The sequence below is a fragment of the Humulus lupulus genome, chromosome 5 (genome assembly GCF_963169125.1).
Source record: "Humulus lupulus chromosome 5, drHumLupu1.1, whole genome shotgun sequence".
NCBI classification, from domain to species: domain Eukaryota; kingdom Viridiplantae; phylum Streptophyta; class Magnoliopsida; order Rosales; family Cannabaceae; genus Humulus; species Humulus lupulus.
This window is the reverse complement of record NC_084797.1, coordinates 184,583,289-184,655,377: the sequence shown is the minus strand read 5'-3', so window position 1 is coordinate 184,655,377 and position 72,089 is coordinate 184,583,289. Positions and strand designations below refer to the sequence as shown.

Sequence of the window (72,089 nt, the reverse complement as noted above, 5' to 3'; positions counted from 1 at the left end):
AGTTAAGTGTGCTTGACTTGGAGTAGTCTCATCATGGGTGACCTCTTCGAAAGTTTTCCCAGGAAGCGTGTGAGTGAGGACAAAGAACGCTGGAAAGACTTGTGTTGGTTTGTAAGGCCAGTCGTCATTCCAAGAAGCAACCATAGTGACATGGGGCGTTACACAAACCTCCTCGTGCTCCAACCCAAGTCCACAAATTTTCAATCTCGACTTTCAAGAAAGAGTTTATAGTGGCCAACTCAGCTGGTGCCTTTAGAACTGATCTCAGGTTCGATGTTCTGACTCGAGTAGGTTGGGTCTACACCAATCTTGGAGACTCTAACTGAGAGTTTCTGAGGAGTGACAACTCCACCTCCATCTTTGAAAGGGGTGAGGAGTTGATAGCTTCTATAAGTATCATTGAGCTTGAAATTGTTTCTTATTATCTGTATTGTCTTCATTCCTTATAACACTTGACATTTTTCATGGTCTTCTTAGCCTTCACCAGCAAAACCATATGTTGACTACTCAGGTGGCGACCAGTCACAAGTTTACTGCTGATGCAAAGGATACCCAAACTAGAGCAGAAGATCAACCCAAGGCAGCAGAAGGCAAGTTTGAGACCGAACTTGCAGAGGTGAAGCATGCTCGAGATGAGGTGGTGGACAAAAATACTTCTGTAGAGGCCAAAGTTGAGCACCTCAAGGCCAAGCTCGATGGTGTGAAAGTCTGAGCTCGATCATCTGCAGAGCCAGAACATCAAACTTGAGGAAGATAAGAAGGCCACCTTCGAGGTGATAGAGGAAGAAAAGGCACGACTCCTCGAGGAGTTCATAACCAAGAAGGACGCCTTAACTAACATTGACATGTATAGAATATGGTTCATGAATCGTAACATTGACATGTCCTTCTTAGGGGCCGAACAAGAGTCTTTCTTAGAGAAGTGGCGAGCTTGTCTTGCAGTCGAGGATGTTGCTGAAGTCACGACTAAGGAGGCTAGTGTCAATGAGGAGCAAGGTGACAAGGTGGACTCTGGATTTCCAACTGAGTCTCTCTCTTTTTTTTTCTTCATTTTATCAGGGCTTCGGCCCAAATTTTGCGATGTTAATATTTAAGGCCTTTGCGGTCGAGACAATTTACAGTTTGAATTTTTTAGCTATTTTATTTTCTTATTCCGAAGTAGTTTTATTTTAAGAACAATTTATTGCTAATTTTCAAATATCTACTTCCCTTCTGCTTTTATAATTGTACGTCCAAATTTACCAAGTGCTGAAATTTTTCAAGCTTACAATATTTGTAGCAGTTATAATACTTGTTTATACATACAAGTAATGTCGAGCTTCTTATGCATTTCTATACTTGTCATGCATATTTTATGTGCATGATTATGCTGGAATTCGAACTTGTTAAGAAAAGCTCGACTAATTTAAATTTTCTTCACAAAAATTTGTGGTAATAGTATTAAATTTAGCTCAGTTATTTAACTTGCTTACAAATTAAATTTTTTTATAATTTTCTGCAAGTTTTTCCGACTTGTTGTGTTTTTACTCATTTCGAGCTTATGAAAAAATGTGCGAGGATATTCCCTTGCATCTGTTTCCATTACTTTTATATTATTTTTTCAAGCTCATGGTATGGTTATTTCTTATACCATATATGCCCCCCCCCCCCCCCCTTTAACTCCTAAGATTGTGATCTTAGGTTGTTTTTTTATTGAGTTACGATAAAAAAATTAACAAATAAAATGAAAATATAAATAAAGATGATTTTCTTAATATCATTCAAATAAATACATCACTTGGTTACAAAATAATAAACATCTTCCAAAACCTATTGATAATATGGTTGTAGATGTTCATCATTCTAAGATTGCGAGACTAATTCTCCATTCAATCGAGCTTGCTTATAAACTCCTAGTCGAATGATTGATGTGATTAGATATGGCCCTTCCCAATTCGACCTGAGCATACCAGCTGATGGTTCTCTTGTTGCCAAAAATACTCGTCTAAGTAGTAAATCTCCCACTCTGAATTTCCCGTCTCGAACCCTCATATTAAAATACCTTGTTGTATGCTATTGATATGAGGAATTTTTGAGTTGAGAGTCGTCTTGCTATTCTTCGAGTAGGTCTAACGATTATTCGGGTTGTAAATAGTTTGAGTTTTGTTCATACGCGTCGCGTCTTAATGTCATCGTTTCAACCTTAATGGGCATCATTGCTTCACAACCATAGGTTAGTGAGAATGGTGTGTGCCATGTCGAGGTTCGGCCTGTTTTTCTATAGGCCCATAGGACTTATGGTAATTCATTGAGTCATTTTCCTTTCGCTTCTTTGAGCAACTTTTTCAAAGTCTTATTCACAACTTCGACTTGTCCATTTTCCTGAGCATGTGCCATAGAAGAAAAACTTTTTATGATCCCATTTTTTTCACAAAACTATGTAAATAGTTCACTATTAAACTGATTTCCATTGTCAAAAACAATCTTTCTTGGGATCTCGTATCGGTACACAACATTTTTTACCACGAATTCTAAGAATATTTTCGAGGTGATTGTGGCCAATGGCTCGACTTCGGTCCATTTTGTGAAAAAATCTACCGCGACCACAACATATTTAACTCCCCCTCATCCCATTGGTAACGAACCTATGAGGTCTATGCCCCATACTACAAACGACCAGGGAAGTCAACATTGCCAGCTCGGTTGGGGGAGCTCGAGGTATCGACATGAACCATTGGCATTTGTCACAGTGTTTAACATATGTGAATGCATCAGCTTTTAGAGTTGGCCAAAAATATCATTGTCTTATTATTTTCTTTGAGAGGCTATGGCCCCCTGCATGATCTCCACAAAATCCTTCATGGATTTCTTCAAGGATTTTCTAGATTCAGGTGGGGTTACACATTGCAACAATGACATGAAATAACCCATTCAATTTAATTTCCCATCCAAGATTGTATATCTTGGAATTTTGTACAGTATTTTTTGAGCTTGATTCTAGTCTTTAGGTAGACTTCTGGTTTTGAGGTAGTCGATTATAGGCGTCATCCATGTTGGTTATGAATTGATCATGTCGATAACAGTGGTTTCTAGCTCGATAATACTAGGTTGTGGCAGGAACTCCATTGGAACCACATTTAGTGTGTCAGCCTCCCAAGTTGTTGCAAGTCGAGCCAACACATCATCGTTTGAATTTTGTTCTCTTGGAACTTTTTCGATCGTATAGTACTTGAAATGCTCAAACGCAGTCTTGAATTTCGCTAAGTATGCTGCCATCTTTGTCCCTCGAGCTTGATACTCACCTCATACTTGATTGACCACAAGCTGAGAATCACTATATCAATGTACAACCTTGGCTTTTAATTCACGAGCCACACGAGGCCCTGCTAGTAGTGCTTCATATTCTGCCTCGTTATTGAATGCATCAAATCAAAATCTCAACGCATAATGAAACCTATGTCCTTCAGGGGTTATGAGTATGATTCCTATAGTCGAACCTGTAATTCCCTAGATAGCCAAGACCGTTACACTATGTATTTCAAATAGTGCTAGCCTTGCTATACGAGTCATTTGGCCATAAACGTGCAACTAAATGAGATTAACGGTTTATGGTTAAAAAAATTTATCAAAACGAATATTTATTTTGTTAAAATGTTAAGTTGTACATGGGATCCCATAATAACATTTACAAAGTTGTTTATAGTTCCAAAAAGGGTAATTACAACTCAAAAGTTACAACCAGCCAACCTAAGCAGCAAAATTAGAGTTTAACCCTAGTTCCTCTAAGAAACCTTGGCCGTGGTTGTAATGCCCCGAAATCCCTAATGCAGATTAATGACTGGATTAGTAGGCCGGGAGGGCCATAATTGTTTAATTATGCCATTAAATGATTATATGCATGTTTATGTGAATTATATTATAATATGATGTTATATGTATGCATGTGGGTCCACATTTGATTATTAGGGTGTTTTGGTAATTTGGCCCGTTGAGGGCATATTTGTGTATTTTGGTGCATATTGTGAGTTATGGAAGAGATCCCATTATTATGGAGATATATTCGAGCTATTCGGCATGAGACGGTCTTATATTGTGAATTAGCGGTTTTGTCATAACGGGGTCACTTATTAGGATATTGAGTAATGAGAATGCTTATTTGACGATAAATTGGGAGTTATTGAGATAAGGAGGAAATTCTGGGAGTTTTGAATGTAATGTTCCTGGGGGTGTTTTCGGGACCCCGAGCACTAGGTTTTATTTGAGGTTACTTAAGCTTGAAGTAGCTCGTCAGATAGAACCGTACGTTAAAAAACACTTTCTCTCTTCCTGTTAGTTCATTTTACCGTTCGAGGCAATTTTCGAAGAAATCTCGAGTTCTAGGAGTCGGAATCAAGCGAGGATCGAGGCATAGTGATCCTAGGAAAGATTGGAAGCTTCTTGACCAAAGGATTTGACAAGAAACAACCCAATCAACGGTAATCTAAGTTTTGAGTTTTTAGAGTTTCTATGCGTTGAATTGGATTTTGTGAATCGTTGAGTTTTTGGTTTGTTTGAGCCTCGGGATTTGATGGTTTTGGATCATTGGGGAGTTTAGGAACTTTGATTTTTGGATTTGGAAGTGTTTAGGTATGTTCTTAGAGGGTTTGGGATGAAGAAGATCGAGTTCTTGCCCGGTTCTGGGTGGGGGGTCACGGCCCTGTTCTTGGGCACCATGGCCCATGCTCGAAGAAGCAGCTGGAGGCTTTTGGCCTGTGCTGGGCGCCGCGGCCCTTGCTCCTGATGTGGCTGGGGGCCGCGGCTCAAGGTGCTAGGGTCGCGACTCTTGGGTGGTTTTGAGGCCGTTTGAGTGTTTTGACCTCGGGAACTTGGTTTTAGGCCTCGGGATTGTTCCTACTACCCGGATTAGTGGGGATTGATGTACCGTAGGCTAGATCTTGGTTTTAGATCCTTTGTTATTCATTTTATTGACGGTGTCCCATATTTGGATATGACTAGGTGACCGCTAAAGGGCTAAAAGTTAGATCGTTCTCAAGGGTCGTTCTTTTATTCATTCTCGCTCGAATCAGAGGTAAGAAAATTGCACCCTATGTATATGACATGCATGATTGTTGTTGAGGCATGTTGGTTGATAAATGAGAACATTGATTGCATATTAAATGCTTACTAGTGCTTGCTTACTTGTGTATGGCACTGATTAGTCAGGGACGGCATTAGTCGCGTATTACTGACCTGAGAGTCAGAAACGGTATAAGCGTCCTGAACGCAGGGCCGATTAAAGATTGGATCTAATCGATATCAGTGTTGAATGACTCTAGGAGAATTAATGTGGGACCGACCCTAAGGTCGATGAAACCTATAAGTGATTGTCTAGTCTATGACTAGTTACTCAGAGCCAGGGCCTAAGGCCTAGGTGACTGCTTGTCACATGGCTAGGGACCGGAATCCCATGGTTATGACTCTATGGTCATGATGTAGGTTATGTTGATGACTAGTCATCAAGCACCTATCTTGTTTAAGCTAGTGAAAGGATCACTTATTTGTAAAGCCCCAGTGACCCTATCGTCACATGGCTAGAGGGAACGGAACCCACCTTAGTGACTTTTGCGACTGTCACTCATCTATTTTGGACTGAAAGTCCTGAATGATGATTATGATCATTGTTGATACTATATTCATGATATATTGTGTTTTCTTGCTGGGCTTTGGCTCATGGGTGCTATGCGGTGTAGGTAAAGGGAAAGAAAAGCTCACCGAGCCTTGAGTGGAGATCTTAGGTGGTGATGTGTACATATGCGGTCGCTTGACCACCACAGCCAAAGAGTTCTCAGAGGAACTAGGGGGTTTATCCTATTTTTGCCACTTAGGTCGGCGGGTTGTAACTTTAAACAGTAATGACCATTTTGAGTTGTAAGGAACTTGTAAATTTTTTTGATGGGCCCATGAACAGTCTTATGTTCTAAATAAAATATATCCTTTCCTTTTGTTTAGTTTTCCACCTTAGCTTGTTAATAATACCTAGAAGTATGTTTTTAACCAAAGAACTCGGGTAGTGAGTTAAATTTCTGGTTCACCGTTCACCGTAACTGTTCTGGGGTAACCAGGGCGTTACAACTTGGTATCAGAGCGGGCCAAGGTTAGGTTTCCTGTAGACTGGCTGGGCATGTACACACATCACTGAAGTCAAGCTCGACTTATGGTTTGGTAATTATTTATGTAGTTATATGTAGAACTGCTTAAATATAATATATATGATTTACCTGTATGCATGAGACACCATGTTAAACCTGTGCCCTGAATAATACATTCTCAGCAACCGTGTGCTAATTAGTACTGAAATTGCTGGAACATACTTATTAGTATTATTGTTTGTGAATTATTATGTGATACAGACTAAGTGTTAAATGCTATAAACATGCATATGCTTGTATAATTTTATGACTGTGGAATATGATAATTGCCTGGTTGTTCTTGGACCGTAAGGCGGCAAGAGGTTTAGTTATTACTACCTGACTAGTCGTATTGATCATTGTCTCAGCAAGGTATCAGTGATAAGAATGAATCCAGGGCAGACAGATATGTCAGTTGGCCAGAGTGATCAAGGCCAAAATAATAACAATCAGGGTCAAGAAAATGACCAAGGATAGATTCCACAGCCAGCAGATAATTAGCGATCTGCAGGCTACAGTGTTGAGACAAGGAGAAGAGCTTCGTCTCCTAAGACAACAGCAAGCACCTTCAGTGGCCAGTGTATCAGAGGCACCTCCTGTGTTGGTGCCAGCAGCTGGGCAGCTGCCTGAGGTTGGAAATAAATAGGAGCCTCTTTATGAAAGGTTCAGGAAGCAACAACCTCCAGTTTTTTAGGGCAGTGTAGATCCTGCCAAGGCAGAGCAGTGGATGAGTATGATTACCACCATCCTAGATTTCATGAGGGTGACTGGTAATGAGAGGGTGGCATGTGCCACTTATATGTTTCGGGAGGATGCCCGAATCTGGTGGGAGGTTATTACCCAGACCAGAAATGTTAATGCCCTGAGTTGGGAAGAGTTTCAGACTCTGTTCAACAAAAAATATTATAATGATGCCATCAGGGTGCCAAAAGCTAAGGAATTCATTAGGCTACTTCAGAGAGGTTTGTCAGTCACTGAGTATGCCTTGAAATTTGATCGTTTGGCGAAATTTTCCATGGAGTTGGTGCCCACTGATGGGACCAAAAGAGAGAGATTTCTGCAGGGGCTACAACCCAGATTAGCCCGTGATGTACGTATTACCACTGTGGTTGGGGTTACTACCTATGCACAGGTGGTTGAGAAGGCACTCACAGCTGAGAGTGCAGAGAATAAGATCTGGCAAGATAGTACAGCCAGAAAAGAGTTCAGGAGGATAGGTCCTCCATTTGTGGGTCCAAGTAGGGATGGAGGCCCCAGTGAGCAGAAGAGGAAGGTTCCTGACACCTTCCCAATTCCAGGTCCTGATAGGCGGCCCCGTGGTATCTCAATGGGTCGTCCAGGTGGTAATGACGCCTGGAAGTCTTCTCCTGAATGCCCTAGATGCAAGAGGCATCATTTGGGAGAGTGTAGGGCAAGGGCCTGCTTCTCATGTGGAATACTAGGTCATCTTAGAAAGGATTTCCCTAAGGCCAGAAAGGAATAACCCAGAAAATGGGACAACTCGGCCCCAGCTCGAGTGTTCGCATTGACACAAGCAGAAGCTGAGGCTTCTCCCTTAGTTGTTACAGGTCAGCTTCTTAGTGCTGGAACCCCTTATAATATTTTGATTGATTTTGGTGCTACACATTCTTTTGTTGCTAGTAGTATTATTGATAGACTGTGTAGACCCTGTGATTTTTATGATGTTGGGTTTGGAACTTTGTTACCCACTGGAGAGTTAGTGGTATCCAGCGGATGGGTCAGATCTTTGCAAGTGACAGTGGAGGGCAGAGAATTGTCAATGGATTTGATAAAATTGGTTATGACTGACTTCGATATGATATTGGGTATGGATTGGTTGGCAAAGTATGGGGCAACCATTGATTGTAGGAGGAAGATGGTCACCTTTGAGCCTGAACGTGAGGATCATTTTGTGTTGTTGGTACTGTGCATGGACCTCGCATACCTATGATTTCTGTATTGAGCGCTAGGGATCTATTGCAAGGAGGTTGTATTGGATTCTTAGCCAGTGTGGTTGATACCACCCAAGTCATGCTAGTGAGACCAGAAGAGACCAGACTTGTTTGTGAATTCCTGGATGTGTTTCCAAAAGATTTGCCAGGGTTGCCACCACACAGAGAGGTAAAGTTTGTGATAAAACTGGCACCAGGGACAGAAAGCCAGTGTCTAGAGCACCTTACAGAATGGCCCCAGCTGAGTTGAAAGAATTAAAGGTACAGTTGCAAGAACTGTTAGATTTGGGTTTTATCAGACCTAGTTTCTCACCTTGGGGTGCGCCAATTCTGTTTGTAAAGAAGAATGGTGGTTCTCTGAAGATGTGCATTGATTACAGAGAACTGAATAAGTTAACAATCAAGAATAAGTATCCTTTGCCAATGATAGATGATTTGTTTGATCAGTTGCAAGGTAAGACGGTATTCTCAAAGTTCGACCTTCGTTCTGGTTATCATCAGTTGAGGGTCAAGGAGGGAGATATACCGAAGACTGCTTTTCGTACCAGGTATGGGCATTATGAGTTCTTAGTTATGTCATTTGGATTGACTAATGCCACTGCTGCTTTTATGGATCTGATGAACAGAGTGTTCAAGGATTATCTGGACCAGTTTGTGATTGTTTTCATCCATGATATTCTGGTATATTCTCAATCTAAGTTAGAGCATGAGCAGCATCTGAGGTTTGTTCTACAGAGACTGAGGGAACACAGATTGTTTGCAAAATTCAAGAAATGTGAGTTCTGGTTATCTCATGTATCCTTTCTTGGGCACATTGTTAGTAAGGAGGGGATTAAGGTAGATCCAGCGAAAATTGAAGCGGCCAAAGACCGGCCAAGGCCAAAGAATTCTTCTGAGGTTAGAAGTTTCCTTGGATTGGTAGGTTATTATAGGCATTTAATGGAAGGGTTCTCAAAGATTGTTATTGCATTGACTCAGCTGACACGCAAGAGCCAGAAATTTGTGTGGTCAAATAAGTGTGAGAACAACTTCCAGGAACTAAAGCAGAGATTGATTACAGCTCCGATTCTGAGTCTTCCAACAGATCAGGAGAAGTTTGTGATTTATTGTGATGCTTCTCATCAGGGTTTAGGATGTGTTCTGATGTAGTCAGAGAAGGTAATTGCTTATGCTTCACGTCAGTTGAAGGAGTATGAAAAGAGATATCCCACTCATGATTTAGAGTTGGCGATTGTGGTCTTTTCTTTAAAGATATGGAGGCATTATTTTTATGGAGAGAAGTGTGAGATCTATACAGACCACAAGAGCCTAAAATACTTCTTCTCCCAGAAAGACTTGAATATGAGACAAAGGCATTGGCTGGAGTTAGTAAAAGATTATGATTGTGAGATTTTGTATCATCCAGGAAAAGCCAACGTGGTAGCTGATGCTTTAAGCCGGAAGGGTCCGGGACAGATTTATGGTGCAAGGCTGATAGCCAGAGAATTAATAGATGATATGACTAGAGCTGGTATAGAGTTCCTAGTGGGCCAATTGGCTAATATTTCGCTACAGTCTACACTGTTGGAGAGAATCAAGGAGGGTCAGTTGAGTGATCCACAACTGATCAAGATCAGAGAGGATGTTTTGGCTAGAGCATCTAGAGATTATACAGTGTCTGAGCTAGGCTTGTTGAGATACAAGGGGCGGATATGTGTTTTGTTAGACACTGCTTTGAGGTGAGAGATTCTGGATGAATCTCATACTACACCTTACTCTTTGCATCCAGGCACCACGAAAATGTATCAGGATGTGAGATCGTTATATTGGTGGCTGAGGATGAAGAAAGATGTAGTGGAGTATGTGGCTAAGTTCTTGACATGTCAGCAGGTCAAGGCTGAACATCAGAGGCCGGCAGGGTTATTGCAGCCTCTGGATATCCCAGAGTGGAAGTGGGAAGACATCACGATGGATTTCATGGTGGGCTTGCTCAGGACTGTTGGTCAACATGATTCTATTTGGGTGATAGTGGATCGCTACACCAAGTTAGCTCACTTCTTTCCAATGAGGACTACATATATAGTTGATCAGTATGCAGATCTCTATGTGAGAGAGATCGTGCGCCTCCATGGAGCACCGAGGTCGATCGTGTCAGATCAGGACCCCACTTTTACTTCCAAGTTCTAGGGGAGTTTACAGAAGGCCATGGGAACACAGTTGAAGTTCAGTACTGCTTATCATCCTCAGACAGATGGCAATCTGAGAGGACGATCCAGATATTGGAAGACATGCTGCGAGCATGTGTGCTGGACTTTGGTGGATCCTGGAGTAAGTATCTACCTTTGATAGAATTTTCCTACAACAACAGTTATCAGTCTACCATTGGAGTTGCACCTTATGAGATGTCGTATGGTAGGAAGTGCAGATCTCGCATTCATTGGGATGAGATAGGTGAAAGAGATACTTAGGTCCTGAGGTAGTTCCGAGGACCAGTGAGGCCATTGAAAAGATTAGAGCTCGGATGCTCGCTTCTCAGAGTAGGCAAAAGAGCTATGCAGATCCCTAGCGCAGGAACGTGGAGTTCCAAGTGGGAGACTATGTCTTCCTTAGAGTCTCGCCATGGAAATGGGTGAGAAGGTTTGGGAAGAAGGGCAAGCTGAGCCCTAGGTTTGTAGGTCCATTTGAGATCCTGCAAAGGATTGGTCAGATGGCTTACAGGTTGGCCTTACCTCCGGCGTTGTCAGCCGTGCATAATGTATTTCATGTTTCAGCTCTTCGAAGGTATGTATCTGATGTGACTCATATTTTGAGTTATGAAGATCTGGAGCTTGAGGCAGATCTCTCCTTCGAGGAGAAGCCAGTCCAGTATACTTGACAGAAAAGATAAGGTCCTCAGGAATAAGACGATACATTTGGTTAAGGTATTGTGGAGGAACAGAAAGGTTGAGGAAATTACCTGGGAGCTGGAGTCAGATATGCAGAGTTAGTATCCCGAGTTGTTCAGGTAAATTTTAAGGATGAAATTTCTATAAGGAGGGGATAGTTGTAATGCCCCGAAATCCCTAATGCGGTTTAATGGCTGGATTAGTAGGCCGGGAGGGCCATAATTGTTTAATTATGCCATTAAATGATTATATGCATGTTTATGTGAATTATATTATAATATGATGTTATATGCATGCATGTGGGTCCACATTTGATTATTAGGGTGTTTTGGTAATTTGGCCCATTGAGGGCATATTTGTGTATTTTGGTGCATATTGTGATTTATGGATGAGATCCCATTATTATGGGGATATATTCGAGGTATTCGGCATGAGACAGTCTTATATTATGAATTAGTGGTTTTGTCATAACGAGGTCATTTAATGGGATATTGAGTAATGAGAATGCTTATTTGACAATAAATTGGGAGTTATTGAGATCAGGAGGAAATTCTGAGAGTTTTGATTGTAATGTTCCAGGGGGTGTTTTCGGGACCCCGAGCACTAGGTTTTATTTGAGGTTACTTAAGCTTGAAGTATCTTGTCTAATAGAACCGTATGTTAGAAAAACACTTTCTCTCTTCCCGTTAGTTCATTTTACCGTTCAAGGCAATTTTCGAAGAAATCTCGAGTTCTAGGAGTCGGAATCAAGCGAGGATCAAGGCATAGCGATCCTAGGAAAGATTAGAAGCTTCTTGACCAAAGGATTTGACAAAGAAACAACCCAATCAAAGGTAATCTATGTTTTAAGTTTTGATTATTTAGAGTTTCTAAGCGTTGAATTGGATTTTGTGAATCGTTGAGTTTTTAGTTTGTTTGAGCCTCGGGATTTGATGGTTTTGGATCATTGGGGAGTTTGGGAACTTTGATTTTTGGATTTGGAAGTGTTTAGGTATGTTTTTGGAGGGTTTGGGATGAAGAAGATCGAGTACTTGGTTGGTTCTGGGTGGGGGGGCGCAACCCTGTTCTTGGGTGCCACGGCCCAAGCTCAAAGAAGCAGCTAGAGGCTTTTGGCTTGTGTTGGGCGTCGCGGCCCTAAGTAAGGGGCGCTGCGACCCTTGCTCCTGATGTGGCTGGGGGTTGCGGCTCAAGGTGCTAGGGTCGCGGTTCTTGGGTGGTTTTGAGGTCGTTTGAGTGTTTTAACCTCGGGAACTTGGTTTTAGGCCTCGGGATTGTTCCTACTACCCGGATTAGTGTGGATTGATGTCTCGTGGGATAGATCTTGGTTTGGGAACCTTTTTTATTCATTTTATTGATGGTGTCCCATATTTGGTTATGACTAGGTGACCGCTAAAGGGCTAAAAGTCAGATCATTCTCAAGGGTCGTTCTTTTATTCATTCTCGCTCGAATCAGAGGTAAGAAAACTGCACCATGTGTATATGACATGCATGATTGTTGTTGAGGCATGTTGGTTGATAAATGTGGACATTGATTGCATATTAAATGCTTACTAGTGCTTGCTTACTTGTGTATGGCACTGATTAGTCAGGGATGGCACTAGTCGTGTATTACTGACCTGAGAGTCAGAAACGGTATAAGCGTCCTGAACGCAGGGCCGATTACAGATTAGATCTAATCGATATCAGTGTTGAATGACTCTAGGAGCATCAATGCTAGACCGACCCTAAGGTCGATGAAACCTATAAGTGCTTGTCTAGTCTATGACTAGTTACTCAGATCCAGGGCCTAAGGCCTAGGTGACTGCTTGTCACATGGCTAGGAAGCGGAATCCCATGGTTATGACTCTATGGTCATGAGGTAGGTTATGTTGGTGACTAGTCATCTAGCACCTATCATGTTTAAGCTAGTGAAAGGATCACTTATTTGTAAAGCCCCGGTGACCCTATCGTCACATGGCTAGATGGAACGGAACCCACCTTAGTGACTTTTGCGACTGTCACTCATCTGTTTTGGACTGAAAGTCTTGAATGATTATTATGATCTTTGTTGATACTATATTCATGATATATTGTGTTTTCTTGCCGGGCTTTGGCTCATGGGTGCTATGTGGTGCAGGTAAAGGGAAAGAAAAGCTCACCCAGCCTTGAGTGGAGAGGTTAGGTGGTGTTGTATACATATGCAGCTGCTTGACCACCACGGCCAATGAGTTCTCAGAGGAACTAGGGGGTTTATCCTATTTTTGTCGCTTAGGTCGGCGGGTTGTAAATTTAAATAGTAAAGACCATTTTGAGTTGTAAGCAACTTGTAAATGTTTTTGATGGGCCCATGAACAGTCTTATGTTCAAAATAAAATATATCATTTCCTATTAATAATACCTAGAAGCACGTTTTTAACCAAAGAACTCGGGTAGCAAGTTAAATTTCCGGTTCACTGTTCACCGTAACTGTTCTGGGGTAACCAGGGCGTTACAGTGGTGGTCGAGCAGCCGCATATGTACACGTCGCCACCAAAGCTCTCCAACTCATGGCTGGTCCAGCTTCCCTTTCCCCTTACCTACACCACACAGCACCCGTGAGCTAAGGCTCAGTAAGAGAACTTAAACATGCTCATAAGTAATGAATATCACGTTACCAAATCATAATAAGCATGCCTAGTAGTAATAAACCTACTCATGCATGCATACCATTCATATAAATGACTACAGCGTCATATGGGGCCAGTTTCCCAATTTAACTGACTAATAAGTTAGACTGGGGCCCAATGCCCTAGGATAAGGGATTAATAAGTCACCTCGGGGCCCATTTCCATATCCTTTGTATAACAAACCTTGAAGTTGGCCCAGTGTACCTAGCGCTTTAGTTTTCCACGACCATTGGGTCGGAGAAGCGTATGATGCTCTCCTGATTAGGCCTAACCAAAACAACCTATGCTCAGTACGCTATTGCCACCCTTAACTTATAAGTCAATTCTTTTCGACTAGCGCTCACCGTTATTGTCGTCCTTGACTCATAAGTGAAGTCTTTCTCAATCAGATAATGCAAACAGACATTCATTATATAACAAATATCCATATACAGAGCTTTCAACATGTTTAATCAAACATTCACGGGCTTAATCATAATCATGCACATTTACAGGGGCCAAAGCCCTAATCAAATTTCTATTTAACAACCGGGCCAAGCCCTAATCACGCACATCACGTAACAGGTGCAATTTTCTTACGTTCCGTCCAAGTGTAACATAATGATAAGAACGACCCTCGAGCACGATCCTTTCTTGAGCCCTAGCGGTACCCTAGTCATAACCAAATAAATGATATTCATAAATATCGAGTAAATAAAGGCTTCCAGACTGAGTCCTAGCCTCTGGGACCTCGAATTCTACTAAACTGGGTAGTAGAATCAGTTCTAAGCCCTTAGGTTTGAGTTCCCATCACGCAAACCCTATCTTGGCCAAAATTGCCCAGGCAATCCACGACTTGACCCTAAGGGTCGTTGCACGCCTCCGAAAATAGAAAGCCCCCTTTCTGGAATTTAAGACATGGGCCGCGACTCAACCCTGAGAGTCACAGTGTGCCTCCGAAAATAAAACCCCTCCTGAGCCCTGGGTTCACATGGGTCGCGACGCCCCAAGAATAGGGTCGGCACGCGACCCTTCGAACCCAAATTTTTCCTTGTTTTCCTCAACCAAACCTCACCAAAAACAATCCTAAATCATACCCAAAGCTAGAATTAAATCCCAGTACAACATCAACATCAAACCAGCAACAAAACCCCAGTTCAAACTCACTCAAAACTCCACCAAAAACTCAAATTCATAACCTTGAGCCTCAAAGCTCAAGAACAACCCAAACCAAAACATAACTAAATCAAAATAATGATTGATGCTTAATTCAAATGTGGATTAAATGCTCCTAGTTGCAGCTAACCCAATCCCAGTCTCAAGAACATCAACCACACCAAGTTCAAGCTCCTAAGCCTTGAATTTCACTAACTTTGCCCCAAAACCAAGCCAACACTAGAGAGTGAGAGAACCGGGTGAAAGTGAAAGAGTGACTAAGTCACTAACTTTGGCTCAAAATGACCTACATGCCCCTAGGGCCAAATGTCTCTCTCAAAGCCCCTCAAGGGCAATTTTGTCAATTGCCACATATCCCGTTAATCATAATTAACGCCTTATAATTCCTGCTACTTCCAATATCCTCGAATAGTTACCAAATAATTTCCCATTACTCGATCAATCCCGGTAATGTAATGTTGACTATGAGAACTCGTCAACGAATTAAGGTCAGAAAATTCAAATACTTAACCAGGAACTTATGAACTTAGAAAAACTTATGGAGATTTTGAGAAAAATTGCAGAAGAGTAATGGAAGAGAACATGTATATTGTTCTTTGAATAGTATGGCATTATAAGAATTTTCCAACCCCCTCCATGATGGAGTGAGGCCCTATTTATAGGTGGGCTCTTATGGCCCTTATTACATTGTGGTTTTAAAGGGACAAAGCACTGCGTATCCAGGTTGCAGGTGATCGTGGTGCAGGTGGTAGTGGTGGTAGACTTCAGCACGTGTCAGGGGTCTGCAGAGGTACTTTGCCTTGGTACAATGTCGTACCTCCACTACTTGTCGGGTACGAATCTCACGCCTGGGGAGTCCTTGCTGTGTACCATTCTTGCACCTTCACTACTTTCTTGATACGGATGCCATGGTCACGCCTCTAGCCTCCTTATGGTCGAACATCCTGTACCCGCACCCATACCTTGTCCTTGATGATTATCCTTACACATCCAAAATATATCTTTTTTCATAGATTTCCAATACTTTGCTAAGTGTGGATGCCTTTACCAGTTCTCCTAGTATACTTCGGTGATCTGGCACGGACGACATGTGATGTGGCAATGAATTCTTTACTAAGCAAGCCTCTCCTAAGGCTCTCGCATGGTCTCGTGCATGGGCTAGGTATCCTCGATACATAGGCGGCATTGTTACACTCAGTGTGACATGACGAGGCATTTGGGCCCTGCAACGTGCCTGAGGTGCGCGAGGTGCGTGGAGGGGCAACAAGCACTGGAAGTGCGCGAGGCCCTAGCAGTGCACATGAGGCCCTGGAGGGGCCCAAGGCCCTGGAGGGGCATGGGGCGCTGGAGGGGCCTGGTGCATGAGCAAGGCGCGTCTGCCAACCCACGCGAGAGGCATCCGAAGACAAGTCTGCATGAGGCACACCTGGAGTAGGCTAATCCGCGCGAGGCGTACCTGAAGTAAGCCTATGCAGGGTGGCTAGTGATGCTCATACATTTCTAGTCTATGCTTTAATTTATGTTTTTACCCTTATAGCGTATGGGCGCCGCTTCGAGAGACCAATAAGGTTTTAGACATGATCGACATGGGTCTTTTACTAGTGTGGAATTTTTAGCATCCACACTTTCCCCCTAGTCTGCGAGAGGGCCTTTAGGCGCTCTGGTAGACTTTTTGGTACGGTGTCTCCAAACCACTTATGGTGTTAGTGTGTTTCTTTGCTTTGGTGGTATGAAGTAGCACACTTTGGGGTGGTGATCCTTATGATTCCCTGAAATTGATTGTGAGCCTATCATTTGGCTTCGCGGATCCCAATACGAGTGTTAGGTTTCATTCTTTACCATGGATTGAATATTGGATTCAATGGCTAGGATGAGTTTGAACCTCCTATAAATAGGTCTTCTCCTTTAAGGTAATCACTACACTCATTTCTCTTAGCTTAGTGGTGCTTTAGTCTTTAAAACTTCCAAGAGTTGGGTGGTTCTATCCCCCACAAGTGCACTTTGTCTTTCTTTTCTTTACTTTTTTTATATAGATATTTGTAAGTATACTTGGAGACTAAATATATATATATAATATATATATCCCCTTTCTTTGTTGTAGGCATGTACTTTTGACCTTCGGCACTTCTGCTACTGCGACAACGTGCAACTTCACCTGTTTAAGGTATGCCTCCACCCTTTTTCGTGTTCATTGGGTCTAAATCACCATTATTTAGGAAGGGTTGCTTCGATCGGAACACCTTGTGAGCTGATGTGTGCATTTGCACCCATTAGCATGTATACCTTCCATTGTACCCCGTAGCTGGTCATTTGGAGCACTTGTGTCTAGGGGTTTTGAGTTTATTCATTTTTGTCTTGTAGTACACTTTCCTCATACACTTGCACCCGTGTTCGTTATGAGACGTCGTCACATGGCTTTTGATAGGTCGTCTAGCGTACATCCTGGTGTTGAACCCATAGAGTTATCTTCGTCGAATTCAGAGCCATCTATAGATAACCCAGACCACGCACACGAGATATTAAGGAAGGCCCGTATGCATCATTTGGAGCGATTAACCGCACTTAGGCAACAAATTTGGGTTGTTGAAAGTGAGATAGATTGTGTTTTGAGAGGTGTGGGGGCTGCTTCTCCTAGGGATCTCGACGACTACATTGTTAGTCTTAGAGCAAGTCTCCTAGATTTACAAATAGAGCTAACGTTTTTGGAAAGGAACCTTCCACCAGAACCTTCACTCCCTAGCTCTCCTCTTTATGAGGAAGCTTTCTATAGTGATTTTAGAGCCACTTCTGGATCCCCTCAACCATTTTCCATAAAGTATCCATTTCTAACGCTTCTGCCTCCAACACTTAGGTGGAAAAACTCCTGTGGGCAAACAACGGCAGGAATGTAAGTGGAAGGTAAAATGTTCAGTACTAACATCACCTTTTTCTTTTGGTCATGCAGATATGTCAAAGAGAAGTCGTCGAAATGTGACGCCCGAGAAGCCAGATTTGGGTCCCCTACTAGCGGCCTCCCTTGTCTCCCACATGTCTGAGAATAAGTTACTGGAACTAATAGGGAGGTACCATATAAGTGGTGAGTTCCAATGCTATGTGCCCACTCCTACGTGTCGGGCACATGAGCCACCCCCTGGTTTTGTGGCGTTTAATGAACACATATTGAAGGTGGGAGGCATGATTCCTCTCCATCCGTTCTTTGAAGAGGTACTAAAGTACTTTGGGCTTGCTCCCCTCCAACTAGCGCCAAATAGTTGGCTGACTCTCAGCTGCCTATATATGATGTGTATGAGATGCGTGGGTCGCGCTCCTATAGTGAAGGAGGTTCACTTCATGTACAACCTTATGCCGACTCCTAAGTCGGAGGGCTTCTACTTCCTGCAAAAGGCCAACACCCAGGTTCTGTTGATTGAGGGGGATGTTTCTAATACTGGTTTGTGGAAATAGGATTTCTTCTTCATTACGGGCTTCCCTTCGGTTTGTGAATGCTTCCGCACCTCTCCAAGTAAGCACCGTATCTCTTTTCATTTATTTGTCAGGAAGGGTTCTTCAGTTTTTGTTTTTTTTTTTTCTCTTTCATTATTGTTAAGCTGACAATCGACCTAGTGGTTCAGGAGACCTCCTGTAATGCCCTACTGCCTTAGAGCCGTTACTAAGTGAGTTTAAAATGTGCATTTAACTCGCTCAGCGAGGCTTTTAGAGAAAAAGTGTGATTAAACAAAGTGACTAGGCTGTAATCTTTAAAAAGTACTCTATTCCATTAAAAGTTCAAGAGTTTAACACTCGGGATCCCAAAACGAGGTTTGTAAAATATTTACAACTCAAAGCAAGTTTATAAGTAATTAACCATCAAAACAAGGGTTTGTACAGCCATTTCTCAAAAATATCCCCAACCAAAGCAGTCGGGCAGCCCAAACATGTATGCGCCGCCCCCACGCTCTCCGTACTCATGGCTAGTTGACTTTCTCTTTGCCCTGACCTGCAACACAGAGCACCCGTGAGCTGAAGCCCAGCAAGAAAACTCATACAGCACATAACATATGCATATCATACAATCACTATAGCAGATAACTCATATCTAGTCAGACAGTCCATAAGATTTAAACACATACATGGCCATGCCGTCCCAGAAGCGTTACCAAAGCCTGGGATCTCAGTCTACACTGTAAGGATATCCCATGTATCCATTGGGGTCTCATCCTAACCACAAGCAATCCATGTGCTAAGTGGTATTTCCGGCCCCACTGCCGTTCTCAGCCCTTCGCCGTTCCCGGCCCTTTTGCCGTTCACACTGCTATTACCACATTTAGCATTCTCAAGTAACATTCAAATATATATATATCATTCATTTAAAGCTACATCCTAGCAATGATTCAATCTAGGGTCGCGCCCTACAACAGTACTATGGGCCCAAGCCCTGCTCTACGGGTGCTACAATTTTCTTACCTGTATCCCGAGATTTCCGATGCACCAAGGCCGCGAGCACGGTCCTCTAACCTGAGCCTCTCCGAAGACCTAGTCACAACACATATAAAACATCCTTTAATACTAACCAATCCAAAACCACTTCCCGGGACCAATCCCACACTCTCGGAATCCCTAAATTCCTAAAACAATACATCGAAAACATCCCCCGAACCCCCGGAGCAAAAGCTCAAAATTGTAAAATTCCTAGTTCTGAAAATAGCCTAGCGTCGCGGCGCTGTCCTAGAGGGCCGCAGTGCCCAGCAAGTCAGAGAGCATTCCCCAGCCCTGAAGCAGCCTCGTGCCGCGGCGCCAAAGTACAAGGCCGCGGCACTCCTTCGCGAACCCAAAAATCTGGGTTTTCCCCTGCATTTTCCCCGAGCCAAAGCACTCCCAATTCAACCTAAACACATACCTAAACCCCAAAACCAATTTAGAACCACAAATAAACCATCTAACAACCTATAAACATCATAAACCATCTCAATTACACAATCACTCCCATAAATCACACTTTGGTTCCATGCCTCAATAGTTCAAACCAGAAACTTAGAAACTTAGACCAAAACCTAAACCATACTTCAAATTCCTTAAACCATAACAAAAATAAACCTTATAATTGCATAGAATCCTTACCTTAAGTGGAGAATTCAACCTTAAGCTCCCTTGCTTCCAGCTCCAAGCTAAGCCTTCTAATTTCACAAGCTGAATTCCCAAGCAAACCAGCCACAAACCATCTTTCAATTTCAACCTAAATTCTATAGAAACTTACTAAACATAGAAATTTCAGAGATGAAACTTACCTCTGACCAAATCTTGCTCCCTACTTGGCTTTAATTACTTCAACCACCTTGATTCCTCCTCCTAGGTTTCAAATTCAGCTTTCTTCCTTTTCTTCTCTTTTCCTCTAGGTTTCTCCCAATTTTCAGCATAAACAAAACATGCCCAAGTGAAATAACGTAAATGATCCTTTTCCCTCAGCTGAAGTGATCTAAATCCCTGCCAAATTACTATTCTATCCTCCCATAATAATCCTCTCCTAACTAAACCTCAAGGGCACTCTTGTCCTTTCACCTATATTACAATTCTACCATTTTTCCATCTAAACTTGCTACTCTCAGCAGTTACTAATGGTTACTCAGGTTACTCAATCACCAATAACCATTAACCATAAATTCTCAATTCAACTCACGAAATTCCCCAAAGTACCTCTAGGTTCCTCCCGAGCCGGGTATGAAATCTCGTTGTGACTTTTGAGTTAACTAGCTCTCTAAGACCGTCTCGGCACGTGCATCACATTAATAACACCACACTCACGTGGTACAAATCACATAATACCATTAACACATTTATGCCCTCAGCGGGCTAAGATTACCAATTTACCCCTAACATACAAACAGGGTCCACATGCATATTTATACCACCTAAACATGTATTGTAATTACATATTCATTCAAATTCACATATTATCATGTTAATTCACTTATTGCCCTCCAGGCACGCTAATCAAGGTCCTAAACCTTATTAGCAACTTGGGGTGTTACAATTATTCCCTCCTTACAAGAATTTCGTCCTCGAAATTACCTGAACAACTCAAGATGTCGCTCCCGCATATCGGACTCAAGCTCCCACGTCGCCTCTTCAACCTTGCTGTTTCTCCACAGCACTTTAACTAAGGCGATGGTCTTGCTCCGCAAGACTTTGTCCTTCCTATCAAGGATCTGAAGAGGCTTCTCCTCGTATGATAAATCCTGATCCAACTCCAAGTTCTCATAGCTTAACACATGAGTAGTATCTGATACATATTTCTGAAGCATGGACACATGAAACACGTCATGAACCCCTGATAGAGCTGGAGGCATCGCCAACCTGTAAGCTACCTCACAAACTCGTTCTAGAACCTCAAAGGGGCCAACAAACCTGGAACTCAGCTTGCCCCGAACACCGAATCGTTTCACTCCTCTCAGGGGTGAAACCCTGAGGAACACATGATCGCCGACCTGAAACTCCACATTCCTGCGTCTCAGATCTGAGTAACTCTTCTGACAACTCTAGGAGGCAAGCATACGAGCTCTAATCTTCTCAATTGCCTCATTGGTCCTTTGAACCATCTTAGGACCTAAATATCTTCTCTCACTGGTCTCATCCCAATGTATCGGTGACCTGCACTTTCTTCCATACAGCATTTCCTATGGAGCTACTCCGATAGTTGCTTGATAGCTATTATTGTACGAGAACTCAATCAATGGGAGATACTTACTCCAAGATCCCCCAAAGTCTAACACACAGGCTCGTAGCATATCCTCCAATATCTGAATTATCCTCTCAGATTGCCCATCTATCTGAGGATGGTAAGCGGTACTGAACCGTAGCTGTGTGCCCATTGCCTTCTGCAGGCTCTCCCAAAACTTGGAAATGAAGGTGGGGTCTCTGTCGGACACTGTCGACCTCGGAGCCCCATGAAGTCAAACAATTTCCTTTACATAAAGCTCAGCATACTGCTCCACAGTATAAGTTGTTCTCACAGGTAAAAAGTGGGCGGACTTTGTATACCTGTGTACAATCACCCACATCGAATCATGCCGACCCACGGTCTTCGGAAATCCAACAACAAAGTCCATGGTAACATCCTCTTACTTCCACTCAGGAATCCCTAGAGGCTGCAACAACTCTGCTGGCCTCTGATGTTCATCCTTAATCTGCTGACAAGTTAGGCACCTTGCCGCATAGTCTACCACATCCCTCTTCATGCCTGACTGCCAGTACAAAACTTTCAAGTCTTGGTACATCTTCATAGTACCCACGTGTAAAGAGTAGGGAATGGTGTGAGCCTCATCTAGAATCTCTCGTCGAATATCTGGATCAATCGGAACACAAATCCGTCCTTCGTACCTCAACAGGCCCATCTCTGAGATAGAGAAGTCCTTAGTCGTTCCAGTTAGGACATTCTCTCTATGTTCAATTGATTAGGGATCCTTTACCTGTGCCTCCTTAATCCTTTCGAGGATCATGGACTGGAGAGTTATACCTGCTCTAACCTACCAACCACTAACTCTATACCTGCTCTGGCCATCTCCTTAGCCAGCCTGTCTGATACCTGCCTCGAACTAAACAACTGTCCTGGGCCCTTCCGGCTCAATGCATCAGCCACCACATTAGCCTTCCCAGGGTGATACAGGATGTCACAATCGTAATCCTTTACCAATTCTAGCCATCGTCTTTGGCGCATATTCAGATCTTTCTGGGTAAAGAAATACTTTAAACTTTTGTGGTCAGTGTATATCTCGCACTTTTCACCATACAGATAATGCCTCCACACCTTAAGTGTGAATACCACCGCAGCCAACTCCAGATCATGCGTGGGATATCTCTGCTCGTACTCCTTTAACTGCCTTGATGCATAAGCTATTACTTTCCCAGCTTGCATCAACACACATCCCAAACCCTGTCTAGAAGCGTCACAGTAGACCACAAACTTCTCATTGCCTGTCGGCAGACTCAACACTGGTGCAGTAATCAATCGCCGCTTCAACTCCTTAAATCTATTCTCACACTGATCTGTCCACACATATTTAGTCTTCTTTCTTGTCAACTCTGTCAATGGAGTTGCAATTCTGGAGAATCCCTCTACAAACCGTCGGTAGTACCCTGCTAACCCAAGAAAACTCCTGATCTCAGGAACACTGCTCGGTCTAGGCCAATCTCCCACTGCCTCTATCTTACTTGGGTCAACCAGTATCCCCTCCTTACTAAGGATATGGCCCAGAAATGTAACTTGCAGTAACCAGAACTCACACTTGCTGAACGTAGCATATAACTTGTGCTCCCTCGGTCGCTGTAACACCAGACGCAGATGACGCTCATGCTTTGTCTCTGACTGGGAGTACACCAGTATATCATCGATAAATACAATCACAAACTTATCCAGGTAGTCCTTGAAAATTCTATTCATCATATCCATGAAAGTTGTTGGGGCATTGGTTAATCCAAAGGACATAACCAGAAATTCATAATGCTCGTACCTTGTTCGAAAAGCTGTCTTCGATATGTCCTCCTCTTTAATTCTCAACTGATGATAGCCTGACCGAAGATCGATCTTTGAAAACACTGTACTCCCCTGAAGCTGATCAAATAAATCATCAATCCTAGGTAGTGGATACTTATTCTTAATAGTCAGCTTATTCAACTCCCTGTAATCAACGCACATCCTAAGCGACCCATCCTTCTTCTTAACAAATAGCACTGGAGCACCCCATGGCGAGAAACTCGGTCTGATGAACCCCAAATCTAATAACTCCTGTAACTGAATCTTCAATTCTTTTAACTCTACCGGAGTCATTCTATAGGGTGCCCTGGAAACTAGCTTTACCCCCGGTGCCAACTCTATGACGAACTCAATCTCTCGCTGCGGCGGCAACCTTGGCAGGTCCGCTGGAAATAAGTCTGGAAACTCACATACCAACCTGGTTTCATTCGATCCCACTGTAACCACCTTAGAGGTATCTACAACACTTGCTAGGAATCCTATGCAACCTTCCTGCATCAGGTCTCTAGCCTTCAGTGCTAAGATCATAGGCACTCGCGGTCCATTCACCGTCCCCACGAACACAAAAGGTACTTCATCTTCTGGTTCAAAAGTCACCATACGCCGCTTGCAATCAATCGTTGCTCCATACCTCGTTAACAAATCCATCCCTAATATCATATCAAAATCATCCATATCTAATTCAACTAGATCAACAAACAGCTCCCTGCCATCTATCTCTACTGGTAATGCTCTAACCCATCTCCTAGAGACTACCAGTTCTCCTGTTAGCAACAAAGTCTGAAAATTCCTAGCATACACAATACTAGGTCTACAAAGCTGGTCTATCACCCTAGCAGATACAAACGAGTGGGTAGCCCCTGAATCAATCAATGCAGAATACAAAGAACCAGCGCTAGAGATCTAACCTGTCACAACTGAGGGACTAGCCTCCGCCTCAGTCTGAGTCAAAGCGAATACCCTAGCGAGAGCGAGACTGTCTCCCTGCTTTGGCTCCTCCTTCTTAGCTTATGGGAAATCTTTTCTCAGATGGTTGGCACTCCCACAGATAAAACATGCCCTAATCCGGCACTCACCCTGATGTCGTCACCTGCACTGAGGACACACTGGAAAACTCCTCCAGTTGTCACCACTGCCCTAACGGCCACCAACAGAACCCCGCACTCTCCTATCAGAACTAGGAGGAGTAAATGAATATGGAACCCTTCTTTTCTGCTCACTGGGGCCACTGCCCCGACTAGACCCAACAAAAGGAGGCACCGTCCTCCTGGCATCGCGCCTAACAGCACTGTCCTTCCATATCTGATCCTCAGCCCTCTCTGCAATAAGGGCCTTATCCACCGCTTGGGCATAAGTAGTAGTCTCTGGAATCAACGTAATATTCACATCACGGGCGATCATCACATTCAACCCCCGTAAGAATCTATCTCTCCTGGCCGCATCCGTCGGCACTAAGTCTGGCGCAAAATTTTCTAGTCTGTCGAATCTCAAGGCGTACTCAGTAACTGATAACCTGGTCTGAGTCAGGTTGATAAACTCATCAACCTTCGTAGCTCGAACTGCTATGTTGTAGTATTTCTCATTAAAGATACTCTTAAATTCTTCCCATGTCATGACTGCAACATTCCTCCGCTGACTCACCATATCCCACCAGATTCGGGCATCCTCCCTAAGCATGTAGCTAGCACAAGCTACCCTTTCACTTCCTTCGACCTTCATAAAGTCTAAGATCAAGGAAATCATGTTCATCCATTGCTCTGCCCGCAGTGGGTCCGATCCACCCTCATAGGTAGGAGGTTTTTGCTTCCTGAATCTTTCATACAAGGGTTCCCACCTATTCTCAGTCACAGGCTGAACCGACACTGGCGCCACACTCTGCTGTATTGATAACCCTGTAACCTGTGGAGGGGCCTGTTGCCTCATCTGACGGAGTTCTTCCTCTGCTCTCTGCAGTCTACCCTCCATTTCGGCCAATATCTGTTGCCAGTTCTGTGGGGCAGGTGGAGGGTCCTGACCCTGATTGTCACCCTCAGCCCGACTGCCGCGGAGTCTAGATGATTGCCGAGGCATTACAACTATATGCCTGCAATCAGTGACACTGCTCATCAGGCATGATAACAAGATCCAATTCCACCTCTCAATCGCAACAACAAACCAAAATCAACAGTCCAAATAACATACGGATAGCATATAGCACACAACGGGCCTTGCCCTGGCATCATGCATATGTTTTCTCACTCATCATGCTCTTTATAAACTAAGCAGGCAAACAAGGCATTCAAACACATAGTCAAGTCTATTAATCAACCATACCAATCAACCCTGAGTCGAGCTTTTCAATGGCAGCGTGCGTACATGTTCGGTCAATCCCCAAAACCAATAAACCTTGGCTCGCTCTGATACCAAGTTGTAATGTCCTACTGCCTTAGACCCATTACTAAGTGAGTTTAAAATGTGCATTTAACTTGCTCAGCGAGGTTTTTAGAGCAAAAGTATGATTAAACAAAGTGACCAAGCTGTAATCTTTAAAAAGTACTCTATTCCATTAAAAGTTCAAGAGTTTAACACTCGGGATCCCAAAACGAGGTTTGTAAAATATTTACAACTCAAAGCAAGTTTATAAGTAATTAACCATCAAAACTAGGGTTTGTACAGCCATTTCTCAAAAATATCCCCAGCCAAAGCAGTCGGGCAGGCCAAACATGTACGTGCCGCCCCCACGCTCTCCGTACTCATGGCTGGTTGACTTTCTCTTTGCCCTTACCTGCAACACAGAGCACCCGTGAGCCGAAGCCCAGCAAGAAAACTCATACAGGACATAACATATGCATATCATACAATCACTCTAGCAGATAACTCATATCTAGTTAGACAATCCATAAGATTTAAACACATACACGACCATGCCGTCCCAGAAGCGTTACCAAAGCCTGGGATCTCGGTCTACACCGTAAGGATATCCCATGTATCCATTGGGGTCTCACCCTAACCACAAGCACTCCATGTGCTAAGTGGTATTTCCGGCCCCACTGCCGTTCTCGGCCCTTCGCCGTTCCTGGCCCTTTTGTCGCTCACACTGCTATTACCACATTTAGCATTCTCAAGTAACATTCAAATATATATATATCATTCATTTAAAGCTACATCCTAGCAATGATTCAATCTAGGGTCGCGCCCTACAACAGTACTATGGGCCCAAGCCCTGCTCTACGGGTGCTACAATTTTCTTACCTGTATCCCGAGATTTCCGATGCACCAAGGCCGCGAGCACGGTCCTCTAACCTGAGCCTCTCCGAAGACCTAGTCACAACACATATAAAACATCCTTTAATACTAACCAATCCAAAACCACTTCCCGGGACCAATCCCACACTCTCGGAATCCCTAAATTCCTAAAACAATACATCGAAAACATCCCCCGAACCCCCGGAGCAAAAGCTCAAAATTGTAAAATTCCTAGTTCTAAAAATAGCCTAGCGCCGCGGCGCCCAGCAAGTCAGAGAGCATTCCCCAGCCCTGAAGCAGCCTTGCGCCGTAGCGCCAAAGAACAGGGCCGCGACGCTCCTTCGCGAACCCAGAAATCTGGGTTTTCCCCTGCATTTTTCCCAAGCCAAAGCACTCCCAATTCAACCTAAACACATACCTAAACCCCAAAACCAATTTAGAACCACAAATAAACCATCTAACAACCTATAAACATCATAAACCATCTCAATTACACAATCACTCCCATAAATCACACTTTGGTTCCATGCCTCAATAGTTCAAACCAGAAACTTAGAAACTTAGACCAAAACCTAAACCATACTTCAAATTCCTTAAACCATAACAAAAATAAACCTTATAATTGCATAGAATCCTTACCTTAAGTGGAGAATTCAACCTTAAGCTCCCTTGCTTCCAGCTCTAAGCTAAGCCTTCTAATTTCACAAGCTGAATTCCCAAGCAAACCAGCCACAAACCATCTTTCAATTTCAACCTAAATTCTATAGAAACTTACTAAACATAGAAATTTCAGAGATGAAACTTACCTCTGACCAAATCTTGATCCCTACTTGGCTTTAATTATTTCAAACCACCTTGATTCCTCCTCCTAGGTTTCAAATTCAACTTTCTTCCTTTTCTTCTCTTTTCCTCTAGGTTTCTCCCAATTTTCATCATAAACAAAACATGCCCAAGTGAAATAACGTAAATGATCCTTTTCCCTCAGCTGAAGTGATCTAAATCCCTGCCAAATTACTATTCTATCCTCCCATAATAATCCTCTCCTAACTAAACCTCAAGGGCACTCTTGTCCTTTCACCTATATTACAATTCTACCATTTTTCCATCTAAACTTGTTACTCTCAGCAATTACTAATGGTTACTCAGGTTACTCAATCACCAATAACCATTAACCACAAATTCTTAACTCAACTCACGAAATTCCCCAAAGTACCTCTAGGCTCCTCCCGAGCCGGGTATGAAATCCCGTTGTGACTTTTGAGTTAACTAGCTCTCTAGGACCGTCTCGGCACGTGCATCACATTAATAACACCACACTCACGTGGTACAAATCACATAATACCATTAACACATTTATGCCCTCAGCGGGCTAAGATTACCAATTTACCCCTAACATACAAACAGGGTCCACATGCATATTTATACCACCTAAACATGCATTGTAATTACATATTCATTCAAATTCACATATTATCATGTTAATTCACTTATTTCCCTCCAGGCACGCTAATCAAGGTCCTAAACCTTATTAGCAACTTGGGGTGTTACACCTCCCTCCTCCAAAAATATATGGTCAACAACTTCTTTGTGTAGAGGACTTGGCTAAGGTTGACATCACAGAGAATATGGTGGCTTACCCCTTTACTACGACTAACCTCAATGCCTACGGTCTCTCTGGTGTCTCCAATCCAGATTTATTGTGGCATGTCATGGAGCGAAAGAAAAAGGTCCTTCCAATAGGCTCAAACTCCTCTGATGGAGATGAAGATTGGGTTCAAGATGAACCTTCACCTGAGTCCAAGCTGCCAGCCAGCGTGTCTCCTAGTACTGCAGATCCTGATGCAGCCTCCCATTCGTGACCGACGCTTCCCAATCCAGGGTGTTTCGTCTTGCCCTCTTATGACGAGTTTAATGTTGCCCCCACCCACTTTCCTAGCTATGACCTTTCTGGAGGTCCTCTGCCTCGTTCAGCCAGTGGGTCATCTATTCCTGTCCATCTATGCGCCCTTGGTTCGAGTGAGGCACCATGGGTGAACCATGTGTTGGATCCTTACGTACAAAGGTTTACCCATGTTGTCAAGGATATCGCAGAGACCAAGTGGAGGAGCCTTGAGCGTTTTTACATGACCAAGCTAGGGGAGGCTCTTATGCAGTCCACAACCTGGGTAAGTTTGTATCTTGCGATATTTTTATTGTGAGTGTGCTTCCTTGTACATATATTTCCTATATCTTGACCTTTTGTATGTGCATCCCTTTTCTTTTGTAGACTTCTTTCGTGGCTCAGCGCTTAACAACTCCAGCGAGAGATTTGTCCTCGGTCAAGGCAGAAAAATGTTGGTTGATCGCTAAAATCCAAGAGCTCAAGAAGGAGCTTGTTGAGGCCAACCTCAAGGTAGAACGACTATTTCCAAGGCTTCATCTTTGTCTAAGAGTAGGAAGAGAGCAGAAGCAAAGTCGAAGGCACTACAAGAGAAGATCATTACTCTTGATGCAGAATTGGCGGAGGTTGAGTATAAATCAGTGGAGCCCACCCTTTATGGTGTGTATAAACAAAATCGTGGCTTCGACTTCTCCTCATTTGGTGACCATGTTGTTGCTAAGGCTGCCGAATGCAATGCTCGCAGTGGGAAATCATGAAGTTTTTTTCCCTATATTTTTCTCCCTTGCATGGGAAGTTTATATCTACTTATTTTGACTTGGTTGTAATGCTACTTCATTATTATCCCTATGAGGCTTCTCCAAGTGTTTTGCTTCTCACGGGGAACTTTGACAAGTCCTCATGGTTTATTCTTGTTTTGTGAGGGAACACTACTATGTTCTTTTATTTGATTAGGCCCTTATTAGCACTTCTTTACTCTGAATGTGTTCTTTTTGGGACCTCTTTACTGAGTTTGGCATATGTCTGTTGGTGCATCTTGGCTGCTTGTAAGGATATGTTGACCCTTTGGGTTCTTGCTAACCTTTTATATATTTCTTGCGCACGCTTGTTATTTTATGCAAGAAGTGTCCTTCTCGTCATTATGCATAGTACTATTTTTACAATGGTCTCCTTTGAGACCCTTTTTGGCTAGGCGACTAGACTTCCACTCCAGACTTATTGACAGACGTTCTCCTTGAATCCCTACTCCTCATGGAGGTGCTGACCTTTTCTAGAAGGTTGTTTCTGTCTATCTGCTAGCCCCCTTATCATCCACAAGGGTAGTTTTTCCTCATTAATTCAAGGAATAACTTTGGCTTGTTACCTCTACAGAGCCTCTTGGCTCTCCTAAGATCCATGAGGGCAGTTAATCCTCATGAACCCAAGATATGTTTTACAAGGTTCTTTTTTTTTTTGGTATACCCTCCTTAAGGCTCCTTTAACATCCATAGGGGTAGCTAATCCTTATGAATTCAAGGGACGCCTTGCGGGGTTTTTCATCATCATTTTTTATATATATCTCCTTCCTGCAAGTGGCCGGTGGGATTTATCTCATTAAACACTTTGGTCATTTTATCCCCACCATGTGTGCATATCTGTTATATTGGAGTTTTTATGAAAAAAAAAGTAACAACTAGGATTGAAAAGGAAATATTCTTGTTGAAGATAGGTAGATAACAAAGGTGCTCATGGAAGTATTTCATCTATCGAGGCTTTTGATATAACCTCCTTAATTCTTAACTATTTAACCCATCATTGCATACTTAGACAAAGTAAATACATTATTGCCTCATATATGGAGGTCATACTGATAGTATTTTTTTTAGGTGCTCTAGGTACCATACTATCATCCAAATGTAGGCACTACCTGAGCAACTTGGTAGGGTCCCTCCCAGTTCACCCCCAGTACACCAGCTCCTGGGTCACAGTAGTGGTGGTCATGGTGCAGGTGGTAGTGGTGGTCGGCTTCAGCACGTGTCAGGGGTTTGTAGAAGTACTTTGCCTTGGTACGATGTTGTACCTCCACTACTTGTCAGGTACAAACCTCATAGGAGTGCCTGGGGAGTCCTTGTTGTGTACCATTCTTGCACCTCCACTACTTTCCTGATACGGATGCCATGGTCACGGCTCTAGCCTCCTTATGGTCGAACATCCTATACCCGCACCCATACCTTGTCCTTGATGGTTATCCTCACACATCCAAAATATATCTTCTTTCATAGATTTCTAATACTTTGCTAAGTGTGGGATGCCTTTACCAATTCTCCTAGTATACTTGGGTGATCTGGCATGGACGGTATGTGATGTGGCAATGAAGTATTTACTAAGCAAGGCTCTCCTGACACCCTCACGTGGTCTTGTGCACGAACGAGGGGTCCCCAACACATGGGCGGCATTGCCACACTCGGTGTGACACGGCGAGCCGTTTGGGCCCTGCAAAGCGCCAGGAGGGGCTCGAGGCACTTGGAGGGGTGCGAAGCCCTGGCAGTGTGCGAGGGGCTTAGGGTGTGCGAGGTGCCTGGAGGAGCGCGAGGCCCTGAAGGGGCGAGAGGCGCCTGGAGGGTGCAAGGCGCATCTACCAACCCACACGAGAGGCATCTAAAGACAAGTTTGCATGAGGCACACTTGGAGTAGGCCTATCCGCGCGAGGCGTACCCTAAGTGAGCTTGTGCAGGGCGGCTGGTGATGCTCATGCATTTCCAGTCTACGCTTTATTTTATGTTTTTACCCTCATAGCGTCTGGGTGCCGCTTCAAGAGACCAATGGGGCTTTCGACATGATCGATGTGGGTCTTTTACTAGTGTGGAATTTTTAGCATCCACATGTACTAAATTATCAAATTACCCCTTGGCTAATCCCGAGCCGAGTATTTGACCCCGTTATGACTAAACTACTAACTTGCTACCTAGGATCGCCTCGTGCTGAATAACTCAAATATATTCACATAATAATGTGGTCTCAATCCATAAACACATAAATATACAAATATGCCCTCAACAGGCCAAAATTACTAAAATGCCCTTCTAATAAGAAGCGAGCCCACATGCATGCAAATACAGTCATATAATAATATAACTCACATAATCATGCATATTTACACATAATAATATAATAAACCAGTTATTGCCCTCCTGCCCCCCTAATCAAGGAACTAAGCCATATTAGGGAATTTGGGACATTACAGAGCCGTTCTCATTTGATGATCCATCACCGTAAAGTTTCCACAGATCTCAAGCTGGGGTTATTACTTCCTCGTCGGATATGGCTGTGCATTCAGCTATGAAGTCGTCTAGTGCTTGGCCTTTGATTGTCATTCTCAGGTCATAAGTTATCTCGAATTGCCCGAGTTCAATGAACCATTTTAATAGTCGTCCTGACACCTCTGGTTTTTCCAGTACTTATCTCAAAGGTTGGTCAGTAAGAACATGTATTAGGTGCGTTTGGAAGTAAGGTCGTAACTTCCTTGAAGAATGTACTAAATATAATGTTATTTTTTCCACCATCAGATATCTTGATTCAACTCCTATGAGTCTTTTACTGGTGTAGTACACCGGTCTTTGTACCTTTTGGCCTCCCGAACTAACATAGCGCTAATCGCATGCTCGGTTATGTCGAGGTATAGGTACAACACTTCACCCAAAACAGACTTGGATAAGATTGGTAGTTCTGCGAGGTGTTTCATAAGGGCCTGAAAGGCTAGCTTGCACTCCTCTGTCAACTCAAATTTCTTGCCCCTTCTCAAAAGGTTAAAAAATGGCTGACATTTGTTAGTTGATTTAGAGATAAACGTGTTTAAAGCTTCCATTCATCAAGTTAAACTCTGGACATCCTTGTGTTTTCGAGGTAAAGTCATTTCAATTAAATCCTTGATTTTATTTGGGATTGCCTCAATTCCCCGAGCATTCACTATAAATCTGAGGAATTTTCCCGAAGATACTCCGAATCAGCACTTTTGCGGGTTTAATCTCATATTGTATTTTCTAAGTATAGTGAAACATTTTGTGAGAACGACAACATGGTTATTGGCGTGTTTGGATTTGACTAACATATCCAAGTACACCTCCACATTATTTATGATATCCTCAATGAACATACAGTTTATCAACCTTTGGTACGTTGCTCCAACGTTTTTTAACCCAAAGGGCATCACGTTGTAGCAGTATAGTCCTTTATCCACCATGGAGCTCGTGTGTTCCTGGTCAGGATCATGCATGACTATCTAGTTATATCTAGAATATGCATCCATAAATGACACAACATCATGTCTCGAGGTTGCATCAACGAGCTGGTCAATCGGAGGCGATGAAAAACAGTCCTTTGGACACCCTTTATTCAAATCTGAATAGTCAATACAGGTTCTCCATTTCCTGTTTGGTTTGGAAACTAGCATCGGATTAGAAATCCAATCTGGGTAGAAAGCATCTCTTATAAATCAGCTAGCTTTTAACCTATCCACTTCCTCCTTCAAAGCTTACTTCCTCTCATCATCGAGGAGCCTTTTTTTTTTTGCTGTTTTGAAGGAATTATTTTATCTATATTCAGAGCGTGACTGATTATATTGGGACTGATTCCAATCATGTCTTCCTGGGACCAAGCAAAAACATCATGATTTTCTTTTAAAAATCAAGTTGATTGTTATTTCGCTTCTTTGGGGAGGTTTTTCCCGATTTTCACCACCGCTGTCATGTCCTTTTCATCAAGCTGGATGTCTTCGAGCTCTCCAATTGGTCCAATTTCAGCTCGGTCCTCCCCCATCCTAGGGTCAATTTCCTTTTCAATCTCGAAAACTCTTTCTTTTATTTCTTCGATTATGACCAGTGCTTGGGTTCTAGGTTGACCCTTTCCTCTCAAAGAAATGTTATAGCATTCTCTAATTTCCAACTGGTCTCCTTTCAACATCCCAATTCCACTTGGAATTGGGAATTTCATCGCCAAGTTTGGTACTGATGTTGTTGCCACTAGCCCGATCAGGGCTGGTCTTCCGAGCAGAACATTGTAGGCAGATGGTCTATCTACCACTATGAACTCGAACATCTTAGTCACCGAGACAAGATACTCCCCTATTGTTATAGGGAGTTAGATGGTTCTTGTGCCTACTATCCCTTCTCTTGAAAATCCACACAGGGTAGTTGCACAACAAGCCTTTAAGTCTCAAACCAATAGGCTCATTTTCTCCAGCGTATTTTTATACAAGATGTTCACTAAGCTCCCATTATCAATTAGTACTCAGTGAACCCTTTAATTGGCGAGCTGGATGGTGATAACCAAAGGGTCATTATGCGGGAGCTTTACATGAGAGGCATTTTCTTCCATGAAGGTTATTGGCTGGGATACGACCCGTTGTTGCTTTGGAGCTCGGGGCTCTGGAACATACGGTGATCCATCCTCAGTTTTTAGCTCCTGCACATATCTTTTTGGGCATTCCTGCTTGTTCTGGCTATATGGGGTCCTCTGTATTGATGCACACGAGGCAAGGAATTGGTGGGGAGTGTTCCCCCCGTCCTCGTCCTCATTTATATTTTTAATCCCCGTCCCCGCCCCATCCCCGCTTATTTCCCATCGGGGGCGAGGTAGGGAATCCTCTATTGGGGTGGGGAATCCTTCAATTGTCTACATTATTTTTTCATGTGGATAATATCCCTGTGTAATCGACAATATTTATTCTAATCTCGTTTAGCGCGTTGGTTCCACATAGGTTCAGGTCGTCGGAATGGGACCTGATTCTCGTTCGCCACATTTTCCCGAGTCTTCATTAGCTCGGTATAAACTATATAAATGGAGATGTACTTGTATTTTTTTTCTTACTCCCTTCTACCTTGGGAGTATTTTGCTCATTCTTCTTCGTTTTGGAAGAATTGTCACTATAGGGTTGTACAGATGTTGGAGTTTCCAAGCTTGCAGCAGGGTTCACATTTATCTTGTAGTTATTGGGGCAGGAGGTGCATGCTGTAATGCTGACCTGGCCTCTTCTACATTGATAAACCTTTGCGCTCGCTCTGTGAACTCCATTATGGTTCAAACTGGTTTTTGCTGCAATTCATCGCAAAAGGCGACTGCTGGCAAGATTCCAACTCAAATAGCCATTATATGTCTGCTGTCATCGACATCACAGGCTCAAGAAGCCTCAATATTGAATCTCCCACTATATTTTTTGAGTGATTCGCCTAGTTGTTGCTTGATTTTCGCCATGGATGAAGCCTTGGGCTCGATGTTTTTTGCAGTTCAAACTTCTTTTTAAATTCCTTGGACAGTTGCTCCCATTATGAGAAGGAATATCTGCAGAATTTATCGAACCATCCTTTTGCTGCTCTTGTTAGTATGGTTGGAAACAACATGCATCTAAGCTCGAGACCCATATTACTGGCCCTCATTACTGTATTAAAGGTGCTTAGATGGCTTCCCGGGTCAGTATTTCCATCATATGGGGAAACATGGGTATCTTGAACCCATTTGGAAATGGTGTCTTTGAAATGTGGGGAGCGAAGGGTTTGAGCTCTTCATTTGAGTCATACACATTTTCCTTGTTTTTCCCTCTCGGAGGAGCCTAAATTGTTCTTCCAGCATATTTATCCTTTTTTTAACCGGGTCGATTAGTGGGCAGTGCTTGTGCCGGGGGAGCAGGTTATTGTTCAAAGGAACTCCGACTCCCTGCTGGTATATTGGGTTATAATTGTTCCCATATAATGGTTGTAGAGGCTCTCCTCGTTGAGCATTTAGATGGGTTCTCAAATCTAGGTTTTATGGATTATACTTCCCCCAGTTCTGGTTTAAATGGTCTCGAAGATCAGGACCATTGTTCAGATAATTTTCGTAATATCGCAGCTCGATATTATAGACACTTATCGACCTATTGACATCTTGGTTGTCAGCACGGTAACTCCCTTCGTGAAACTGACAGTTCTTTGTTGTTGTTATTGTTGGGCATGATTTTGAGGTGGATTGTCCACGTGGACCCTTATTCCAATAGCTTAGGACCTGGATAAGTGGCTCCCCGACTGCTAGGGCTACCTTGCTTGTCTTGCCCCTTGATTTGCTCCCGTGGGGATCTCATGGTTATTTCTTTGTCCAAGTTCGGACCTAGGAATTTTATCTCTACTTGAACTTTTTGCACTTCGAGCTGGTCTTTGTGGCGGAACATTTTGCGATATATCTCAAACTATCGATGGATGTCTGATGGGAGAAGGATGATGCCTGATCGGAGATGGTGGCACTCTCTCATTGTTCGGGGCTGGCCTCGCAGGTTCTGGGTTATTGCTCCGAGCTGCTTGTGGGGAGGCTCGATTATTCCCAGCATTGGCAGGGGCCTCCTTTGCCTGGTTAGTGTTGGCACGCGGGGGATTTCGAGATGAAACCCTCAGGTGGCTATCTCCAGTGTTTGCTCCAGCTCCTCCTGCCTGATTTTGTTGAGCCCTTTGCTGGGCCATTTGAGTTGCAGTACTTCCCTTAGGGCGTCCCCTGGTCCACCTTGGGGGTGCTTGGGCTTCAGCAGCCCTTCTCACCACTTCTTCATTTAATCAAGTGGCTTCAACTAGCCTCTCTCGCAGTCTTTGATTTTACAATTCCACCATTGGGACGTACCTCTCGGGATTGTAATAATTCTGATGCGGTGGTCTTGAACTTTGGCCTGGATCACGTGGCATGGAGGATGCACTCCCTTCATTTGGAGTTTGGTCATCATTCATGGGTCGTTTGTTGGCCTGTTGACGATGTTCCTTAGTCCGTGGTGTGGCTTCTTCTAAGACTCTGGGCAGTGGTCGTCGACTTCTAGATCTAGGGATATTTTCAGTGGGTGCAGCCATTTATGTGATGAAAACAGATTCAAATGGGAGGTTTGAAAGAATGCTTAATGCTCTTAATGAAAGCACCAAACTGTTGACGATATTTTTCGTCAACTAAAAATAAGAGCAATTAAGTTTCAATAAACAAGTCACTACCTAGTCCACGAGTCACTATTATTTAGATAATCCGAGTTAAAGCCTAAGGGCTATTTTACAAAATTTGAGTCCAAGATTTGTGTGAAAAATACAAATGACTAATCCTAGCATTTATAGACTAGGTTTAGATATTATTCCCCATGATTTTAGGGAAGTTATAACAACATACATTTTGAATTTTAAATATATAGAATCCCTTAGGAATCGAGTTGACTAAACAAATACATAACCAAATCCATAAATGTAGGCTTTGACTATTGAAACGTAGATGCCTTGTATCTTTCGAATATACACTTTCAAGCCTACACCATAATCTTCGAGTTGACACCTATATTATCATCCAAGTCATCGTCTTCTGATCTTCCAAGGTTAACCTTCAATCACGGTCTGAGCCTTTCGAGCTAACTTCCCATTTCGAGCCAAACTGGTAGTGTGGCACCATCATTGATAACATATATATATCTGACAATATATACATATTTGATTTTAATTCAAGTATCTCCCCGAGCTTACATTTCAGGATAATTTGACCCGTCTTGAAATTTCAGGTGTACCCTAGCTAACTTTCATGTACATTCTAAATCTAAGGTCATGTATAGGCTTCAATGAGTTTTTTTTTTCATAGGAGCCAATTCAATTCGACTTGTTCTTTTTTTCTTGTACCCCTTTCATGTTTAATTGTGTATTTAAAAATATAAAATTGGGTAATAAAAGTCTAAATATTTGAAATTACAAAAGGAGCATTCTGAGTATCAAAAATTTGTTTCCAAATTTGTTCTTTCTTATCTTTAACGTGATCCTTTTTTCACACTTATTTTATTACATATTGCTTTAAAGTACTTAACCAAAAATTGGATAAGATGGAAAAGTACCAGTATTTGCATGTCTATCATACAATATATCATGCTATTGTATGTGTATATATGTTGACAGAAGTTAGTTTTATGGTGTGAATAATTATAAATTTCAATTTTTCATTGTGACAGTGTATATTGTAGTCATTTAGAACATCCCACAAAGTTTTAAGAAATTTCGAATAATTTATGGTGCTAAAAAACAAGGTTCAAACAGCTTGTTACATGCGTGCACTGAAAAACATGCACGCGTGTAAAATTTGATTGTTTGAACCTTGTTTTGGGCACCGTATATTATTAAGAATTTCTTGAAAATTTGCGGGGTGTTCTAAATAGCTACAATATACACTAAGTTAAGAAACTAAGTAAAAGAAGTTTTTGAAGAATTGAATTATGATTATTCTTTATTGAATAGAAAAGGAATATATATATATATTACAAGAAGAAGCTGAAAGAAGCTTCGAACCAAGAAAGAATGAGCAACAGAATTCTGTTAGCAAAACATAATTGAATAGCTCATTCTATTACAACAAACCAACTGTTAAGTAACTGACTCATAACCAATTGGAGTCTGGTGCCTAACACCCCCCCTCAAGCTATATTTAGAGTAGTCTAAATGGAGCTTGTTACAAAAAGATTCAAACTTAGGAGAGGAGATAGGCTTAGTAAACAAGTCAGCAGGTTGCTCAGCAGAAGGAATGTAGCGAATCTCCAACTTCTTTTCAACTATTTGGGTTCGTATGTAGTGAATATCAACTTCTATATGTTTGCTTCTTGAGTGGAAAATTGGATTTAAAGCCAGAGCTTGAGCCCCTTGATTGTCACACCATAAAATAGGCAACATTGAAATGTGAATACCAATTTCGGTTAGTAAGGAGGTGAGCCACACAAGTTCAGTTGCAGCTGAAGCAAGTGCACGGTACTCTGATTCAGTACTTGAGCGAGCAACAGCCTTTTGTTTCTGTGAACCCCAGCTGATTAGATTTCCTCCCAGAAACAGACAGAAGCCACTTGTAGATTTCCTGTCATCCAAACTAGATGCCCAATCCGCATCAGAATAGGCTTCTATTGTTAAGTGAGATGCAGGTGTGAAATGAAGACCAAGATTGAGTGTGCCATTGACATATCGAAGTATTCTTTTGCAGGCATTCCAATGGTTGACCGTAGGAGCCTTAATAAATTAACTCAGTTTATTAATTGAGTTGGAAATGTCGGGTCTAGTCAATGTGAGATATTGTAGAGCTCCAATGATGCTTCTATAAACCTTAGGTTTGTCATAGAAGGAACTATCTCCAAGGCTGAGTTTGTTTCCAAGAATCATTGGAGTAGGAACTGGTTTAGAATTTTGCAGATTTCCCTTGTGTAGAAGCTTAGTAGCATACTTAGCTTGAGTAAGATGTAGGCCTATGGCAGTGCGAATAGCTTCAAATCCTAAGAAGTAGCTGATAGAACCAAGAGACTTGAAAGCAAACTTGGAGTGGAGATGAGCAATGAGCTGCGAAATTATTATTGTGTTTGGACCTGTTATTAAAATGTCGTCTACATAGACTAACAGAAGAAGAGGAGAATCAGCAAGTGTAGTATAAAAAAGAGAGGTATCTGAAGCTGAACACTTAAAACCCCAGTCAAGTAAAGCACTTTTGAGTTGTTCAAACCAAGCTCTTGGAGCTTGTTTGAGCCCATAAATGGCTTTGTGTAACAAGCAAACATGATTTGGAAATTGTTTGTCAACAAAGCCCGTAGGTTGCTTCATATAAACTCTTTCTTGGAGGCTGCCATTAAGGAAGGCATTGTTCACATCAATTTGTTGAATATCCCAGCCATATGTGATAGCTAAAGAGAAGACAACTCTGATAGTTGAAGCTTTTACCATTGGACTAAAAGTATCTGTATAGTCTAAGCCAGGAGTTTGTTGAAAACCTTTTGCTACCAATCATGCTTTAAACTTGTCCAAGGTACCATCAATCTTATATTTTGTGCAAAAAACCCATTTGCAATTGACCACATGAATATCATTAGTGTAGGGAACCAAAGTCCATGTCTTGTTTCTGACTAAGGCATCATATTCAGAGGTCATGGCATCTTTCCAGCTAGGTATAGTCAAGGCTTGCTTCACTGAAGTTGGTTCCTCAAATAAAATGTTACTAGAACCAGCTGCAACATAGACCTTTGGTTTAGTAATGCCTGACTTTGATCTTGTTTGCATAGAGTGAGTATTGAGAATCGGTGGTGGAACAGTTGGAACTGTTGTAGAAGAGTGTATCTCTGCAGTGGTTCCATCAGTGGATATATTGGAGAAATGAGGAGGTGAAAAGGATGAAGAGTGTACCTCATGTGCAAAAGTATCTACGGCTGGAACAGGATCTACTTGTGGCGGATCAAGGATACCAACTGAGCTTGAGTGAGCATTTGAGTGTGATGTATTAGAACTAGGAGAGTCAATGGAATGAGAAGTGGTAGCACAATTTAATGGACCTCTGTTGGAAGGAATATGTGATGAAAGAGAAGATGTTTGAGGAATAACAAAGATTGGTGAGGAAAAGTGTTGCTGAAACAGAGATGAGTGAGAGTCCGAAGGCTTGGAAAACAACTCTAAGTAAGGAAACTCGTTTTCATTTAAATTAACACTCCTAGAAATATAAATTCTGCCAGTAGGGTGTAAGCAACGATAACCCTTACGATGAGGACTGTACCCCAAAAACACACATTTGGAAGTTTTGAATTGGAATTTTTGTGAATTGTAGGGTCTAAGATATGGAAAATAGGCACACCCAAAAACTTTTAAGTATTTATAGTCTGGGGAGTAGTTATATAGGTACTCAAAAGGGGAGTTGAATTGATTGACAACAATAGGAAGCCTATTTATTAAGTATACAACAGAAACAAAAGACTCCCACCAAAACAGTAATGGTAACCGAGCCTGAGCTAACAAAGTAAGGCCAACCTCAGTGACATGCTTATGTTTTCTCTCTACCCTACCTTGTTGTTGATGAGTATGTGGGCAAGAATGTCTAAACTCTATTCCCATTTTTTGTAGGCGAACTTGAAAGGGTCGAAACTCTCCCCCCCAATCAGTTTGAAGACACTTAATATCTAAATTAGTTGCTTCTCAACAAAGGTTTTGAACACAAGAAAAGTGTTATATGCTTCAGATTTTTGTCTTAGTGGATAAATCCAGGAGTATTTGGTATAATCATCTACAAAGAGAATATAGAACCGATAACCCTCAGGTGATAAAATAGGTGCTGGACCCCAAAGATCTAAATGAACTGGTTGTAATGGAGCATTAGTTTTTAAAGATGAGCTTGGGAAATTCATTAAGCGATTTTTACCATACTGACATGCATCACAGAAAGTAGATTTTGAAACTGAACAAGCAAGTTTTATTCTATTCAGAACCTTTTTGAGAACAACATTTGAAGGATGCCCAAGTCGGTTGTGCCACAGATTATCAACCCGAGAGGACTTACAAGAAGTTGTATGAGAAGAGGTACAACATTTATTTGCATCTTGGGAATTTGGAACAGTAGCTGAAAGAGTAGTAGCTCGGGAATGTGAAGTAGAACGTTTATTTGCAGTAGGTAGAGTTGAACGATTTTGGGAGGCAGTGGGAAGCATCAGTTGGTAGAGCCCTTCATTTAGTTTTCCCTGAAGTAGAACCTGTTTCGTAGACAGATCCTTCACAAAATAAGAGTTAGCAGTAAACTCAATTGAGACATTATTATCATAGGTAAATTGAGAAATGCTTATGAGATTTTTCTTAATATCAGGTACATGAAGAATATTCTTAAGATGTAAGGCTCGATTGGTCTGAATGAGAGAATGACCAATATTTTGAATTTTAAGGGAAGAACCATTACCTACTACTAATTTCTCTTTGCCTTTGTAAGAGATTGGAGCAGTGAGATTGGTTGGATCAGAAGAGACATGATGAGATGCACCACTGTCCATATACCAATTTACATCTCCCACTGTAGCTGGAGTAGCAAGGAGAGCTTGAGGTGTTGTGGTTTGGTTGTCGGACTCAGATGCAGCAGAAGTAGAGTTTCCTTGATAGCTCAAGTCGAACCTGTGATAGCATTTTAGGGCAATATGACCAGGCTTGCCACAGACCTGACATATTGGGCGATTGTTGATGTATGAACTTCGACCTCCATTGGTTCGAATGCCTCGGCCACAAGCGTTGAAATCACGACGACGATTACTCTGATTCGGAGTGTTACCAAAACATTTGTTGAAGGAAGCATAGTTGGCAGTAGGATTTTGAAGATCCAATGTAGCAGCAGCATGCTGCTGTTCAAGTCTCATTTCATGACTCTGAAGAGAGAATTGCAGGTCTGGTATCGAAACAGTCGCTCGGGCTGTAAGATTAACTACGACCGAATCATATTTAGGTCCCAAGTCGCCAAGAATGTATAATATGAGCTCATCATCAGTGATTATCTGATCAGTAGCCATCAATGCATCAGCTAGGCACCTCATCTTGAGAATGTATTCGTCCACAAGAGTGGAGCCTTTTTTGTACATTGGAGATGAGTATGAAGTTGAAGGATTCTAGCTTTGGAAGTGTTTGAAAAAAGCTGAGATAACTCAGACCAGACCTGTGCTGAAGAGACGCATCTGGCTACATGGCCAAGCATAACCTTTGACATTGAGTTGAATAGCCAACTCATGAGGAACTGATCAATGTGCAGCCAGGAATTGAATGCAGGATTTGGAACCAGACGAGATGAGTTTGAGGGATCTGGTATGGTAGGTGGTGGTCGGACACGTTCACCAGTGAGAAATCCTTCAAGATCATGTGCTCGAACAGTAGGCAGAACTTAAGAACGCCATATGTAGTAGTTCGTACGATTCAGACGCAGATTTAGAGCCACCATGTTCGCCGGTAAAGCCATCGACGAAGGGGGTACAGGAAGCGCCGGAGGTGCAGGTGGATTATCCACGCCAAGATTGGGCTGAGAGGCACCAAGTTCTGGATTACTGCGAGAAGAGTCTGCCATTGATGAAGCTTCAGAAAAAAAAAAAAAACCTTGGTCGACTGATACCAGTTAGGAAACTAACTAAAAGAAGTTTTTGAAGAATTGAATTGTGATTATTCTTTATTGAATAGAAAATGAATATATATATATATATATATTACCAGAAGAAGCTGAAAGAAGCTTCGAACCAAGAAAGAATGAGCAACAAAATTCTATTAGCAAAATAGAATTGGACAGCTCATTCTGTTACAACAAACCAACTGTTAAGTAACTGACTCATAACCAATTGGAGTCTGGTGCTTAACACACTATGATAGTTAAAAATTAGAATTTATAACTATTTATGTTCTGAAACCAACTTTTGTCATCATCGGTGTTGACAAAACATTGTCAACACCGTATCTCCCCATGTATAAGTATATTTATTCAATTTGGTATAAGGTATAACACTATAAGCAGAAGTGATCGCTATCATTACAGCAGAAGAATCACCAAAGCCTGTTAATATCGTTGAACTGACTCATCAAAAACCCCAATGAAAGCAGAGGTGACACTTGAGAAACTTTGGAGGACCACTTAACAAAAGAGTCTACATATAAATATATGCAACTGATCTTGTTCATATAAAAAAAAAACAAAATTAATATAAAACAAGCAGAATATATAATTGGTATGTAATAACATATTTGTACATTAAAAACCACCGGTTCTTCTATAATAATAATAAAAAAGAACATTATCCAAAATCTATGTTTATGCATATGCATGTAATATTATATTATATACATTTCTTTGAAGTAAAGAGTTTATATATATGGCACAGGGCACTTAAGAGACGGCAATGATGAGAGTGTTTCGTAGTGGCGTGGCTCGTTCTGTGCCCTTCAATGTTCCCATGAGAAAGGAGAGCGTGTGGCTTGTTGTTTGTTGTTTGTTGTTTGCATCACTCACGTGCATGCATTGTATAGCCACCAATAGCAAACCAAGGCATCATGACTCAGAGAGAGAGGGGAGAGAGAGAGAGAGAGAGAGAGAGAGAGATGAGTATTTTTTTGTGGGGTCCAGAGTTCCTGACAAAAGTTGATCTTGATATGCCACCAACAGAAAATGGAAGTTAATCTCCAACATCTATCTATATGGAGAAAAATTAAAAAGAAAGAAAAAAAAAACAAAGAATGCAAGAAAGTCTTATTGGAACTTAGAAATGAACTAAATCAACTGAAGGAGAAAAAAGGTAATAAATTTCATCCCTTACTTTTTAACACTCTTAGTTTGGCCCCCACCTGCTCTTTCTTTTCCCCCAAATGTTCAACTATATCCTCTCTCTTTGTCTCCTCACTTCTTCTGCAACTTGACAACAAGGTATGTGTTTTCCTCACTTCCCATTCTTGTACTCAGTTCAATATCTTGCTTTTTTTCTTCTTTCTAAATATTTTTCTGTATCTGGGCACTGCTCAAAATTTTTTTTTTTTTTCTCAAGACTCTGCTGCTTTCCACTTGTTCTGAACAAATGGAAGATGTTTTGTGTTGTTTAATGGTAAACATTGGTTAGAAGTTTGGTTATGGTAAATTAACAATACTTTTTTCTAAGCATTCCTTTTGGTGCTTCACTTTTCAGGTATGGTAATATGATATTCTGTGTCTGAGGCAATCAGCTTTTTAAAGCTTGGAAAAAGAGAAACTTACTGAAATCTTATAATGCCAGTTCCACTTGCCCCATATCCATCACCACCAGCACCATATACTCCACCTTCAAATGGTATCTTAAATACTCTTTAACTCTATTCAAAACTTGGCTTTTGAATAATGTGAATTGTCAGGCTGTTTCGACAGTTAAAAGTTCTTGTACTAAGATTTGATTTTTTTACTTCTCACTCTTATCTGTCTTTTGAGCAACTAATCGGTCTTATCATACAATTGATTTATTTATAACAAAGAAAGAAAACTGACACAAACTAAATCAATTAATCGCTTATATTTTTGGATTCAATTGTGTTAGGCCTCCAATATTGTTGCAAATCTGAAGCTAAAACACGTCTTAAGCTTGGTAAAGAAAAAAAGAAATGAGCCAATGTCTATATTAGCATCCTTGTATCATTAAAACTTGTCAAAATGCAAGATAATTTTCTATTAATAATATGTTGACAAAGATTATGTGATTTTTTTTTTCTTTTTTTGGTCTATGATTTATTACTATATAGTTTATTAGAAGCCACAATGTTCAGCAGGTGCACAAAGCCAGTTAGTATGCTCTGGATGCCGAAATCTTTTACTCTATCCGGTCGGAGCTACTTCTGTATGCTGTGCTGTTTGCAATGCAGTCACAACAGTGCCGCCTCCGGGTATGTTTTCTCTTTCATTTCCCTTCTCTTTTTTCTTGAGATAGTGCAAAGTAGTATCTAACCTTGACATTTTATTTTTACTCTCAAGAGAAAACTCTGGCCTCTCTTCCAAACCAGATAACAAAAATTGGCTTCAATATGTAAATTAACAGGGACAGAAATGGCCCAGCTGGTATGTGGAGGTTGCCACACCTTACTAATGTACATACGCGGAGCAACAAGTGTGCAATGCTCTTGTTGTCACACTGTTAATCTTGCCTTGGAAGGTATAGATTAGAAGCATTTTTGTTCATTTTCATTAAGGGTTTTAGTTAGTTTGGATTCGAACTCGAGACCTCTCTCTGAAGTTGCTTTGTTCACCACATGCATTTAGTATAACAAATTAGTGTTGTTGCATAATTTTGTTTTGTTTGTATTCTTTTCTTTCTCCAACCAAACAATCTTTTTCCTAATAATAAGAAGACTTTAAAATTAATATTTTGAAGTAAGCTTCAAATGCATAATGTCACAGCAAATCAGGTCGCACATGTCAATTGTGGAAATTGTAGGATGCTACTGATGTACCAATATGGAGCAAGATCTGTGAAATGTGCAGTTTGCAATTTTGTGACATCAGTTGGGGTGAGTACAGATTTTCAATTTCAATATAAATATTATAGATTTGTGGTAAGGTAACTAAACCTTCTATCTATTCTTACAAATACTGCATTATTATTCCAAATTGTTTGATATTTTGCTCCTTAATTTGTCACTATGTATATGCTTCACTTGATTTTGGAAGTGGCCAAAACAATGACTGATAGTGAGAGTTCAAGTTAAGTAAAAAAAAATTCACTCTCAACCAACTAATTACTATTCTACTTAATGGTTCATCTGATATAACATAAACATTACTCAATACCACTCTTGCTCATCTGATAGACAATAACTCTTGAGCCATTAAAGACTCATTAAGATACTAAATGACTAGAGAAACTGAAATATTTCATGTTTGGTTAAAATGGTGTTATTTGGCTTATGCAGGTCCCAACAACCGCGACCGAGCAGAAATTCAACGGCTAAAGTATGAAACACTTCAAATGAGGCTATAAGAAGATGATATATGTCAAATAATCAGAGAATTTTTTTTCTCTAGTAATCCATTGTATAGAGTTTTTTCTTTGTTTTTTTTCCCTTTTGCGTGCCCTTCCAAAAGAATAAGTACTTTTCTCTTGCCAGGTTGGATGTATGAGAAGTATTTTTCTATGAGAAAAAGACATTAGAGTGTGAGTGTTCATGAATATCTCCGGATAAAGATAAACTACTTCAATTTTCTTTACCACTTTGTATGTCATTCAAATACACACAAAAAAAAAGGAGGTTTTCTTTCAAAGACTTGATGCAATTTTCATTGTCAAATGATCCAAGCAGGTACATCAATTAGTGGTTAGAAATTTGATTATGATGCTCAGTGAATTGGTCATCCAAGAAAGTTACAGTTGGGACCAGGAGATATTTTAAACTCGTGTTGAGGATTCTTCCAAAGAAGCCTGTACTAACTACATGAAAGGTTTAAAATATATGATTTTGACTGGCATATCAGTATATCTCATAAGATTCTAGGAACTGAAAAAATAAAATAAAAGAAAAAAGACCCAAAAAACATCTCTCGATAAAGACAAGGAAGTTAGTTGAAATTGTTGGTAATTTTTTTTTCTTCCAAGTAGGTAGGATTTCAAAAGATAACTAATAATAACTATGCTAGTAAGGAGAGAGAAGGTTGGTAAGGTAAAAATAAGTGAGCAACCCTTATGTGCTGCTAGGTCAAGGTTGAGCAATAATTGATAAAGTAACTAGACTCTAGTCTTTGTGGTCTTCCCCTAGTGTGTACTGGTCTTGGTTATAACTAGAATCTTTTAGCTAGTACTACTAATATTGGCTCAATCATATGATATTATAATGGCTGTGTTATTAATACTGATACTATAGTTTCCGATCTTGTTGAATAAGCTTTTGAATTTTGGTTAGAGTTGATTGATGAGAAGAAGAGGACAATTGGGTCTAGTCCTGTTAAAGAATCCTACTACTGAAAGGACTCGTTTGGTGTCCATTCGCCATTGAAAAAAATCCATCAACAAATGAGAAAAATAAAATCTTTTTAAAAAGATTATTACAAATTAGAAAGGATTAGGTTTTCTAAAAAATTTTTTACATTAACGGCTTTGGATAGAGAAAATGATACCAAAGGTCATATCTAAAGAGTAGTGCTACAGTCAACCTTCTATTTCAACCTCTGTTTTCAAAAACACATGTCGGAGTATATATTTTTTTAAAAAGAAAATTATGGCGGTATTTGTTATAGTTCTTGAATATTTCTTGCAAATTTTCGAAAAATCTGAATATAGTTTACAGTGCTGAAAACATAATTTCTGATAATTCAGTTTACCACGCGTGTTTGAAACAATACAAACATGTTTTTGATATTGTAAGCTATTAAAAAATTTTCAAAAATTTACATGAAGAATGTTGTAACTATAACGAATCCCGCTATGAAAAAAATACCCTGGCATGTATTTTTGGGGCAGAAGTTGACTAAGAGTTTGAAACAAGAAGTTGTTGTTAGTACATTTTATATTTAAATTCCACAAAATGAGATCAGAAAAATTGTGGGTATATATCTCATCATGATTGGTTTGAAATGTGAAAAAAAAAAAAAAATCTAGAACAAAATTAACCAGAGCACATCAATGGAAAGGTTCAAATAGTGATCAATGACGAATAAATACTGATCAAGGTTTCAAATATATAAGGAATTCTAATACAACATATGGGTGTGTTCAACACAAAACCTTAACTTGATTTTGGGCTCAAGAGCTATGATGGAACAATAATGAGTACTAACAATGCTTAAAGTAATTCATTTCTCTTTCTCAGTACTAGTGACATTTTAATTACATAATTGAGAAAACGTTAAATGCTTATACAAAATCTCTGCCTTGATTCATGACACCACAGGTAGTAGGTCTTTGAAACTTGAGTAGACACATGTTTGGTATATTCCATAATGAAAAATTTCGAGATTTTAACCATATTCAATTTATTTGATTTCCTACAATTAATTCTTTGGACTATTATTAAAGACAGCTGAGTTAGTAAGACCATCCCCAAGCCAGTGGGGCTCAAGTCCTTTCAAAATGGTCCAGCTTTGATTATTCACATTTTTAGTATAAATGACTTATGCATGACATTGTGATACACACATTAATATGTGGAGTCGAGTCATAAATCAAGCGCAATGGACATACCACAAAACCACCTACCTAACATTCTAACAGTCAAGTCAGCCCCCTCTGAATGATTTTGTGTTTTATTTATATTATTGTAACTGTTATTAGTGCCAATCAGAAATAATGATATTCATTGTACGTGACATTCTATCATATAAACGAGTAGCAACATACATGAACTATGTATGTGACTTTTTTCAACTGATAAGCAGCTTCAAAATTTTGTTGAACAATCAAATTTTTTAGACTATCGACCAATTGGTAAAGGCCGCATCAGCCCGTAATAGCTCTTCAAACAGATAATTCAGTATTTTTCTCTTTATTTTGTGCCAATGTCACTGGTTAGTGCTATAAAATCCAATCACTAGGCTATTTATTAGCAGTTATGTAATTTTCAAATATTTTTACTTAACAAAGATATTCTTATTGACATGATATGTAATTATAAATTTTGAAATAAAACCTAGACATGCATGAATTATCTCACATTTTATTGTTAGAGAAACTGATTTTAAAAAAGACGATTGAGATCATGGGAACCACCATGTTTCCAATATTAGAAACATGAAGACAAAATCATAACCAAGAATTTTATCTGTTTGATTATCTTTTTTTTTTAATTTAATTTCCAATTTCAGCCAAGAATGTATAGCTTCATCAATCACGCAAAAGGAGGAATTGCATGTACGGCAGCTTTGTTAAAGCAAGGACAAGTTGTGTAAAAAGATGGGGTCAGAGACACTGAGAATCATATATCATATATGCATGTCATGTGGTATACTCGTCAAACTTGTGAAACTTTTAATTGAGACACTTAGAATCATATATCTGAATGTGCTATACTTATCAAACTTTTTATGGGGAATATATTTGGTTTTAGCTGGATATGCTGAGAAAATATAGTAAAGTCATGATGCAAAGTCGACTTGGGTCTTCACTTTATCCAAATCATGTCTCAAAATAATAATCACCGTGAAAAAATAATAATATATATAAATATATATCTTATCATTCTTGGATTACAGAAATGTTGTATAGCTCTGTCACCATCATAGTGTTTTTGTTACAAAACTAGATTGATAGAGAGAAAGCCATGAATAAAAAAAAAGATTTTAATCCAGAAATATTGTACATAGTCCCTACAATATAAATATATATATATATATTGTATTTAGTGATTTTAATCATAAAACACAATGGATAAGTATATGATGAACAAGATCTCCACAATAATTAATTTGTGGTTGCTAATAATTGCTAATTGCTATACGATTGTGTTCATCTTTTTTTTTTTTTAATGATTACAATTCAAACTTGAAGTGCAAAAGTAACAATATAAGAACGAGAAATGTCCTTTTCAATTAAGAGAACATTGAAATTCTATTAAGCTATAGTTTGTATGTGCAATCTTCTTTTAATAATTTAGAATTAAGCTTTGAATGAACTAATGAGACAAAGGTTATTTTGAGAGTGAATGAAGAAAGTGTCTGGGAGAGTTTGCCAAAAGTTAACTCTTTCATTTCTCAGCCTAGAGCTTTATTTATATTCCCAATATTACAAGAAGAGAAATACAAAAAACTTAACAACTAACACAAATGTACACTGAAAGTTGTTAATACAACTAATTGAAAGATAAGAAAATTGATTAATGAAAACAACAGCAGTCTAACTAATTAGTGCCTTAATTAGGGGTCGGGAGGGCCATAATTGATTTATTATGCAATTGAATGAGTATATGCATGATTATGTGAGTTATATTATTATATGATGATAAATGCATACATGTGGGTCCACTTTTCATTATAAGGATATTTTTGTAATTTGGCCCGTTTAGGGCATATTTGTATATTTTCAAGCATGTTGGTGATCTATGGATGAGGCCACATTATTATGTGGATATGATCGAGCTATTCGGCATGAGATGATCTTAGAATGCAAGTTAACGGTTCGGTCATAACAGGATTATTTACTGGACTCGGGGTGAGTCTTGGGGTGATTTGATGCTTAGCACATTATCGAGAATTATAGGGTAATGAGATATGACTTAATTACTATTTGAGAATATTGCGAGTAATGAGAATTGGAGGATGTTAATTAAGATTATCGAGAAATGACGATTTTGCCCTTGGGGGCTATTAAGAAGTGAAATAGGATTGGGGCATTTTGGTCTTTTGACCATGGGTTATATTTGAATTAGAAAGCTGTAGAAGGAAGCCTTAGACAGCAAAAGCAGAGAACTCCCTCTTCCTCACGATCATCTTTCTCCTATTTTCTCCCTTTGGATTTTTGAAGCTCAATTTAAGGATTCAAGCTAGGAGATCAAGGTTTGGAGCTTAGGACCTTAGTTCAACCATTGAAGATGATTCAATTCAAGTCCGAGGTAAGGTTTTAGCTTGAGATTTTCTAGTTTGCTCTGTTTTTGAGTTAGTTTATAAGCTTTGGATTTTGATTATAGAAGTGGCTATTTGAGGTGGTTATAAATGGTTCAAAGCTTGGGTTTTGATGAGGATGAGGTAGTGATGAGGTTTTTGGGTTAAAATATAAGTTTGGAAATGTTTGAGTAGGATTTTGGAATGATTTAGAAGAGGAAAAAAAAAGCTTTTGGCTGGGTTCCAGGTGGGGCCGCGGCCCTGTTCTTGGGCGCCGCAACTCGAGCTTAGTGAAGAAGAGAGGTGGAGCTAATTGGCCTTGGGGTCGCGACACTTGAGAGGCTGGCTGCGACGCGTGGTGCTGGCAGAGGAGGCTAGCGCCTCTGTTTCTGGGAGGCGGGCCGCGGCTTAGTAGGGTGGGGCCACGGCTCTTAAGGGCATTTGTGGCCAGAATAGTGTTTTAATCGTGGGAACTCGAACCTTAGGCCTCAGGATCGTTCCTACTACCCAGTTTAATAGGATTCGATGTCCCGGAGGCTAGGTCTTGGTCCGGGAACCTTTTATTACTCATTTTATTGATGGGATTTTATTATGACTAGGTGACCACTAAGGGACTTAAGGACTAATCGTTCTCAAGGGTCGTTCTTTTATTATTTCACGCTCGAACCAAAAGTAATAAAACTGCACCCAGTATGTGACATGCATGGTTATTGATGAGGCATGTTGATTGCTCTATATGTGGACATTTATTGCATTATAAATACTTAGCAGTCTTGCTTATCTGTGAATGGTACTGACTTATTAGTCAGAATCGGCAATGGTATCAGTATTGACTATGAAGTTGTGACTTATTAGTCAAGTTCGACAGTAGTACTGAACACTGGTCATATGGGATTGACCTATGAGTCAAGAATGCTATTAGCGTGTTTAACGCAAGCCGAAAAGATTAGAACTAATCGACATGAGCATGGAATGCTTGACCGACCTTAAGTTCGATGAAAATAAAAGCGCTTGTCTAGTCTAAAGGCTAGTTACTTAGAGCTAGAGCCAAAAGGCTAAGGTGACTGACACATCACATGGCTTAGGGAGCCAATCCCCAGAGATGGACTTATTAGCCATCTAGTTAAAGAGCAAAACCCTAGAGATGGACTTATTAGTCATCTATACAGGGGACAGATCCTTGAGGTAGACTTATTAGTCACCTATCAAATGTGTGACTCATTAGCCACTTAAATAACGTGTGATTCATTAATCACTTATCTGATTGGGCGGCAAGCCCCAGAATGATTACCATAATCATTTGTTGATCTTTAATTATCTGATTTGGGCTACAAGCCCTAGTATGATTATCATAATCATTCATTGATATTGTATACATGCACTAATGAGTTTTCTTGCTAAGCCTTGGCTCACGGGTGCTATGTGGTGCAGGTAAAGGGAAAGAAAAGCTTACCCAGCCTTGAGTGGAGAGCTTAGGTGGGGATGTGTACATATGCGGCCACTTGACCACCACGGCCAAGGTGTTTTTTAGGGGAACTAGGGGTTAACCCTATATTTTGTCGCTTAGGTCAGCGGGTTTTATTTTTTTTTTACACTGTAATGACCATTTTGGATTGTAAATAACTTGTAAACGCTTTTATGGGCCCATGTACAATTTAATGTTTTAAATCAAATATATCCATTCCTTTTATTAAAAATGTTTCACCCTGGCCTATTAATAACACCTAGATGCACGTTTATAACCTAATGACTCGTTTAGTGAGTTAAGCACTGTTTAAAGTTCATAGTAACGTTCTTGGAGTAACCAGGGCGTTACAACTTGGTATCAGAGCGTGCCAAGGTTTAGGGTTCCTATAGACTGGCTGGGCATGTACACTCACCACTAAAGACAAGCTCGACTCATGGTTTGGTAACTATTTATTTGGTTATGTGTTTAACTCCTTAAATAGAATATAAATGTTTTACCTACTTACATGAGATATATTGATAAGGCTGGGCCTTGACTACTGCATCATAAGCAAGAACGTGATTATTAGTACTGATATTGCTAGAACATACTTATTAGTATTGTTAATCATTGAACTATTAACTTATAAGTGGTAAATGTTAAATGTTATGATCATGTATCCATTTGTTTATCTGTATGATTGTGGAACATGGATGAATATCTGCTTGTTCTTGGACCGTGACACGGCAATAGGTTTAGTTATCACTGCCTAACTGGCCACATTGATTGTTTCAGCACAGTATAAGCTGTAGTTATGCTTCCAAGGAAAATAGATTCATCAGCTGGTCAGGAAGTTCAGGGCCAGAATAACAGACAGGGTCAAGAGAATGATGAGAGTCAGATTCCACAGTCAGTTCCTGAAGACTGGCATCAGTTGCTGGTTGATTTACAGGCCAGAGCTTTAAGGCAGGAAGAAGAAATTTGCCTCCTCAGACAACAACAGGTTCCTGCAGGGAATGTTTTGCCAGAGGCACCACCTGTATCGGTGCCAACAGTTGAGCAGCTGCCAGAGGCTGGAAGTAAATGGGAACCTCTTTATGAAAGGTTCAAGAAACAACAACCTTCAGTATTTGACGGCAGTGCAGATCCAGCAAAGGCTGAGCAGTGGATGAGTATGATTACCACCATCCTTGTAACGCTCTGGATAGCCAAGACCGTTACACTGTGTGTTTATAAAGTCCCAGACTTGCTAATCAAGTCATTTAAATAAAATCGTGTCATTGAAACTATAAAGGAACTAGGGTTAAAAGAGTTTTGGTCTCAAAAGCCACATTTTCATTAAAAAGTATCATCTGTTACATGGGATCCCAAAAATATTAAGTTTAAAGACCGTTTACAAAAGACTCAAGGTTTATATACAACAACCGGCCATGCTAAGGCAAAACAAGTAGTTAGTTGATCCCTGTCCTGGTCCATTCCTCGACCGTGACGGTCGAACCGCTGGCTATGTACATTCCACCTCGGAGCTCTCTACCTCAGGCTTGGTCCAGCTTGCCCTTGCCTTTACCTGCACCACGTAGCACCCATGAGCCAAGGCCCAGCAAGAAAACACAACAACAATAGAGCATGAACAACTAGCAGACAAGTCAACATCTCACATTGCTTCACATAAACTCAGATATATCATCAGTCAGTATAATCAAGTATTCCACATACTAGGCATATCAGTTCATAACATACACAATTCACAAATGATAACCAGGGCTAGCGCCCTCGGGCTGCTCCCTCCGTTATCCCATTGTTCTTGGCTCCCAGTGGCCAATTCGCGCTCTGTGCGCTAAAATCATGTACGGCACTCTTAGACCGCTATTACATGTCCCATGGCGTAATACCAACATTGACACGATATAACTTTCGGGAGCACTTAGTCCCATCACAATCGTACAACCGGGTGCAGTTTTCTTACCTTTCAATTCACTAGTTTTCGATGCCACGAAGCCGCGAGCACGGTCCTCTACCCCGAGCCTCTCCAAAGACCTAATCACAACACAAATGAAACATCCTTTGTCACTAATCAATCCAAAACTACTTCCCGGAACCAATCCCACACTCTCGGAATTCCTCAAACCCCTAAAACAATGCACCGAAGACATCCCCCGAACCCCCGGAGCAAAGGCTCAAAATTGCAAAATCCCATGTCCTGAAATTGGCCTAGCGCCGCGGCGCTGCCCTATAGGGCCGCGGCGCCAAGCAAGTCAGAGAGCTTGCTCTGCCCAGAAACAGCCTCGCGCTGCGGCGCCCAAGAACAGGGCCGCGGCGCTCCTTCGCGAACCCAGATTTCTGGGTTTTTCCTTACGTTTTTCCCGAACCCAAATCACTCCAAACCATCCCAAATTCATACCTAAGCCCCAAAACCAATTTAAAACCCCACATAGACCAATCAACAACCTATAAACATTATAATCTAGCTCAATTACACAACCACCCACAGAATTCACACTTAAATTTCAGATTCGAACCCTTGAGCCAAAGCTTGAGAAAAGTGTAAACCAGCCCCTTTAGATTCTTAAACCATAACAGCTACGAAAATTAAACATGATACACTCTTACCTCAGTCAAGAACCCAGCTTGAATTCTCCTCAACTCTAGCTTCACATCACCTTCTCTTTTGATTATTCCAACTCTGAATTCATGCAAAACCAGACACCAACTTGCTTCAATTCATGCTTATCCTCTAAAAACCAGACTTGAAACTTAAACAAATCTTAGATAAATCCTTACCTCTGAGTATTCTTGGCCTAGGCTTGATTTGATAACTCTAAACCCCTTGATTCTCCTTCCAAGAGCCAAATTCAGCTTCCTTCTTCTCTTTTTCTTCTGCTCTATATCTAGGTCTCCAAAATTCAGCATAAACCAATTGCCCAAAGTGTTACACGTGATTGCATTTTCCTTAGCTGAAACTTATCTAAACCATTGCCAAAAGTCCACTTTATCCCTCCACAAATATCCCTTTCTAACTAAACCTCAAGGGCACACTTGTCCTTTTACTAACTTTACAATTTTACCAATTTTCCAACAAAACCTGTTACTCTCTATGGTTACTAACAGTTACGCAGGTTACCAAATCACCAGTTACCATTATCTAGATTTCTAGGACCGTCTCGGCACGTGCATCACATTGATATCACCACACCCACGTGGTACAAATCACATAGAATAATTATCACATAACATAATACACATAGTCATATAACATGCTTTAAATCATAATCATGCATCTTAATCATTAAAATCACACATAATCTCCATTATGCCCTCCAGGCACACTAATCAAGGCCCTTAAGCCTAATTAGTGAATTTGGGTCGTTACAATCCTTGACTTTTTAAAGGTCTCTGGTAATGAGAGGGTGGCTTGTGCCACATACATGTTTCAGGAGGATACCCAAATTTGGTGGGAGGTTATATCTCAAACCAGAAACATCAATGCCCTGAGTTGGGAAGCGTTTCAGACGCTGTTCAACGAAAAGTATTATAATGATGCCATCAGGGCTGCAAAGGCTAAAGAGTTTATCAGATTACTTTAGGGGAGTCTATCATTAACTGAATATGCTCTGAAGTTTGATAGATTTGCAAAGTTTTCCATGAAGCTGGTGCCCACTAATGGGACCAGAAGGGAGAGGTTTCTCCAGGGGCTACAACCTAGATTTTCCTGGGATGTTCGTATTACCACTGTGGCTGGGGTTACTACCTATGCACAGGTGGTTGAAAAGGTACTCACAGCTAAGAGCGCAGAGAACAAGATCTGGCGGGACAATGCAGCCAGAGGAAAGTTTAGGAGGGTAGGACCTCCATTTGTGGGTACAGGTAGGGGCGTAGGCCCCAGTGATCAAAAGAGGAAGGTTCTTGATACCTTCCTAGCTCTAGGTCCTAACAGGTGACCACGTGGTATTTTAGTTGGCCGCCAGGGTGGCAGTGAGGCCTGCAAGACTTATCCTGAGTGCCCTAGGTGCAAGAGGCGCCATTTGGGGGATTGTAGGGCAAAGACTTGCTTCTTATGTGGGGCAGTGGGACATTTTAAGAAGGATTGCCCAAAAGCAAGAAAGGAAGAACCCAGAAAGGAGGACAGCTCGGCCCCAACCCAAGTATTCACATTGACTCAAGCAGAAGCTGAGGCTTCACCCTCAGTAGTTACAGGTCAGCTTCTTAGTGCTGGAACCCCTTATACTGTTTTGATTGATTCTAGTGCTACACATTCTTTTGTTGCTAGTAGAATTATTGATAGACTGTGTAGACCATATGATTATTATGCTGTGGGGTTTGAGACCTTATTACCCACTAGGGAGTTAGTAGTATCCAGAAGATGGGTCAAATCTTTTCCAGTGACATTGGAGGGCAGAGAGTTGTTAGTGGATTTGATAGAGTTAGTTATGACTGACTTTGATATGATTTAGGGTATGGATTGGTTAGTGAAGTATGGGGCAACCATAGATTGCAGAAGGAAGATGGTCACCTTTGAGCCTGAAGATGAGGATCCTTTTGTGTTTGTTGGTACTGTGCATGGACCCCGTATACCTATGATTTCTGTGTTGAGGGCTAGAGATCTATTGCAAGGAGGTTGCATAGGATTCTTAGCCAGTATGGTTGACACCACTCATGTCATGCCAGTGAGACCAGAAGAGACTAGACTAGTTTGTGAGTTTCTGGATGTGTTTTCAGAAGATCTACCAGGGTTGCCACCACATAGAGAGATTTAATTTGTGATAGACACTGGCTCAGAACTGGCACCAGGGATGGAGCCAGTGTCTAAAGCACCTTACAAAATGGCCAAGCAGAGTTGAAAGAATTGAAAGTACAACTGCAGGAGTTGTTAGACTTAGGTTTTATCAAACCTAGTTTCTCACCTTGGGGTGCACCAATTCTGTTTGTGAAGAAGAAAGATGATTCTCTGAGGATGTGCATTGATTACAGAGAACTAAACAAGTTAACAATTAAGAACAAGTATCATCTGCCAATGATAGATGATTTATTTGATCAAGTGCAATGTAAAAGAGTATTCTCAAAGATAGACCTTCGTTCTGGTTATCATCAATTGAGGGTCAAGGAGGGAGACATACCAAATACTTCTTTTCGCATTAGATATGGGCATTATGAGTTCTTAGTCATGTCTTTTGGATTGACTAATGCCCCAACTGCTTTTATGGATTTGATGAATAGAGTGTTCAAGGATTATCTGGACCAGTTTGTGATCATCTTCATCGATGATATTCTGGTTTATTCTCAGTCAGAGTCAGAACATGAGCAACATCTCAGGTTGGTTCTAAAGAGAACAAGGGAGCACATAATATTTGCAAAATTCAAGAAATGTGAATTCTGGTTATCTCAAGTAACTTTCCTTGGGCACATTGTCAGTAAGGAGGGGATTAAAGTGGATCCAGTCAAGATAGAGGCAGTCAGAGATTGGCCAAGGCCAAAGAGTGCTTTAGAGGTTAGAAGTTTCCTTTGATTGATATGTTATTACAAATGTTTCGTGGAAGGGTTCTCTAAGATCGCTACTTCATTGACTGAGCTGACACGCAAGAATCAAAAGTTTGTGTGGTCAGACAGGTGTGAGAACAACTTCCAGGAACTTAAGCAGAGGTTGATTACAGCTCCCTCCAATAGATCAGGAGAAGTTTGTGATTTATTGTGATGCCCCACATCAAGGTTTGGGTTGTGTTCTGATGTAGTCAAGGAAAGTGATTGCTTATGCCTCACGTCAGCTGAAGGAGTATGAACAGAGGTACCCCACTCATGATTTAGAGTTAACAGCTGTGGTCTTTGAATTAAAGGTATGGAGGCATTACCTTTATGGAGAGAAGTGTGAGATCTACACTAACCACAAGAGCCTGAAGTACTTCTTCACGAAGAAAGACCTGAACATGATACAAATGCGTTGGCTGGAGTTAGTAAAGGATTATGATTGTGAGATTCTTTATCACCCAGGTTAGGCCAACGTGGTAGCTGATGCTTTAAGCCGGAAAGGTCCAAGACAGATTTACAGTGCGAGGCTGATATCTAGAGAGTTAGCAGAGGATATGACCAGAGTTGGCATAGAATTGCTAGTGGGCCAGTTGGCCAACATTACGCTACAATCTACATTGTTGGAATGAATCAAGGAGGGTCAGTTGGGTGATCCATAGCTGATCAAGATTAGAGAGGATGTTTTAGCTGGAGTGTCTAGAGATTACACAGTGTCTGATATGGGTTTGTTGAGATACAAGGGACGGATATGTGTTCCATTAGACACTGCTATGAGATGGGAGATTCTGGATGAATCGCATACTACACCTTACTCTTTGCATCCAGGCACCACGAAGATGTATCAAGATGTGGGATCATTGCATTGGTGGCCTGGGATGAAGAGGGATGTAGTAGAGTATGTGGCTAAGTGCTTGACATGTCAACAGGTCAAGCCTGAGAATCAGAGGCCAGCAGGGCTATTGTAGCCTATAGACATCCCAGAGTAGAAATGGGAGGACATCACGATGGATTTCGTGGTGGTACCCAGGACTGTTGGTCAACACGATTCAATATGGGTTATTGTGGATCACTATACTAAGTCAGCTCACTTCTTACCAGTGAGGACTACATGTACAATTGACCAGTACGTAGATCTCTATGTGAGAGAGATCGTGTGTCTTCATGGAGCACCGAGGTTGACCGTGTCAGATCAGGACCCCACTTTCACTTCCAAGTTCTGGGGAAGTCTACAGAGGGCCATGGGAACACAGCTGAAGTTCAGTACTGCTTATCATCCTCAGAAAGATGGACAATCTGAGAGGACGATCCATATATTAGATGCTTCGATCATGTGTGCTGGACTTTGGTGGATCCTGGAGTAAGTATCTACCTTTGATAGAGTTTTCCTACAACAATAGTTATCAGTCTACCATTGGGGTGGCACCTTATGAGATGTTGTATGGTAGGAAATGTAGATCTCTCATTCTTTGGGATGAGGCAGGTGAAAGGAGATACTTGGATCCTGAGGCAGTTCAGAGGACCAGTGAGGCCATTGAGAAGATTAGAGCTTGGATGCTCGCTTCTCAAAGTAGACAGAAAAGTTATGCAGATCCCAAACATAGAAACGTGGAGTTCCAAGTGGGAGACTATGTCTTCCTTAGAGTCTCGCCATGGAAAGGGGTGAGAATGTTTGGGAAGAAAGGCAAGCTGAGCCCTAGGTTTGTAAGTCCATTTGAGATCCTGGAGAGGATTGGTCAGGTGGCCTACAGGTTGGCCTTACCACCGGCATTGTCGGCTATGCATAATGTGTTTCATAACTCAGATCTTCGGAGGTATGTATCTGATGTGACCCATGTTTTGAGTTACGAGGATCTGGAACTTGAGGTAGATCTCTCCTATGAGGAACAGCCAGTCCAAATACTAGACATAAAGGACAAGGTCCTCAGGAATAAAACTATACCTTTGGTTAAGGTATTAGGGAGGAACAACAAGGTCGAGGAAGCGACCTGGGAGCTAGAGTCAGATATGCAAGATCAGTATCTCGAGTTGTTCAGGTAAATTTCGGGAATGAAATTTCTGTAAGGAGGGGATAGTTGTAACGCCCCAAATTCCCTAATGTGGCTTAGTGCCTTGATTAGGGGGCTGGGAGGGCCATAATTGATTTATTATGAAATAAAATGAGTATATGCATGATTATGTGAGTTATATTGTTATATGATGATAAATGCATGCATGTGGGTCCATTTTTCATTATAAGGGTATTTTGGTAATTTGGCCCGTTTATGGCATATTTGTATATTTTCATGCATGTTGGTGATCTATGGATGAGGCCACATTATTATGTGGATATGTTCGAGCTATTCGGCATGAGACGATCTTAGAATGCAAGTTAGCGGTTTGGTCATAACGGGGTTATTTATCGGGCTCGGGGTGAGTCTCGGGGTAATTTGATGCTTAGCACATTACCGGGAACTATAGGGTAATGGGATATGACTTAATTATTATTTGAGAATATTGGGAGTAGTGGGAATTGGAGGACGTTAATTATGATTAACGAGATTTGACGGGAAAGGACGATTTTGCCCTTGGGGCTGTTAAGAAGTGAAATAGGATTGGGGAATTTTGGTCTTTTGACCATGGGTTATATTTGAATTAGAAAGGTGCAAAAGGAAGCCTTAGAAAGCAAAAGTAGAGAACTCCCTCTTCCTCACGATCATCTTTCTCCTCTTTTCTCCCTTTGGATTTTTGAAGCTCAATTTAAGGATTCAAGCTAGGAGATCAAGGTTTGGAGCTTAGGACCTTAGTTCAACCATTGAAAAGGATTCAATTCAAGTTCGAGGTAAGGTTTTAGCTTGAGATTTTCTAGTTTCCTCTGTTTTTGAGTTAGTTTATAAGCTTTTGATTTTGATTATAGAAGTGGCTATTGGAGGTGGTTATAAATGGTTCAAAGCTTGGGTTTTAGTGAGGATGAGGTAGTGATGAGGTTTTTGGGTTAAAATATAAGTTTGGAAATGTTTGAGTAGGTTTTTGGAATGATTTAGAAGAGGAAAAAAAAAAGGCTTTTGACTGGGTTCCAGGTGGGGCCGCGGCCCTGTTCTTGGGCGCCGCAACTCGAGCTTAGTGAAGAAGAGAGGTGGAGTTGAAGGGCCTTGGGGCTGCGTCACTTGGGAGGCCGGTCGCGGCGCGTGGTGCAGGCAGAGGAAGTTGGCGCCTATGTTTTTGGGAGGCGGGTCACGGCTCAATAGGGTGGGGCCGTGGCTCTTAAGGGCATTTGTGGCCAAAATGGTGTTTTAATCGTGGGAACTCGAACCTTAGGCCTCAAGATCGTTCCTATTACCCAGTTTAGTAGGATTCGATGTCCCGGAGGCTAGGTCTTGGTCCGGGAACCTTTTATTACTCATTTTATTGATGAGAGTTTATTATTTGGTTATGACTAGGTGACCGCTAAGGGACTTAAGGACTGATCGTTCTCAAGGGTCGTTCTTTTATTCTTTCATGCTTGAACCAGAGGTAATGAAATTGCACCCAGTATGTGACATGCATGGTTATTGATGAGGCATATTGATTGCTCTATATGTGGACATTGATTGCGTTATAAATGCATAGCAGTCTTGCTTATCTGTGAATGGTACTGACTTATTAGTCAGAATTGACAATGGTATCAATATTGACTGTGAAGCTGTGACTTATTAGTCAAGTTCGATAGTAGTACTGAGCATTGGTCATATGAGATTGACCTAAGAGTCAAGAATGGTATTAGCGTGTTTAATGCAAGCCTGAAAGATTAGATCTAATCGACACAAGCATGAAATGCTTGACCAACCTTAAGTTCGATGAAAACAAAAGCGCTTATCTAGTCTAAAGGCTAGTTACTTAGAGCTAGAGTCAAAAGGCTAAGGTGACTGACACGTCACATGGCTTAGGGAGCGGATCGCCAGAGATGGACTTATTAGCCATCTAGTTAAGGATCAAAACCCTAGAGATGGACTTATTAGTCATCTATATAGGGGACAGATCCTTGAGGTAGACTTATTAGTCACCTATCAAATGTGTGACTCATTAGTCACTTAAATAACGTATGATTCATTAATCACTTATTTGATTGGGTGGCAAGCCCCAGAATGATTACCATAAGCATTTGTTGATCTTCACTTATCTGATTTGGGCTACAAGCCCCAGTATGATTATCATAATCATTCATTGATATTGTATACATGCACTAATGAGTTTTCTTGCTAAGCCTTGGCTCACGGGTGCTATGTGGTGCAGGTAAAGAGAAAGAAAATTCTATTTAGCCTTGAGTGGAGAGCTTAGGTGGTGATGTGTACATATGCGACCACTTGACCAGCACGATCAAGGTGTTTCTCAGGGGAACTAGGGGTTAGCCCTATATTTTGCCACTTAGGTCTTCTGGTTGTAATTTTTTTTTACATTGTAATGACCATTTTGTATTGTGAATAACTTGTAAACACTTTTTTGGGCTCATGTATAATTTAATGTTTTAAATAAAATATATCCATTCCTTTTAATAGAAAATTTTCACCCTGGCCTATTAATAACACCTAGAAGCACGTAACCTAATGACTCGTTTAGTGAGTTAAGCACTGTTTAAACTTTACTGTAATAGTCTTGGAGTAACCAGGGTGTTACACTTAACCTCCTATAGAACAACAGTCATCATGACAACTGGCCCAATTGACATCGAAGTAACCTTGAATACATATTCTAGTGGCTGGTGTAATCAAAATACTGTCTGAAATGGTACCTTTCAGATAGCGCATAAGTCTTTTGCAGGCTTCCCAGTGCACATTTGTTGGAGCATGGATAAATTGACTGAGTTTTTTGATGATAAATGCTACATCAGGGCAGGTAAGAGTAAGATTTTGAAGAGCTCCCAAGGTACTATGGTAAAGAGACACATCAGCAAAGGGAACTCCTTCAGTGAGAGACAATTTGTGAGCATAACTAGTAAGACTTGGACAACTTTTAGCACCATCCATGTGAGTCTTAACGAGAAGATCATAAATATATTTCTTTTGAGACAAGTACATGCCAGCTGAGGTTCTATGAATTTCTATTCCAAGAAAATAATGAATAGACCCCAAGTCTTTTAAGAAAAATGACTTATTTAGATTTGAAATAAGCTTGGAAATGTGAGTTGGATTGGGACCAGTGATGAGAATATCATCAATATACACCAAAAGAAGAACCAATTAATTTTCATAACCAAAAACAAACAAAGAGCTATTAGATTTGGGAGCTGCAAATCCCCATTGAAACAAAGTCTATTTGAACTTATAATTCCAAGCTCTTGGAGCTTGCTTTAACCCATACAAATCTTTATTAAGCTTACAGACATGAGTTGGCTTAGTGGGATCAATGAAACCTTGTGGTTGTTGCATATAAACTATCTCATTCAATGTACCATTGAGAAAAGCATTACTTACATTGAGCTGCTTGACATCCCAATGAGAAGAAACAACAAGAGTAAGGATTGTTCTCACTATAGCAGGCTTAACTACATGACTAAAAATCATAGTCAATACCAGGTATTTGGATATACCCTTTAGCTACTAATCTCGATTTAAACTTGTCTAAAGTTCCACCAGCATTCAACTTAGTTCTAAACACCTACTTATTGCCAACTAAATTCATATCAGGACTATAGGGAACTAAAATCCAAGTACTTGTCTTCATCAAGGCATCGTATTCCTGTTTCATTGGCCTGTACCAAGCTAGATCTTGAAGAGCATTTTTAGTAGAAGAAGGTTCTCGTGGCAGTAGCGACTCAAGCAGAGGATGCTTTGTAGCTAAATAAGCTTTTGGTTTATAAATACAATGTTAAGACTGAGTAGTCATGACATGTGTAATTGCGGGAGCATGAAAATTGTCAGCAGTATTAGCTATACTGGTGGAACCAATGTCAGCCACAAGAGAAGGAACTGAAGTGGCAATAGGAGTAACACTTTGGTGACTATTAGCAGAGGTGTGTACAAGTGGACTAAGAAAAGCTTTAGGGACACTATTAACATTGGAAGCATCAGTGGACTACAACTGAAGGTCTTGTACAACCGTTGGAGCAACTGGAAGAGAACAAGGAGGCTCAAATAGAACACCAATAGTGGTTTCAGATGTCTTAGTTTGAATAGGAACAACAGATGGCGTCAAGGCAAGAAGAGTAGAGTTAGAAGCTGAATAAAAATGGGTACTTTGAAAAGTAGCAGTAGGTAAAGATATTGGAGTGGGATCATGTACCTGAGATGTCGAAGAAGGTGGGAATGCAGGAAAGTGAGTCTCATGGAAGACAACATTGCACGCAATATACACTCTACCAGCCAAGTTTTGACATAGATAGCCTTTATGTTGCATAGAATACCCAATGAAAATGCATTGTTCAGTTCAAAAACTAAGCTTGTGATGTTGATAAGGCCTCAAGTGTGGATAACAAACACCACCAAAAGGCTTTAGAAAAGCATAATCAGGTTGCTTGCCAAATAGACACTCATAGGGAGATAGATTAGCTAAAACAAATGTAGGCAATCTGTTAATTTGAAAAGCAGCACTTTGAAAGGCATGCCACCAATAAGAAAGATCCAGACCAGATTGAGCAAGAAGTGTAAGTCCCATTTCAATGGCGGTGTTTATGTAACGACCCGGATTTTCAAGACTCGATAATGCGGAAATATAAATGTTTTCATTTAACAAAATGTCTCAAAAACCCATAGAAAAAAAACTTTTTAAAAATTCGTATGGCCATACTTAACATTTAGTTACAAACATGTTTTATAAAGAGTAGAGTGAGCCTAGTTTAGGAAAATTACACAACATTTCCAAAAATAAAACGGCTTCCCAAAAGGTCGGTCCACATGTACATTTGCAAGGAAGACTCTAGCGCTCACTGCTCTGTCTTGCCCTTGCTCTTACCTACAACATGAAACAACTAGGTAAGCGAAAACGCTTAGTAAGATCAACTTTCAAACAAAGCAGGTAGAGAAATAGGGATCCGGACCCATCCGGACCCTACACAATCAATTTCAAGAACGCTAAAGCGCCCTGGCAAACTTATGGTCATGCCTGATAACCAAGGATAAATTAATTCATATCTAGATAAAAATCCTGCACTCAGAAAATCCCAGAACAAGCAGATATATTATATCGCAACTAATTCTTATCAACAATTATATCCCTGCACTCATAAAATCCCAGAGCAAGCAGATATATTATATCACAACTATATCCTATCAACAATTATATCCCTGCACTCAGAAAATCCCAGAGTAAGCAGATATATTATATCACAACTATATCTTATCAACAATTATATCCCTGCACTCAGAAAATCCCAGAGCAAGCAGATATATTATATCACAATATAATTCGAGACCAACGCTCGACAATTTCCAACAATCCAGGCGTAACGCGCCCTCCAACATAATTGCTAATCTGTAAAAGAGAACCGAGTCTCCACACTAAGATCTAGCCAATAAATATTCTCATCAAGGGTAACTATCGTGTTACCTAGGGCATCGCTACTTATGCAAGAGTGTAATCCAATTTACACAGTTTTACGGAGACTTCTATGTTAATCAGTGGTGCTGGTGAGCAGTTGCCCCTAGGGTGTTCAGCCTCACTCAATCTTGGCAACCCCTAGTATCTCTAGGCACTCTCACTGAATGGCCAATATTCATGGCTGCTATCCGGGAATAACTTATCAGAGCACTTGCTCGGATTCTAACCGTCCAATGATTAAGTAAGCATGAGGGCCCCTAGGTCCCATTTATCTTGGCGCCCCTAGGTTTAACCAGCTTATCCTCATCTCATGGCCACTCGTCGCAGTAATGAACCGGACATAAATAAAATCAAGCAGCGTGACGGGGATCAACCGTCTAGGATATGACGGACTTCTACCGTTCATATTTTCTAAATCAGCACTCACTAGACTAACATCTCTAAGCAACTTTCTATGATAGCCTATATATATGCATGTATCCCTATACTAACATACAAGACAATAATCATTTCATGTTGCAGCCATACAATATAAGTTGACTTACTTGGAGTCCTTAGCGCTCAGCAGGTTTTCACCCTCCAACGTTCAGTCCAGTTACGCTTAGCCAATACTGTAGTTATCCATATAGTATACTCGGATTAATTATGGCACTCATAATTCATTATTATTATTTTGGGCAGTTTGGTCATTTTAATAAAAGTCATTTGTAAGGATTTATAATCCTTATTTGGTTTTAAACCTATTAAGGAAAGTCATACAAAATATTTGAGACTAAACCCTAAGTCTCGGGGAGACCTATCCTAAGGTCTCGATACCTAGGCTCGGGTATCACAATGGTATTTCCCCACAACCCGCTAAAAATCTTATTCTTTCAAGGCATCGCTATTAACCCGCACTTTCGACTAATCGGTTAAAATATGTAAGATTTTAGCTGGTATTATATCCAGAAAATACAAATAAATTCCTTAATTATTTTTAAAGAAAATAAACTCTTTAAATTTTCCTTTTAGTTTTCTTAAGGTTTTAATATCTAAAAACTGATTTAAGAAAATTGCCTAATTTGTCTTAATTAGGAAAACCGTTATAAATTTCTCATCTTGACTAATTAATTTTCCAAAAGCAATCAATCAATTTTTACTTACTAGAAAAATAATTCATTTAATTATTTTCTCAAAATATAGGGTTTTAAACCCTCTTTTAATTTATTAACTATTAATAAATTAAATCTCTTATTTTTAGAAAGAATAAAAACTCTTTAATAAAAATAATTCATTTAAACTCAAAGGGGTAATTTTAGTGAAAATATGATTTCAAGACTTACCAATTTATATCTTGAAATAAGCAAAATTTTACTTTTTACCTTATGTTCCAAAATCTCATTTTTACACTAAGTGTGAAAAACTTATTTTTCACATTTTTAACTACATACTTCGTTAGTTCATAACTTGAAATTTACTTACCCAATTGTTACCAAAATTTCCCAATTCTATTTTTGTTATGCCATTTAGGTCTTTGTAAAATCTTAGGTCAAAATGAGCATTTTTTATTGGTGAAATCATTTTCCAACAATGAGGTAAAAATGACCTTATTTTCAAGTCCTTATTTTTTCCAAAATTTGACAGTTAATAACTTTCAAACCGTTCAATATTTTCTTACCAAATTTTACAGTGGAATAATAGGTTATGCCAGAAATATGTCCACAAAATTTTAGAAAAAACTGGGTTCATTTTCCCTATACAGTGGCTGTCCAAACTTGGTTCCGAAAATAAGAATACGAAAAAACAGTTTTTTACCTAAACTTTGAAATAGCATAACTTACTCATTTCTAAACATTTTTTAGTGTTTCAAAAGCTCAATTTTATGTACTCAATCTCAACAACATCACAGTACAATTTAATTTTACAAAAACAATATACAGTGGCTGCTTTACCCCTTGGAAGTCACAGCTTAAAACATGTTTTGTTTTAGGGTATCCTACAAAACCCTTGGGGGTTTTGGTTCCCATTTTCAAAAATCAATACACATGCATCATAAAAATTATTAAACAACTACCATAACCTTATTACATCACCAACAAGAAACTTTAAGTATTAAATATACAAAATAATGCTTAAAACTAAAAACCCTACAACAAAATCATCAAAAGTAAACTTTTTACCTCTTTGGTGTTCTTGCTTAAGGTTTGGACCTTCCTATAAGCTTTGACTCCTTCAAAACCTTTCAAAAACCCTAACCAACTTCCCCCAACAACATAGTTAATTAGCTATTTGAAACTCTATGCTTAAAACTTTACAAAAGCCTAGATTAGTGAGCTTTACCTTAGGGAAAAATACTTCCTAGACCAAGACTTAGCCTCCAAGTTTTCCTTGGTGTTCTTGAGGTTGAATATTGAGAGAACACTTTGAAAGGTCTTCAAAAATCAGATGAGTGAATGAGAGAGAGAGAGTGGTCGGTTCTTAGTGTGGGAATTGCTCACAAAACTCTTCAAAATATCACAAAGTACTTAAGTGCTTTTCTACCCACTTGCCCACTTGACTTCTTCATTAAATGGGATTTAATCTTTATAATATTGGGTTCACACCACTCTAAAATACCACATGGCCGGCCACCCTCTTTATTTTATCTATGTTATATATAATTTTTTTTTTTTTTATAAATGTTAATAAAGGTTTCATAAGAAGAAAAGTCCAAATTGGCTTTTGACACCTTTTTCACTTTTATTAAGTTTTAATCACCAAACTTAACATTAATTAATTAAATTAAATGTCTCTCACATTTAATTTAATTAATCACATAATAAAATTTAACCTAAGGTCCATTCATGGAATAAAATTCCTCATTTCGGTAAAATTAGGCATTTAACACAAAATGCCCTCAAATTTCCATTTTCTTTTAGGTTTATTATTTTTGACCAAACTTTAACTTTTATGAATGTATTTTATGCCCAAAATATAATTGCCATGATTTTTCATTTTATTTTCCGAGATTTTTACCCGATCAGGGTTTTTGTGTCGGTCTAGGACCGAAAGTCTTATCTTGACTTTTAAAATCACAAAATTCATATTTTGGCTAGCAATAACTCATGGAATACTTACAAACAAAATATAATATTATTTAAAATAATATTCTTAACCCGGGGGAAAAATCCCGACTCGAGTCGTTTAAAGGTACCCAAAAACGTAAGACGTTACAGTTTACGCGCAGCTCTTCCATTTTGCTCATGAGTGTGAGGGCATGGGTATTGAAATTTAATCCCTTTATCAATTAAATAGCGAGTAAAAGGTTTATATTCGCCTCCCCAATCAGCTTGAGCACCTTTTATTGGCAACCCAAATTGCTTTTCTACTAAACTTTTGAATTGTATGAAGACTTCAAAGGCATGAGACTTTAAAATCAAGGGAAAGATCCAAGTAAATGTACTATAATCATCAATAAACTGAACATAATACTTGAACCCATCTTTAGAAGTAGCATGAGCAGGCCCCCAGAGATCAGCATGAACAAGTTCTAAAGGTTGTGTAGCCCTGGTTTGAGATAAGGAAAATGGTAGCTTGTGACTTTTTCCTTTTTGACAGGCTTCACAAAATTTCAAATTTTTAATAAAGCCTGAATGGGATATCTGAGAAAGAATTTTACTTAATATTCTTGGAGCTGGATGCCCAAGCTTCCAATGCCAAACAATCACATCATTAGCTAAACTTGTATGAAAATTTTGAGGTTTAGAATCAAAAGAAATTGCACTGAATTTTTCTTTATTGATATGTGAATCATGTCAAGGAGAAGCTATCACAACAACTTGTACTTTACAATTATCAATACAAAAACAAGAATGTTGACAAACTGATGTAGTAGCCAAATTACTTTGCAGCATAATTTCTTGAGGATGTGGAGCTTTCTCACTAAGAATATAAAGCCCGTCTTTAACCTTCTCTTTGAGCAACACCATCCCTGTTTGTTTGCCTTAACAAAACAACATTTTTTTTTGAAATTCCAAGAAAACATCATTGTCCTTGTTTCCCAAAATATTTGCATGATGACATGGCATGTTGAAGAGGCACATGAGTGGCACATGGTTATTATTAATCAAGGCCTGGTCGATCGACGACTAGAGTGTTAAGAGGAAATTAAGCTGCTCGATAGGCGCAAGGAATATGTTGAGCAGCAGGAAAATAAGGGGTGCAAAGGCATACGACTAGAGCTGCTCGTAGAACCGAGAAAAATGCTTAGAAATGGTTAAGTTAGATATTTCAGAAATATTTAACTAGTTTAAATGTAAATATCATTATTTATGTTATTATTTTGTTATGCTTATAACATTAGTTGAACATGGCCCATATGTACATCCATGAGCCTATAAATAGGACTCATTTATGGCACATGTAATACTTTGTATTAAGAGAGAAATAGTGATTGTATGCACAATACTTGTATCTATTTTCAGGGCTTGTGAAACTCAGTGAACCCTTGTTCTTTGATCACAAGTTTTGGAATTCTTTTACATCAATAAAATACTAAGTGGACGTAGGTTAGTACCAATCGTTGGGGTCGAACCACTATAAAATCCTTATGTTGTTTACATTCTTGATTCAGTTCTTTAATTCCTATCATTTTTTGTGACTTCATGTCGTTGACCAAATCGAGGGTCAACATTTTGGTGCTTTCATTGAGAGTTGAATTCAAGGATATCTAGGAAACAATGGCTAAGAGCACAAGGAGGACCAATCAGGCTAGAAAGGCATCGGAAAATGTACCAAATCCACCACCTACACCAGGCGTAGCGGAGGATGAGCCACAGGTGGAATTGGAATAGGAGGAGATGGACACTGGAACCTTGCAAACAGCTCTGGGAGTGTTGCAAGATGAGTTAGCAACCCTAAAATCTAACCAAGTGAATGTGGCTGAAACTATGGTGATGTAGCAGATGAAGATCGACCGACAATGTCGAGAATTGAATAAAAGACAAGCGAAAATGGATCATCGTCAAAGAGACGCAACATCAGCTTTAGAGGGGGCCATTCAGTTGGCTCGTGGACAACCATCTGCACCAAACTCTCAGCCTGACCTACCATCAAATCCTTATCCTACTCAAAACCTACGATCAGAGCACCACCAATGTCTTCCAAATCCACAAGACCCAAGGAGCCCACACCGGGCGGAATAACATCCAGTTGCTCAGCAAGAAAGACAGCTTTAGAATCTGGCTCAAAATAGCGAGCAACATCAGCCCTGTCATGATGATCGAGGCAATACACAGCAACACAGACAAAATAGGGATGAGTAGCATCCCAAAAGCCCTAGACGTCAAGCAGCAGGTGAACAAAACCTTCCTGGCAAGGGATAGCGTCCCTCAGGAAGCAGGAGAAAGACTTAGGCTCTGCGGTCCAGGATCCCCCATGATGGAGAAATGTCCAGGGAACCAACGACCAATGCAGACCTCCTTCTATTTATCAAAACGAACTATGGAAAGATAGAAGGACAGTGCATACATCCGGTCGGGAACGCACAAGTCGCAATACAAAGATGACCATAATTACAACGAGGGGGACTCTGGTTATAATAGGAGAAATGCTGGTCGACAACGGGAGGAAAGGAACGGGCAGCAAAACCCTCCTCCAATGAACAACCGAACAACCAGCTAGAACGTTGGGGGCAGCCCAGACAACCCAACTTCTTTGACCAACTAGGTGCAAGCAAGCAGAGACAGAGGGATGTTGACCTAAGGGACATACTTAATGGTTGAAGGGAAAGGCATGATGATCACGTCCCACTTGCAGTGGCCGCTCCCATCCCTGCTATACCAGACGATGTTCAGGCTCAAATAGATACCCTGAATCAGGTTGTACAAAAGCTATTTGGAAATAAAATGTTCCATATTGAGTATGACCGGAGAAAGGGCACCCCGTTCATCAACATAATTGTTGTGGTAGAAATCCTAAGAAAATTCAAAATGTTAGTACTGCCCAACTTTACTTGAAGAGAAGACCTGGTATCTCACGTAAATAAATTTGAGATACAAATGGACATCCAGAAACTGTCTGAAGATGCTCGATGCAGGATCTTTCCTGCTACTTTATCTGATCTTGCCCAAGAATAGTACTTCAAATTTCCACCGGCCAACATAGTTTCATGGGAGATGTTCGTTAAAGAATTCTACGGACAATTTTATGTTGGTCAAATATATTCGACAGAGGCTAATTAGCTGGTCGATATCAGACAAAAGGAAGGAGAGTCTCTCAATGAATACATACAGAGGTTTATGTGAGCAGCTGCTCGGGCCAAGATAGTTGGAGATGAGGGAAATATGATGGCCATTATAGCTAGAGTACAACGCCAATCTCCCCTTTGGAGCAGCCTAAGGAAAAATGGAGTCAAAAGTACTCAAGAATTTTTGGATCGAGCAGACAAATATATCAAACTAGAGGAGGCTATTGCCAATGAAGGAAAGTCTCCAAAGGTTGACCAGGGCAAAAAGGAAGAGTCGACCAAGGCTGCTAGTGGATCTAACAAACCCAACAACAATAATGGTAAAAGTAATAATAAGAACAAAAGAAAAAGGGAAAATATTGAGCAGACGACGTCTAATAGCAAATGCCCTAAGCAGAATAGATAGGATTTGAGGTTCACTAACTACACAACCCTGGTCGACAGTAGAGTAGAAGTGTATCAGGCCACTCATACCTCAGTCCCTTTCCGGTGACAAACGTTGATTAGAAAGGATCCAAGCATGAAAAAACCAAGTTTTATCGTTTCCACAACGAGTATGGCCATGATACCAACGAGTGTACCAATTGAAGGATGAGATCAAGTTCCTTATCCAACAGGGACATCTGTGAAGATATGTCCAAACAGGGGGAAACTCCCAACAAGGGGATAATGGAGGCAATGAGCAGGCACCTATACGCCAATGCTTGCCTCCACTGCAATCAACCCCAATCGCTGGTACTTTGCTGACTATTTGTGGGGGACCGCATATATCTGGTGACAGTGATAAGGCAAGGGAGAGATATGCCAAAACCCTACGTCACGAACAGGACATAGAAATGCCAAACTTTGAGGAGAAAACTCACAAAAAAGCTCGAACAGAGGAAGATAGTATAACTTTCTCTGAGCTGGATGCACATCATGTTCGATTCCCCCACTCAGATCCCTTGGTCATGGGCGTTCAAATTTCAAACATGATGGTAAAACGAGTGTTGATAGATACTGGAAGCTCGGTAAACATTCTATATAAGTCTTCACTAGAAAGAATGAAACTATCAGTGCAAGATTTAGAACCATGCAACCGGACCATCTACGGTTTCTCTGGTGAGGGATTAGCCTCAACATGGTCACGGCACGGCACCCGCGAATAAGAAATTACTCACTACCTTTATAGCAGTTGATTTCCCATCCGCGTATAATGTCATGATTAGAAGACCCATCCTGGTAGATCTACGAGCAGTGACTTCAATCTGGCATCTAGCCATGAAGTTTCC

The 72,089-nt window shown here is 40.6% G+C and overlaps 1 protein-coding gene and 1 long non-coding RNA gene across 6 annotated transcripts; one reads left to right on the top strand and one right to left on the bottom strand.

Annotated features, from left to right (window-relative positions):
• The first annotated feature begins 43,271 nt into the window (after positions 1–43,271).
• On the top strand, positions 43,272–45,841 carry LOC133777915 (protein LOL1). 5 transcript variants are annotated; one of them, XM_062217676.1, is made up of 6 exons: positions 43,272–43,415; positions 43,800–43,940; positions 44,407–44,523; positions 44,676–44,789; positions 45,035–45,144; positions 45,547–45,841. In XM_062217676.1, the coding sequence occupies exons 2-6, from the start codon at positions 43,880–43,882 to the stop codon at positions 45,583–45,585; spliced, it is 441 nt and encodes a 146-aa protein (XP_062073660.1). In that variant the 5' UTR covers positions 43,272–43,415; positions 43,800–43,879; the 3' UTR covers positions 45,586–45,841. The 5 variants fall into 5 exon arrangements, with proteins under 5 accessions (XP_062073660.1, XP_062073659.1, XP_062073662.1 ...); XM_062217675.1 differs by having other exon boundaries at positions 43,408–43,543; XM_062217678.1 differs by lacking the exon at positions 43,272–43,415 and adding an exon at positions 43,503–43,543 and having other exon boundaries at positions 44,410–44,523.
• A 17,938-nt stretch (positions 45,842–63,779) lies between these two features.
• LOC133833879 (uncharacterized) lies at positions 63,780–67,487 on the bottom strand. Its single transcript, XR_009893188.1, has 4 exons — positions 66,933–67,487; positions 66,773–66,851; positions 65,159–65,224; positions 63,780–64,028 (listed from the first exon to the last, which is right to left on the bottom strand). It is a non-coding gene; the product is annotated as an uncharacterized LOC133833879 (long non-coding RNA).
• Between the last annotated feature and the right edge of the window lie 4,602 nt (positions 67,488–72,089).

Bases quoted from the DNA above. Each gene is read 5' to 3' on its own strand.
- LOC133777915 (XM_062217676.1), top strand. From the start codon at position 43,880: ATGCCAGTTCCACTTGCCCCATATCCATCACCACCAGCACCATATACT. The intron at 43,941-44,406 runs GTATCTTAAATA...CACAATGTTCAG, and splicing joins ATATACTCCACCTTCAAATG to CAGGTGCACAAAGCCAGTTA. The intron at 44,524-44,675 runs GTATGTTTTCTC...GTAAATTAACAG, and splicing joins CACAACAGTGCCGCCTCCGG to GGACAGAAATGGCCCAGCTG.